Raw genomic sequence first — 71,399 nt, forward strand, 5'->3', positions numbered from 1 at the left:
CTAGGGCAAGTAGAGATGAGCAACAGGTGCTGCCCTTGCCCTTGTCAGTGACACTCACATCACTCACAAAGGACTGGTGGCTGCGGCTTCAGCTGCCTTGGCTGGGGCTATAGTACGTTCTATGTTTTTCATGTATGGAGCGATCTGCCTGCACTGCATGCAGAACAATACTTTTCACTGTACCTCGGTACACGGGACAATAAATAAATAAAATCAAACTCTGGAATTCCCTCCCAAAGCACATAGCACGGTGGTTAGCACAGTTGCTTCACAGTGCCAGGGTCCTGGGTTCGATTCCTGGATTGGGTCACTGTCTGTGCGGAGTCTGCACGGTCTCCCTATGTCTGTGTGGGTTTTCTCTGGGTGATCCGGTTTCCTCCCACAAGTCCCGAAAGATGTGCTTGTTCGGTGAATTGGACATTCTGAATTCTCCCTCTGTGTACCCGAACAGGCGCCGGAGTGTGGCGACTAGGGGATTTTCCCAGTAACTTCATTGCAGTGTTAATGTAAGTCTACTTGTGACACTAATAAAGATTATTATTATTATTACCTCTTTATCGCTCTCTTCCCACCTATTGAGACACTCCTTAAAATCTATCTCTGATCAAGATTTGGGTCATCTGTCTTAATATTTAGTCATAGAATTTACAGTGCAGAAGGACGCCATTCGGCCTATCTTGTCTGCACCGGCTCTTGGAAAGAGCACCCTACCCAAGGTCAACACCTCCACCCTATCTCCATAACCCAGTAACCCCACCCAACACTAAGGGCAATTTTGGACACTAAGGGCAATTTATCATGGCCAATCCACCTAACCTGCACATCTTTGGGCTGTGGGAGGAAACTGGAGCACCCGGAGGAAACCCACGCACACACGGGGAGGATGTGCAGACTCCGCACAGGCAGTGACCCAAGCCAGAATCGAACCTGGGACACTGGAGCAATTGTGCTATCCACAATGCTACCGTGCTGCCCTAAATGTTGTTTTCTCATGCTCCTTGGGACATTTTCTAAAGGCGAGACGCAAATACAAGTTGTTGTATTTCAGCCACAAAAGGGCTTTACTTATTCAACAATGCGGGGGATGGGGTGGGCTTGGGCAGGGTGCTCTTTCGGTGGGTTGGTGCGGACTCGATGGGCCGAATGCCTCCCTCCTGCACCGCAGGGACTCTGTGATTCGATGAACTTCTGCTAAAATCCTGTGCAGATAACACCCGGCCTGGTAAACCCCCATCAGTTTAGATTCAGGCTTCAAGCTCAGCTGTTGAAACATGTTTGTGTGGCTATTAGCAGTGCCCACACTGACCTCTCCTAATCAATAACAACTTAATGGGGAGGTGGGGGGGGGGGGTATCTAGATGTATGTAAGGAGGTGGGATCAATTACACAGCCCAGCTACCAGCACAGGAGGATGGGATTTGCTGTGGGAGTTTATAATGTTGTCCCCTTCTGTTATTGTGCAAGCGGATCACGCTGTCCCAGGCTCGGAAAATAAACAATGTGTCATGTGAACAAGAGGCATGATTTGGGATTGCACTGTGCAACTGGACCTGGAATGGGGGGGGGGGGGAGAGGAGGCGGTGCCAAGCTCTCTTCCGGCAACAAAGGGGCTGGATAAATAGCAGCTCTGCAGCTCCCAAAGAAACAAGGAGAGGGAGAGCGAAGGAGTCAGAGCTGAACACACACAGCAGAGTTTGGGAGGCAAGAGGGAGGGGGGGCAAGCGGAGAGCAATTTCTTTTTCCGTTGCAAGAAGTTGGAGGATGCACACTCGGTGCTGAGCAGACAGAAGCAGCTCGGTTTGTGGAGGAGTCAGTGTCTGCCTCTATCCCCGCAAGTGCTGAAACTGACGCCTTGTTGCTGTTTCATCCACAAACAACAACAGCAGCAGCAAGAAGCAGAAGCGGCCACTTTTGTGTTCCCCGGTTTCCAAAGATGCCGTTTTTGGGACAGGACTGGAGATCTCCCGGCCAGAGCTGGGTGAAAACTGGCAGCGGCTGGAAAAGATCCAGCGATGAGACCAACAATAATGTAACCCCTCTGAACAGGTTTGTTACCTACTGCGCCCTCAACTCCTTGTGATCAGCGACAGTGCTCCCTGAGGGTACTCTGTGTCTATTTGGGGGGCGAGGTGGGGGGGGGGGGGGGGGCAGAGAAAGACATTCCTTATCATTTAACAAAGGTTAAATCTAACTTAATGCCAGGCGAGGGACGGGACGGGAGTTACTCTGGCCGGAGGTTGTGGGGGGTGTTGCTAAAACTACAAGGAAATAATTTCGAGGTGAACGGTCAAGGTGACAGCGCAAGACAGTGGGGCGAAATAAATTGGTTCGAATTCAGGGAGCAAGAACATTTCTTGAATTTTGTTTAATTCCCTTTTCTTCCCATGTACTGAATGATCTGTTGAGCTGCTTGCAGAAAAATACTTTTCACTGTACCTCGGTGCACGTGACAATAAACAAATCCAATCCATTTTGCAATGGGACACAGCAACATCGTCTGTCAGAGATTAAACAGGCACATTAAGAGAGTCTGCAATCTTGTGCTGAACATTGATAAACAGTGTGTCTTTTTAAACAAAAGAAAAACTCGGGCTTTCTAATTCTGGGTTCAACGAAGTGTCTATTCTTAGTGAGTGTACATTGTGTCCTAAAGCATTCTGGAAGAATGTTGTAGCAGATTAGGGTTTTTTTTTTCCACACTGGAGATTGACGTTTGAAGTTTCTGTTTTGAAGTTGTGGTTTGGGTCTGACTCTGAGAAAATCATTTTTTTTCTCCAAAAAAAGCTGCCACACTTGAACAGCTGGATAAACCAAACCGATCCCAGTGGCAGAATGACTTATCTGCACATGTAAATCTCGATGCTGTTAAAGATCAGCACAGTAAGGGTGGAAAAGTTTTTGAAAAATATTCCTGTGCACCTTTTTGATTTATTTACTTGGAGCCTCCTATTTTTGATTGGGGGGGGGGGGGGGGTTATACTGAACTTCAATTCACGTCTGATTTATTTACTTGGAGCCTCTTTTTAAAATTTAAAACAAATGATTACACTGCATCTTGAATTCACTCCTGTTTGAGTTTTTTGGGGGAAACATTCTGAAAGTGTTGATGAAAGCTGAAGTCTCTTCTGTTTACTGTATTGGGTTCAAACAAGCAGCTGGTGTTTGTCATTATGTAACCTGGTGTCTGCCCCCACTTGCCTCCTGATCTTAACAAGATCTACATCGATAAGCTGCAGAACAGTTGAGAGACAGTTGTGCTGGCAAATATATCCTTTTGTTTTGTCATTCCAGGTTTCAGGAGAGAGTTGGATTAGTGGGGTAGCCAGGTTCCCGGTGAAGGGGACAGAGGAGTGGACAAAACAGCTGATATTTGGCTCTCTTCCAGTGTGAGCTCAGATGGTCAGTGTCAGCAGACTCTTCTCAACGTGGGTGGCATTTGTCAGGCAGGCCTGATCCATGTCCAGACATGTTCTCGTTCCGACAGTGGCGGGGGATGAGGAAGGAGTTTGGGGCACTCAAAGCAAGGTCCAGGCAGGTACCAATCTGGGACAGAAGCAAAGCACTGTCACTGCCAGAAATCTGAAATTAAAATGGAAAATGCTGACAAGATTAAGCAGATTTGGCAGAATCCAATGGGAGAGAAATAGAGTCTGTATGAGTCTCCATCAGATCAGGGGTCTTCTTGGGATTCAAAAGTCAACACTAACAACACAAACTTGCTTTAATATAATGCGTGTAACATAGGAAAAACATCCCACTCCCATGTGAGGAGATATTAGGACAAATGGCTTGGTCAAGGAGGTAGGTTTTAAAGGACTTCTTAAAGGAGGAGAAAGACATGGAGAGGTTAAGGAAAAGAATTCGAGAGCTTCCTGGAGTCGGGCAATATAAATTGCATGTGCACCAGGAGCCAGAATTGGAGGAGGGCAGGTATCTTGGTGGGCTGCAGATGCGCAACTGCCAGGGAACTTACTGAGTGAGCCACCGGGGGGGGGGGGGGGGGGAAACAAACGCATGATGTTACTTTTTTGACATGTCCAGCCATCCCATCCACCAACTTAAACATTAGCTCCCTCCGCCGCCGGTTCACAGTGGCAGCCATGTGCACCAGCTGTAAGATGCACTGCAGCAACTCACCAAGGCTCCTTCGACAGCACCTTCCAAACCCGTGACCTCTGTCACTGAGAAGGAAAAGGGCGGCAGATGCGCGGGAACACTGCTGCCAGCCAGTTTCCCTCCAAGTCACAAACCATCCTGCCTTGAAATAGCGCCGTTTCTTCACTGTCGCTGGGTCACCCTCCCTAACAGCACTGTAGGTGTACCTCCACCACATGAACTGCAGCGGTTCAAGAATGCGGCTCACCGCCCCCTTCTCGAGGGCCATTAAGGATGGCAACAAATACTGGCCCACTCAACAATGCTCACATCCCCAGAGCATATACAGCAGAACACCAGATGTCCTTTAATGTTGCTATAAAAGTGTTTCCAATATACTATTACTTTTGAAATATGACTGCACTTTTTGGCCTTTCTAAAGATTTCTGATTTGTAAAGAGTTTACATTTGTCATGATAAAAATGATCAGATACAAGCACTGTTTACAGAACATGCTGGAGTCCATTCCTGCCTCAATGGGGGTGGAGCACTCTCTCACTCTGGGCACTGCATTGTGTCAAAACATTAAAATATTTTCTCCAGATGATTAATTCCTCTCCCCCCCCATCCGCAAATTTTCTTTGGCAAACATGTCATGGATCTGCACAGCAGACTTGTTTACTTTGGAGCGTTGCACCCTGGGAAAATGTTACTGCAAATTTAATTGTTCTTGGGATGGCATTGTGGGGGATTGGGGGGGGGGGTTAATTCATAACTAGAGAGGGGGTGTGGGAGAAGGGGGGGGGGATACCTTTAAAATGAGGGCCCGGCCATTCAGGGGTGTCGTCAAGAAGCGCTTGTCCACACCGAGATTCATGGGAATTCTGGAACTCTCTCCCCACAAAAAGATGTTAAGGCTGGAGGTTAAATGAAAACAACAAAATTCAGATTGATGGAGCCTTGTTGGATAGCGAGGGTTATGGGACCCAGATGGAGTTAAGATTCAGGTCAGTCGTGATCTGATTGAACGATGGAACAGGTTTGAGAGGCCTGTTCCTGAGGTGAGGGAATACAGCGGTTTTCGTAATGAGTGCCAGGATTCAAATTGACTGACGAGCACTGAGTTGCTTCCTTTCAGTTTTTTAGATCCCCCCCTCCCCCACTTCTCTCTCTACGCAAACCTGTTGGATACCAGCCTCCGTTGCTTTCCTCGACGCTGGCTGGCCGCCCAGGGAACCAGTTTAAAGGCTGCTGGGTCACTTCTTTCCTAAAATCATTTTTATTTATTCAAGTTTTCAAAAATTTTCACCAACAAAAACACAAAGAAATAAGAACAACCCCCCCCCCCCACACCGTATACACAAATAATAAATTAACAGAAATAATTAACATGGAGGCATCCAACGCCCAATCAAGAAAAACAAACAAACCCTCACCAGCCCCCCACCCACCCCAAACTCCCCCCCCTCCCCTCCCCCGCCCCCCTCCCGGGTTGCTTCTGTTGCTGACCATCACCTAACGCTCTGCCAGGAAGTCTAGAAACGGTTGCCACCGCCTGAAGAACCCTTGCACCGACCCCCTTAAGGCACATTTGACCCTCTCCAATTTGATGAACCCAGCCATATCGTTGACCCAGGATTCCACGCCCAGGGGCCTCGCATCCTTCCACTGGAGAAGAATCCTTCGCCGACCCTCCAGGGACGCAAAGGCCAGAATACCGGCCTCTTTTGCCTCCTGCACTCCCGGCTCCGCTGCCACCCCAGGGGTAACATCTTTCAAATGTCTTTTGCCGCAGCCTCCAGCTAGTTACTCTGAGTAAGCTTAGGGCGGAAAGAGGTGGCTGGAAGCGGGAGGGCCTGCGTGTGCAGTTTTTTGTTGTTGCATTCTCTGATCCTCAGGGTGATATTTGTTTTTCAAATCCTACTGAGCTCACTCTGCAGACATGGGGCTGTCTAAGTCAGGCCACAGACCAATGTTATAAATAACTTGTGTGTGTGTGTGTGTGGTTGGCTTTTCAGAACCAGCTTCCCCTGCCGAACAACTAACTTGTGGCTAAACATTGTCATGTCTGTTCAGAAACCTGTACTTCCCCCATCATAACACTAACCTTTTTTTAAAAAAGTTTCCAAAGATTATTCAAACACTTATGGCCATGCAATTCTTCTTCTAGTCTGAGTAACAAATGTTTTGAAAAGTTGAGACTGGTTCTGTTTTGGCTCAGAATTAATTAGAAACTACACTATTCGGCCAAACTTGTCCATGCTCCACCGGAGTCTCCTCCCACTTCTCTTCATCTCACCCTATCAGCATGTCCGTCTATTTATTTCTCCCTCACGTGTTTTGCATGACAACAGAGCTCTCGTCACGTAACGCAGACTTCTGTCGATTCACGGAACAATTCTTTCCAATCTATAGACTGCGGCAGTGTGAAATTTCATCCTCTTCTATTTGTGATTCAGATCCTAAAGTCACAATGGGTTTAACTTGTAGGGACCAAGGGTTGCCAAAACAGAAGGGGATTCACCGGCACACAAGAGGCCTTAGAAATCTGGTCGACATTGAGACAATAGCAAAAGGAAATTCACCTTGAAACCAACTCTGAAGTCGAGCGAGTTAGAGAAAGGACAGGTTCCAAAGTGGACATTCAATCCGTGCACAACTATTAAGTGGCATGCATTCATAGCTAAACTGGTTTAAGGGGGTTTATATATAAACAAAGAACAAAGAAAATTACAGCACAGCAACAGGCCCTTCGGACCTCCCAGCCTGCGCCGATCCAGATCGATTATTTAAACCTGTTGCCTATTTTCCAAGGATCTACTTCCCTCTGTTACCCGCACGTTCATATATCTGTCTAGATGCATCTTAAATGATGCTATCGTGCCCGCCTCTACCACCTCCGCTGGCAAAGCATTCCAGGCACCCACCACCCTCTGCGTAAAAAAACGTTCCACTCACATCTCCCTTAAACTTTCCCCCTCTCACCATGAAATCGTGACCCCTTGGAAAAAGCTTGTTGCTCTCTACCCTGTCCATACCTCTCACAATTTTGTAGAGATATGTTGGAGCAAGGTCCAGCATTGCTACCTGAGCGGGAGGAGGCCCATGTGGTGCATAAATACCAGCAGAGGGTTGGGTTGGCAGTGCAGCTGTATAGATATATGCTTGGAGGTTTCGTCACAGGACCTCCTGGCGCATTCCCACATGCCTGCCATTGGTCATGTAACCTGTTCATTATTCATTATGAGCCATTACAGTTAAAGCAGGGGTGGGCAAACTTTTCCGTGCAAGGGCCACATTCAGAAATTCACAATTCACAAAGGGCCGCATAGTATATTAAGTAAAATAATTACTTCACCCGGTTATGATTCTGGGCGCCTCATATAGAACATAGAACAGTACAGCACAGAACAGGCCCTTCGGCCCTCGACGTTGTGCCGAGCAATGATCACCCTACTCAAGTCAACGTATCCACCCTATACCAGTAAGTAACCCAACAGCCCCCCCCCCCCATTAACCTTAAAAAAAAATTAAAAAAAAAAAAAAAAAAAATTTTTTAAAAAAAAATTTTTTTTTTTTTTTTAATGACTTGGTGGGCTGCGGCCCGCGGGCCGTAGTTTGCCCACCCCTGAGTTAAAGCAATAAGACTTCACATTTTCAATGATTTTCGACTGTCAAGTCAAACAGACTTCTTTGCCATCTCCAATACCTTTAGAACCAATAGACACGGTAGCACAGTGGTTAGCACAGTTGCTTCACAGCTCTAGGGACCCAGGTTCAATTCCCGGCTGGGTCACTGCCTGTGTGGAGCCTGCACGTTCTCCCCGTGTCTGCGTGGGTTTCCTCCGGGTGCTCCGGTTTCCTCCCACAGTCCAAAAACGGGCAGGTTGGGTGGATTGGCCATGCTAAATTGCCCCTTAGTGTCCAAAAACATTAGGTGGGGTTACTGTGTTATGGGGATAGGGTGTAGGTGTGGGCCTGGATGGGGTGTTCTTTCCAAGGGCTGGTGCAGACCTGATGGGCCGAATGGCCTCCTTCTGCAGTGTGGATTCTATAACAGAAATGTTAAAAGAAAATGGGTTTTTTTTCCCCACCAATGTCCCTCTGATTCCTCTTCTGGGTTGACCTGGTATTTATCTTCAATTGCTGGAGACTGTCGGTGATTCATGAAGGGTTGCGAAGGCAAGGATGGGTCAGATTCCCTGTTCCTGGGCAGTGAATTCTATGCAATTGTCTGTAATTGTGCATCTTTAGGTTGAGAAACTCTTGAGTCGAGTGCAGGATCTCCCATTCCCTGTAGGTTCTGCCCCAGTCAAGCTTCCCTCCGCACCCTTGTTTGATACTGGAGAAACACGGCTGTGTTTTATTCATTCTGGGCACCTATCGTCCCCCCACAAAGAAAAGAGAGATGTCGACAGGTTTCCATTTCCTCATTGTGGCCAGAAACAAAACACACTTCCTCTTGATTAATGAGTCATCTTTTGTGCTGTCTTACTATACAGTTCATGTTTGGCATTTGTCTTTCCATAGTTTCTGTGATGAGGAGGAGTTTAATAAGGAGAACTTTCTGAACAGCGTTGGATACGACGTGATGACAAAGAAGAGAAAGAAGGACTTGTTGAATAACAACACGAAGATCCAATGTGAGTTTTCAGTTGTCTTTGGAACAGGCTTCAAAGTGTTTAAAAATTGGTAATCTCTTTATGAAATGAAAATCACTTATTGTCACGAGTAGGCTTCAATGAAGTTACAGTGAAAAGCCCCTAGTCGCCACATTCCGGCGCCTGTTCGGGGAGGCTGGTACGGGAATCGAACCGTGCTGCTGGCCTGCCTAGGTCTGCTTTAAAAGCCAGCGATTTAGCCCAGTGTGCTAAACCAGCCCCTAACATAACCTTTAACCTCAAAACCCTTCCTTTGAGGTTCTCTTTGGGAAATGTTCCACCACTTGGTGTCTCCCATAATGTGAGTGGGGAAGGAGTTGGCTGCAATGCCTATTAAAGAAATAATGAGCACATTAATAGGGTTATTTTTTGTTAGACCCGGTTCTATTCCTGGCTTGGGTCACTGTCTGTACGGAGTCCCCCTCAGCATACCTGAACAGGCTCCGGAGTGTGGCGTTTAGGGAGGACTTTAGTAACTTAATTTCAGTGTTAATGTGACACTAATAAATATTATTATTATTATACAAAAGGACAGAGCCATGCTATTGATGTGTAACTAACCTCCCATTGACAAGGAGGGCATCAGACTCTGTAATGGGCTAATAGCTGATCAGACAGGGGTGTCCCGAAGGACAATGGATTTGGGCATCCTGTGTATTCCGAAAGAATGAGTTTAAGTCTGACAGGGACAATATAACTCAGAAGATGTGGGCATATCCTACTGACTCTGTGCTGGCAATATTTTCCCTCAGTCTGTTTAACCTCTAAATCACCTGCTACATTGGGGTCTCATTTCTGGACCCAATTTCCTAACATCTCCCTTGTGTAATACTGAGGGTCGTTAGTGTTTTTCTCTTCCCCACAGGGCCATGGAGGCTGTGCGTCATTGAATATAATCAAGGCTGAGTTAGACAGATTTTAGTTGACGAGGGAGTCAAGGATTACGGGAGACAGGAAAGTGGAGTTGAAGCCAATATCAGATCAGCCATGATCTTACCAAATAGTCGAGCAGGCTCGAGGGGCTGAATGGCCTCCTGATCCTAATTCTTCTGTCCTTTGTGCCTAATCAGTGCTCTTGATCCCATGACGATCAGTACCAGAAGCATTTACCATCCCCATTTGGAGTCACCTCATTTTCAGGATCACTGGTTTGTCAGTGCAGTGCTGAGTGGAACAGCAAATTCACACCTGGACCCTACTGCTGGAGTTGGACCGTCTGATTTACATATTCAAGTAGGCTTCCATCTGATTTGGGAACAAGGCTCTGAGGTAGAATGCTGTGGGTTCGAGTCCCACTTCAGAGACCTGAGCCCAAAGTCTCGGCTGACACTCCGAGTGCATTCCTGAGGGAGTGCTGCACTGTCTCGGAGATGCTGCTTTTGTGTGAGACATTAAACTGAGACTCTGTCTGTCCTCTCAGCGTCCGTGGAACCGATTTGAGCGGCACCGTAGCACACTGTTGCTTCATAGCTCCATGGTCCCAGGTTCGATTCCTGGCTTGGGTCACCGTCTGTGTAGAGTTTGCATGTTCTCCTCGTGTCTGCGTGGGTTTCCTCCGGGTGCTCCGGTTTCCTCCCACAGTCCAAAGATGTGCAGATTAGGTGGATTGGCTGTGCTAAATTGCCCTTTACTGCCAAAAAGGTTCGGTGGGGTTACTGGGTTACAGGGATAGGGTGGAGGTGTGGGCTTAAGAAGGGTGCTCATTCCAAGGGCCGATGCAGACTCGATGGGCTGAATGGCCTCCTTCTGCACTGCAAATTTTATGAATCTTTCTTTTTTCAAATGCATTTTATTCAAACTTGTATCAAAGTAGGTTACAGCAAATGAACACCCCGGTAAACATTCTTCCCAACAATCAACTATACAGAAGTCGTACAGGTCACCCAACCATGCTGCTACCCCCGGTGGCGATGCCGACCGCCACTCCAGCCGTCGCCGTGCAATCAGAGAGGCGAAGGCCAAGACATCGGCCTTCCTCCTCTCCATGGAGCTCCGGCTTCTCTGAAACCCCAAATATCGCCACCAAAGGGTCCGGGTCCACTCCCTCCTCCACTATCGCAGCTAAGACCGGGAACACTCCCGCCTAGAATCTTTCCAATTTTTCACAACCCCAAAACATGTGCGCATGATTCGGTGACCCCCCCCCCCCCCCCCCCCCCCCCCACCTCTCACACTCATCTGCTACCCCCTGAAAGAACCCACTCACTCTCGCCCGAGACATATGCTTCCTGTGCACCACCTTAAACTGTATCAGGCTCATCCTTGCACAAGAGGAGGACCCATTTACCCTTCGCAGTGCCTCACTCCATACTCCCCAATTGATCTCCATTCCCAACTCCGCTTCCCATTTCTCCTTGATTTTCACCACCCGCTCGCCTCCCTGCTCCCCCAGCCACTTATATATATCCCCAATTCTTCCCTCCCCTTCCACATCTGGAAGCAGCAGTCGCTCCAGCAGGGTGTATCCTGGCAATCTAGGGAACCCCTTTAAATTTTATGATTCGAAGAGCATGGGAGTTCTTTCCAGTGTCCAGGTTAATATTTGGTCCCCAACCAATGTCATAAAAGTGTAATAGCTTATCATTGTCCTGTTGCAGTTTGTGGGATCTTGCTGTGCGCTGGTTTGCTGCCACATTTCCCTAGATTACGGTAGTTGTGCTTCAAAAAATGTTTAATTGTCAGTAAAATGAAGTCCTGAAAGGTGCTATATAAATGCAAGTTGTTTCTTTGCTATTTTCACTGGGAAATTTATATTGTTGAAGTTTTCTTTATCTCCCAGTCGGTAGACAGTGGGAGATGGATACGGAGCTGTCCCAGGGAAGCAGTACTGACTCTGTTGACCTCATCTAAAAATGTTTCAAATCTGCTGAGAGATTAGACTGTCGGGAGTACGTCAATGTCGTTACGCCTTTGCCATCCACGAGATAGGATTGCTGCTGTCACCTTCAGTGCTGGGGGGGGGGGAGCAGATAAACAGGTTGTCTGGGGGTTAAGAGTCTGGTTTATCAGGCCTGCGACTGCCTGCTAGGCCGAAGTCCTGGAACCTCCCCAGAGCTGCTCCCACTCTACCACCACCATTACTTATCCAGGGGTGCGGTGAGATCTCTGGCTGTGTGTGTAAAAGCGGATTGCTCACATTACAATTAAGTGATAACCCTAAACTCCATGGATATTCCTGCTGAGGTGTTTTTAATATCAAGTCCATATGGAGCATGTACAGCACAGAAACCATTCAGACCAACTGGTCCGTACCGGTGTCTATATTCTACAACAGCCCCCTCACACTTCTCTTTGTCTCACTCACCCTTTTAGCATATCTTTCTATTCCTTTCTCCCTCATGTGCTTATCTATAATTATGACACTTAGTTCTGATCTCCACCACTTCCCCATGTCTACCCTGTCAAACCCCTTCAAAATTTAAATGGCCTCCCTCTCTCAGGTCATCTCTTAGCCTTCTCTTTTCCGGGGAAAACGAGTGTTCGATTTTCCCCTGATAGTTCGAACCTGGTATCGTCCATGTGAACCCTTGAACTTACCAAAGGTAGGCAGTTCAAAGGGGTTTCCGGTTCGGGTTTCAAAGGGCCAGCACAGGCAAGATAGCCTGAATGGCCTTGTCCAGGGCTGTAATATTCTATGGTAAGTTATTAAAGGGCCAGTTTTGTCTGAACTCTTGTTTGTGATTTTTTAAATTTTTGCCCGGGTTAATCTGACCCACAAAATCTCAAGCTGAACCACCTACCAGCCATGCACATCCTTATATGCTCAAATATTTGACTCAGATATTTGTGGGTTTTTTTCAAGCTGTAATAAAAGGAATGGGAAGATGAATGTTGACGTTTTTTAAGATTAAATTGTTTTGTCTGATAGCCTATAAATCCCAAGTGATAGCAGAATGTTCCCGTCTGTGCGGACTGACAGACGTGTGATATAAACTCCCAGCAAATACACTTACTGCTGTATTGAATAACCATTTCAATGGAAAGTTGGATAAATGTGTACAAGACTGAAGGTGACCAGGCTGGAGATAGATGGCCAATGTGCAATAATTCATACATTGTTACATAATAATAATCTTTATTGTCACAAGTAGGCTTGCATTAACACTGCAATGAAGTTACTGTGAAAAGCCCTTAGTTGCCACATTCCGGCACCTGTTCGGGTACACAAAGGGAGAATTCAGAATGTCCAATTTGCCGAACAAGCACGTCTTCCGGGACTTGTGGGAGGAAACTGATGAGCCACCTGAGGAATCCAGTTGGTCAGAGTTGCATTTATTGGTTGCAATTGCGATTTGGAATCATGAAATGGTTACAGCACAGAGGGAGGCCATTCAGCCCATTGAGCAATGCTGATTCTCGGCAAGAGCAACACCACTAGTCCCCCTCACCCCACCCCTTATCGTGATTGGTAAGCTTTGCCATCGTTGAGGGTTTACCTGTGGCCAGCCACTTCTGTCAAAAAAATGAATTGTTTGGCTGGTGGGTATGGCAAGACATTGGGAAGTTCTGAGGAACAAAGGGACTTTGGCGTGTTTGTCCGTAGATCGCTGAAGGTGGAAGGGCAGGTTAATAGGGTGGTGAAAAAGGCATAAGGGACACTTGCCTTTATCAATCGAGGCATAGATTACAAAAGCAGGGAGGTCATGTTGGAGTTGTATTGAATCTTGATGGAATACTGTGTGCAGTTCTGGTCGCCACATTATAGGAAGGATGAGATTGCACTGGAGGGTGAGCAGAGGAGATTCACCAGGATGTTGCCTGGGATGGAACATTTAAGTTATGAAGAGAGGTTGGATAGGCTGTGGGTTGTTTTCGCTGGAGCAGAGAAGGCTGAAGGGTGACCTGATTGAGGTGGACAAGAGGGGCATGGACAGGGTGGATAGGGAGCAGCTGTTCCCTTGAGTTGAAGGCTCAGTTACGAGGGGGCACAAGTTCAAGGTGAGGGACAGGAGGTTTGGGGGGGATTTGAGCAAACACGTGTTTACCCAGAGGGTGGTGACGGTCTGGAACGCACTGCCTGGGAGGGTGGTAGAGGCGGGTTGCCTCAAATCCTTTAAAAAGTACCTGGACGGACACTTGGCACGTCATAACATTCAAGGCTATGGGCCAAGTGCTGGCAAACGGGATTAGGTGGGCAGGTAAGGTGTCTTTCATGTGCCGGTGTAGACTCGATGGGCCGAAGGGCGTCTTCAGCAGTATTATTCTGTGATTCAGAGTGGAGGTTGGTAGTGTGAGGGGCACTGTGCATGATCCGGCGGGAATGGGCTCGATGAGCCGAAACTTTGTAAAAACGAATTTTGAGGGCGAGAAAAGGCCGCTTAGCCCATCGAACAACATAAATTTAGCATCGTCAGGTGAAGTTGTCCAAAGCTACATAGTAAAGGTGAAGGAAAATGAGTCAGAGTCATTCGGGGCTTATAGACGATGATAAATAAATGTGTAAAGTTACACTGCAACTGGGAACAAATGATCAGATATTTGTTGCTTCAAAATCAAATGGGACTATTGAGTATTTGCTTCGGCTATTATTGCAGTCAGCAAATAATAGCCACTATTTTTTTTAACCTTTACCCTTAGATTTCCACCAAGAGACTTGGATTTCTGTTCATAAAGGCAGCACCAAGGAGGTGAGCAATACTGGGTCATATCAATAAACACCAACATATTTGCCAATCCTGCATTAATCAGATCTCTGATATTGATCATCTCTTCCTTCTCTTCCAGCGTCATGGTTATTGCACCTTGGGCGAAGCTTTCAACCGTTTAGACTTTTCCAGTGCTATTCTTGATGGCAGGCGATTTAACTATGTTGTGAGGGTAGGTGGTCTCCACCATACTGTTGTAGTTGGGTTTTGCTGCAGTAGGTTATTTCAGACCTGTCTCAACGGACGGCACTCTCGCCTCTGAGTCAGGTGGTTTGTGTGGGTTTGAGACCCCCGCTGCGATACTTAAGCACAAGCATGAAGGCTGCACTCGCAGTGCTGTACAGAGGGAGTGCTGCACTGCCGATTGGGATGTCAAACTGAGGTCCTGTCTGCCATTATCAAGTGGCTCTATTTCAAGGAAGAGCAGGGCATTATGCCCTATATCCTGGAGCCAATATTAATCCCTCAATCAACCATACACAAGCCGATGATCTGGGCATTACTGTTTGTGGGAGTTTGCTGTGTTTAAACTGGGTGCCAGGCATCCCACGTTGTAACAGTGACAACATTTCAAAAGTACTTCATTGGCTGCAAAGCGCCCACCTGGTCCATGCCAGTCTTTATGCCCCACACGAGCTTTCTCCCATCTCATGGCCATGCGGTGGTAACGTAAGGTGCTATGTAAATGCAAGTCTTTGCTTTTGCTTCATTTCCACCTCATCTGTTAATTTGCAATTTGACACCGTCACAAGGACCGCTCCGGATTGCAGTGAATCCTTCATTGTACAGACTGGACGAGAGGTATATCCATCCAATGGAAACTGCGCTGATCTGAAATTGAATGGGTTTTGCCAAGTGTAACACGAGGCAACGGCGGAAACTGTTTTTTGCAAGGCTTCGTGATAAGCAAAACCCTTGAAACCGATCTGTTTTTGCTGGTCACCATCCCGTTAACATGGGAATCCATTACCTTGACTCATACCAGGACACGTTGCAATCGCAGACCAGGCTATCAATCACAAGTCAAGTCATCATGCTGAACGACAAAGCCAGCAGCTGATACAGTCTCCCTGTGAGTTGTTGCTGTGAGCTGGAAGGTGATGATGGAACTGGAACTGTTTGGAATTCCTGTCATGCTTTCCCCCTCCCGCACCATCTCCAATTTGCATCTTGTGACTCATTAACTCCGCTCACCCACAGGTTCCATTCAATCAGGCAGTGAACTGATATTCACTCGCCTCCAGATCTGTCCTGGTTATGAGAGTGTAAAAGAGCTGGGGGTGTCATTCAGGTGATGGGGTTATATTTTGATTCTAAAGAAAGGACTTGGATTTATAATAGCATCTTTCACAAATGCCGGGCATGCCATAGCCAATGAAATGCATTTTGAAATATAGTCACAGTTGCAATGCAGGAAACATGGCAATCAATTTGTGCACAGCAAGCTCCCATAAACAGCAACCTGACAATGACCAGATTTGTTTTTGTGATAATGGTGGAACCAGAGTCCACGGACCAAGCAATCAACACTCTCTTCTCGTGCAGTATAAATTGTTGTTCTCTTTACTATTGGTTTATCATGTGTAGCTGTTCTAATGAGTACAAGATGAAAAGTTTTGACAGTGTGTCTCTATTTTCAACAATAAATATTTTCTAGGGCAGCGCGTTTAACCTCCTGGTCCCAAAAGGGCCAGAAGGCAGACTAAAGCAGATAACCTTTGCCATCAGCGGTGCTCTGCACTTGAGTGTCAGGGGGAGCAATGTAATGGAGTGAGGAAAATGATGGCTAATTGTTCCTCCTCTTCCGTGTGTACTCTGAGAACCAGATAATTAATTTGTGCAACCATTTTGTGACTGTCACTCGAATGTACTCAGGAACAGAGTGCTCACCCATTGGAGATAATGCAACCGCCTGCTCCAATGCCCCCCCCCCCCCCCTAGCCCTCCAACAAGGAAAGGTGGCTTTTGAAAGATACTGTACCTTACACTAAGCTGAACATTAATTATCCCGAACGTCCCTGATGACACACCCTACCTGTCCATGTCTGTTAATGTGAAATTCCTATTTCTGGGACGAGAGACATGTCACCTCGCACCGTTCCTGAATTCCCCGGGAGCTTGGGGAACCTATAGTTCCCCATTGCTTTCTCCATGGCAACGGCCCAACTGATCAGAGTCGACTTGCTAACCAATCGGCACCCTTTTCTCCCGCAGTATAAATTGTCATGATAGTTTGAAATTTGGCATTCTTGCATTTGCCCCGATGAGTGGCAGATGAAAAGCTCCAGCAACACGTCTCTTTTCAGCTGGATTCATCGCGCTTTCTATTTTTATAGGTCAATAATTTTCAGCAACAAATTGTGGAATAATTTGATTACTCCCAAGTATTCCGGATCCCGGCCTTGCTCAATTTTCCAGTGGCCCAGAGCTAACTCAGAAACTGTGCAAAATTAATTTTGGGGGGGAAACGTTGCTTCATGTTGTCGAGATCGCAAGCAGCCAAAATTCATACCAACAAAATTCACCCAACAACCCCATCCTGCCAACCACAAACCGTCGACATCCTGAAACACAAAGCTCCAGATGTGGGACGGATTAGCTGTAAATGCAGATCCACCATGGCCCGAGATGTCACATTTGGATTGGCTGAGTGGCTGGAGAGATGGTTCCGTTGCACTCGAATGACATTCGCGTTATTTTCTATTTGCAGCTGCTGGAGCTAATTGCCAAATCGCAACTCACGTCCCTCAGTGGGATTGCCCAGAAAAACTACATGAACATTCTGGAGAAAGTCGTACAGAAAGGTGAGCAGTAACCCCAAACAGCTTCTTGTTCTCCACTGCGTCAAAAAAAAGGAGAGTGAGAGCCACTGGCGAAGGTGCGAGAAAGGAATGTACTAGAATGATACCTGAACTGCTGAGGGGTTGCGTCTATCAGGAAAGATTGAAACAGGAGGAGGCTCTTTCCTCTGGTGATCATAGAGGTCCTGCGTATCATGAAATGGGTTTGATCAGCATAGCTGTGGAGAAGAACCGTTTTCACTTGTGGGGAGAGGCCGTAAATAAAAGCGAGCCACCCGTACATCCAGACAGGATCTCATGAGAGGGTGCCAAGGGGTGGCGCAGTGGTTAGCACTGCTGCCTCACGGCGGCGAGGACCCGGGTTTTCGATCCCGGCTCCGGGTCACTGTCCGTGTGGAGTTTGAACATTCTCCCCATGTCTGCGTGGGTCCCACCCCCACAACCCGAAGATGTGCAGGGTAGGTGGATCGGCCGCGCTAAATTGCCCCTTAATTGGAAAAGAATTATTGGGTACTCTAAATTTACAAAAGAAAAGGATCCGAGGAGAAACCTTTTTAGCCAGAGAGTGATGAGAATATGGAACTCACTAGCACAGGGAGTGGTTGAGGTGAATAGTATCGATACACTTAAGCGGGAAGTTGGATAAACACATGTGCGAGGAAGGAATAGAGGAATACATTAATGGGTTGAGATAAAGAGACGGGGAACATAAAGAATGGAATGGACCAGATGGGCCAAATGGCCTGTTTCTCAGTTTTAAAGACTTTTTGATAATAAAGGGCAAGATATACGGATAAATATATTTATAAGCATTAATCTTCTTTAAATTACTTCTATTATAAATGGTGAGGGGAATTCCACGTCAAGAAAGAGATCATTGATTGAGAACCAGAGAGGGGGTGAGGAGAATTATTTTCTCAAATGCAGTGACCTGGAAGGGGGCTGCCTGAAAGGGCGATGGAAGCAGATTCAGTCGCGGCTTTCAAAGGGGAATCAGAGGCAAGAAGACAAGATTGGCAGGGCCAAGAGGAAAGAGCAAGGTGGAGTAAGATTAACTGACCAGCACGGGCAGGATGGGTTGAATGGCCTTCTCCGTGCGCTGCACGATGTGGGCCAGAATTGAAGTACATGAATGACTTTGAGTTTACAGTCTGATTTAACAAGTGTGTGGTCCTTCTCTGAATGATATCATTTTCTTCACTCATGTTGCCTGCTTTACCGGCTTGTGATCGGGTCAGGAAAATACTATGTTACCCCATCCTGCGTTTCATGGAACACAGTAAACAATTAAAACAACATGGTTTTAGAATGTGCAAAGTCAATATCTACAATTCCGTAATGTTCAGTCACCGTTTGGCATGTTATAGTCTAGAGCGGCACTGGACTAGACTGGGGCGACATGGCAGCACAGTGGTTAGCATTATTGCTTCACAGCTCCAGGGTCCCAGATTCGATTACCGGCTTGGGCCACCGCCTGTGAGGAGTCTGCACGTTCGCCCCGTGTCTGCGTGGGTTTCCTCCGGGTGCTCCAATTTCCTCCCACAGTTCAAAGAAGTGCAGGTTAGGTGGATTGGCCAGGCTAAATTGCCCTTAGTGTCCAAAAAGGTTAGATGGGGTTACAGGGATAGGGTAGAGGCTGTGGGCTTCGGTGGGGTGCTCTTTCCAAGGGCCGGTGTAGACTCAATGAGCTGAATGGCCTTATTTTGCATTGTAAATTCTATGATTCTCTGATAACCCTAACATGTTAGTCCCCATTAGTACACTCATTAAAGAAATGAAATTGTCGATTTTGATTTTTGCTGCAAATTACATTTCTGCAGTATCTGACATAGATAACTCCCTCTGTGGGTGAGTCCAGAGCTCACTGTTTTAAAATTAGGGGTCGGCATTTTAGGACAGAGATGAGGAGAATTTTTTCTCTCTCTCTCTCTCTCTCTCTAGGGTTGTGCAACCCTTTGGCCAGAATCCTCGGATCCAAATTCACCCCTGCTCTGCTGTCGGCGAGAACGGAAAATGTGGTGTTCGACCAAAACTCCGGTCGCTGCAGCGGGATCGGAGAATCCCAGCGGAGAATTCCGGCATCTGCCTCAGAAGGCAGTAGAGGCGGGAATCACTGAATATATTTAAGGTGGGGGGTCAAAGGTTCTCATGGGTTAGATGGGAATGTGGAACTTGGGAATACGAACAAAATCAACCACTATCCAATCGAAGGGTGGAAAAGATTTGAGGGGCTGAATGGCCTGCTTCTGGTCCTATTTCGTATGTTCCTATGTCTGTATGTGCAGACCTGTAATTGGCAGAGGATCAGAGTTCCGTAGGTCACTGCCCACAGTAGGAACTCTGTGTCGACAAACCACCTTCCAAGCATCCTGCTTATTATTCCTTGTTTAACTGGGATTTCACTAAACTAATGATGGGACGCAATGGGAAAATATTTGTATTGCTGTACAGTTAAGAATCCATTAAGAAGGCATTAGGAAATCAGTGAGCACTTCTGGAAAATCCTTCTGCGCTAATCCACCTGTCGAGAGATAGGGATAAAGAGCAGACTGCAGCTTCAGTCTGCATTGATAATGGAGCCATCAGTATCTGCTCAGTGTGAAATAAGTGAGTGCTTTAAGAGCCAAAACACTGTAGGTTATTTTGAGAGAGGACGGTTAGTTTTAAGAACCAATGTTTCATTTCGGTGGTATTCAGAAGTTTTATGTCCGAGAGTTACAGCATTTACATGCCAACCATCAGGTCTCTAGGACTGAGAAGGTGATTCAAGATTCACCAGTGATTCACAGGAAGAACTTGGGACCAACTCTGGGTGCAGTGTATTTGTCTTCACCTATCTTTTTCTCTTCATGTACCTATCAAAGTTTTTACAGTCAGTTTTAATGTTCCCCGCAAGCTTACTCTTGTATTCACATATTGGTTCAGAAAACCATCCTCTACACACTCCAGGAATTCCTCCTCTACAGTATTGTTACTAATTTGATTTGCCCAATCTATGTGCCGATTAAAGTCACCCATAATTACAGATGTTTATTTGGTATGCGCCTCCAATTTCCCATTTAATGTCATTCCCAACAACACCACTGCAGTTTGGGGGTCTATATACATTCTATAAGATCATGGCTGAACGTTTCGTGGTCTCAGAACCACTTACCCGCATTCTCCCCATTAATGTTTTTTTTCCCCTTGGTCTTTCTCAGCTCTACCCATATAGATTCCACATCATCCGAGCTAATTTCCTTCCTCACTATTGCGGTAATTTCCTCTTTGACCAGCAATGCAACCCTACCACTTTTTCCTTTCTGTCTGTCCTTCCTAAACACTGAATATCTCTGGATGTTCAGTTCCCATCCCTGGTCACCCTGCAGCTACGTCTCTGTCATCTTGACCCTATCATACCCATTTACATCGATTTGAACGATTAATTCATCCACATTGGAAACATCCTTTCTACTTCTATCTTATCCATTCCCCTCAAAATTTTATATGTTTCTATTAGATCCCCCCTCAACCTTCTGAATTCCAGTGAATATAATCCCAATCTACTCAGCCTCTCCTCATACGATAACCCCCTCAACTCCGGAATCAGCCTAGTGAACCTCCTCTGCACCCCCTCTAGTGCTAACACATCCTTTCTCAAGTGTGGAGACCAAAACTGCACACAGTACTCCAGGTGTGGCCTCACCAGCACCTTGTACAACTGCAACATTACCTCTCTACATTTAAACTCAATCCCCTTCACAATGAAGGACAAAATTCCATTTGCCTTCCTAATTACTTGTTGCACCTGCAGACCAACCTTCTGTGACTCATGCACAAGTACACCCAGGTCCCTCTGCATAGCAGCATGCTGCAGCTTTTTACCATTTAAGTAATAATCCGTTCTATTGTTACTCCTACCAAAGTGCATGACTTCACACTTATATGCAAGTTGTTGTTGTAATTCGGCCATAAGGAAAATTGCACGGTTTCTGCAATCTCCTCCAGCCCTACAAGTCCCGGTAAAACTATTTTCGGTGCATCTGTGTTTAATATTAAGCATACTTTGTTCACATTTTTTTTTTTTTTGGTTTTGCTCAGTGCTTGAAAACCATCAGGATATTCGACTAATTAAGGAGCTGCTGAACAGTCTTTACACGACCCTCTGTGCGTTGGTGAATGGCGTGGGGAAATGTGTACTGGTGGGAAACATTAACACCTGGGTGTACAGAATGGACACCATCATTCACTGGCAGCAGCAGCTGAACAACATTCATATCATCAGAGTAAGTGATAAGTCATAATCAGCCACTCCGAGATGCCTTTTCTATTTGAACCTATGATGTGGAGATGCCAACGTTGGACTGGGGTGAGCACAGTAAGAAGTCTGACAACACCAGGTTAAAGTCCAACAGGTATGTTTCGAATCACTAGCTTTCGGAGCGCCGCTCCTTCCTCCGGTGGGTCGACGAAGGACCTGCGCTCCGAAAGCTAGTGACTCCAAACAAAGCTGTTGGACTTTAACCTGGTGTTGTCAGACTTCTTACTATTTGAATAGTAAGGAGGAGGGGGGGGGGGGGGGGGGGGGGGGAGAGAGAGAGAGAGCACGCGAGAGACCCTTTCCACGTCTTCAAAATAATGCCATGGGATCTTTCATGTTCACCTGACAAGGCCCCAGGTTATCCCTGGTGAAAGGCAGCGCCTCTGACAGTGCAGCACTCCCTCAGCACTGCACTGCGAGTGTTAGCCTAGACTATCAACTCGAGGCCTGGAGTGGGACTTGAACTCACAATTTCCTGCAGAGGTGAGTGCTCCCTCCTGAGCCACAGCCAACGGAGGAAGCGGGACAGTAATTGCTGTCGGGCAAGACTGACAGAACCGATTGCTCACTTTGGCCCGTACCTGCTAAATTTGGCGAAGTGTGTTAACCTCTGTCCCCAACCTTCCCCAAGAGGCTCAGCAAGGAATGCAGGACATGGTGAGGCAGACAGAGTTGGATAATGATCTCCAGCCTCGTGCTGAAGGAACTGAGGGCAGCACCACACAGTAAGCAAGGGAGGGGAGAAAAATATTCTTGAATTGACTCCCCACTCTCAATTCGCATGTGTAGATATCACATGTGGACATAATTGGAAGAGTGTGATGCCCTCCACATTTCGTCACCTTGCCAATATTAATTTTTATATTTCATCATATAGTGATTGGCAGCCTGGAGGAAGTATACTTAAAAGGAAAATGTACTGCCGAGCATTATTGTTTTGATGACCAAAAAGGGAATCCCTGTATTCTGTGACATTGATTATAGAATCAGAAAATGGAAGCAACACCCGTGTCCATCCCAGCTCTGTGCAAGAACAGCTCAGCTCACCCCACTCTCCTGTAGCCCCGCACACTCTTTCCTTCCAGATGCACATTTGAATCCCTTTTCAAAGCCGTGATTGACTCTGCCACCACCGCGCTCTCTGGCACTCCAGACTCTAACCAGAGACTGTGCGGAAACGATTCCCCCCTCGGATCTTACAGGGAGGTGGTGCTGCAAGGGAAATGGCACTGATTTAGTGATTCAGATGCCCAGGACATTGTTTCAAAGACAGGTGCTGTGATGTAGCATCATTCCAACACCCCCCCCCCCCCCCCCCCCCCCACCCCACCCACGATTTTGCACACTCCTCTTGAATCTGTGTTCAGCTTTTTCTCCTCGAAGAAGAACAACCTCGGCTTCTCCCCTCTATCCACCTCACTGAAGTCCCTCATCCCTGGAGCCATTCCCAGAAACCTTTCTGTCTGCCTCTCTGAAGCCTTCAGTACCCGTCCTGCGGTGTGGTTCCCAGAATTGAACATAATTCTCCGGTTGAGACCGACGCCAATGTTTTGTAACGGTCCATAAGATTGTGAACCGATTCTCCACGCCAAATTCTACTGCAATACAGCAAGGTAAAATTCAAAATAATTCCCATTAAAGCAATAGTCGCAGGAAGGCGGGGTCTCCCGCATTAACTGATCTTTCCTCAAGCCATTGATTGACCACTGCAGCCCCTTGACTGAGGATGTTGAGCTCCATAGGCTGTATCCTACCAAAGCAGTCCAGTTCAACGCTAGTCTCTGAAGGATTTGGTCATTTCCATTTGCCACGTTAGTCCTTTTTGTAGCCCCGTTGAACACGTTTGTAAATTGGTTGCCTCGTAATTCTCCCTTCCATCACCTCATTTTACAACAACAATTTGCAGTTATGCAACACATTTTGACCATGAGTCACATTCGGACAGGTGACTCAGAGTCCAGTCAAAGAAGTAGGTTTGAAAAGAGTGTCTGAAAAGGAGAGTGAGAAAGGGAGAAGGGTTTAGGGAGGGAATTTCAGGGCTTTGGCTGCTGAAGGCACAACCTTCAACGAAGCGATGGAAATCACGGAAGCTCAAGTGGCCAGAATTGAAGTACAGAGAACTTGGAAGGTTGTGGAAGTGACATGGGGAGAGGGGGTGATGTGACCTGGGAGAGCTTTGGACACAAGGATGTGAATTTTAAGATTGAGGTGTTGCTTGATCAGGAGCCAGTGTAGGTCAGTGAGCACCGTGGGGTGATGAATGGCGTGACTTGTTGCGAGTTAGGATACAATTCTGTAATGTACCTTGCTTGGGATCCTTAAGGGAAAATTTATGTTCAACACTTGTTGTTTTGCAGCCTCTGTCCACAGGACTGACCCTCACCGACCTACCAATGTGCCTGCAGTTGAACATCATGGAGAGGTTGTCCGATGGAAGAGACATTGTCAATCTGGGACAGGTGGCTCCAACCCTGCAAGTGCTGAGCGAGGATCGCCTCCTCTGGAAGAGACTGTGCCGCTATCACTTCACAGAGCGCCAGGTGTGTAAAACATGAGGCAAAACCTGGTCTAAATTTAAAGGCCAGTGCAGTGTTTCAGCGTGCTTCAGAGAGACCTGCTCAGCCTTTGACCTTGTACTTTGATTCTAGATTCGCAAACGTCTCATTTTATCTGAGAAAGGCCACTTGGACTGGAAGAAGATGTACTTTAAGCTCGGGCGATGCTACCCAAAGAAAGAACAGTACGGGGACACACTGCAATTCTGCCGACACTGTCACATCCTCTTCTGGAAGGTACGCCAATGGCTTTGTCAACCGCTGGGCTCTGATCCTTTTGGTGAAATGTCAGCCCCTCAGACTCCAAAATAACAGATCCAATCATTCCTATTGTGTAGAATCACTCGAAGCCACAAATTCTGATCACACTTAACTGTAATAATGTAACACAACAGATCACGTGGAGAAGGTGGAATTGTTCCTTCTTGGAAATGAAAAAGCTGAGAAGGCTTGCTATTAAGTTAAGACTCACATTTCTAAGGCAACTTTCATAATCCCGGAATATTTTCAAGTGCATTACAGCCACTGAAGTACCTTTGGAAGTGTTGTAATGGGGGGGGGGGGGGGGGGGGGGGGGGGGGGGAATGTGGCAGCTATTTTGTGCACAGGAAGCTCCCAAATGTAATAATAACTCCAGATAATCAGTTTTTGTCGTGTCGATTCAGGGATGAATATTAACCAGGATGAGGGAGAATTGTCCTGCTCTTCTTCAAAATAGTTCCTCAGGACTTCCACCTTAGAGGGAAGGTGTATGGAGGAGGCTTCAATTCAACATCTCATCTGAAAGATGGCACCCCGACAGAGCAGCACTCCATTGGTATCTCGCAATGGAGTGTACGCCTTAATTTTCTGCTGAATCTTAGGGCGGGGGTAAACCACCATTCTGAAGCAAGAGAGCTACCTTCTGAGCCAGAAGGAACTGTTTAAGAGCCTGAGGGTTTACTGTAGCTGGAGAGGAGTCACTAACTAGATTTAAGGTGATTGGTAAAAGAACCCAGAACTTTTCCAAGTACGATAATAGTCTTTCCCAAACTATTTCCGGCTCACACCATTTTAATGTTTGAAAATTGGTGCCACCCCAAGGTGAGAGTGGGAGGGGTGGGGTGCCCAGAGGAGGGAGTGAGGGGGAGTTGAGTGGGGTGGGGGAGTTGATGAGCAGGGACAAATGGTTTTGTTCACAATAGTTTTGAAGAATCATGCATGCACGCGTGACTAAGCCCCAGCACCAACCCCAGGACTGTCCCGCAATTCAGTGCGCGCACTTTTGCGATAGCTGATCCATTAACGAGCATGTCCGATCAGCCAATCGAAGTGCTGAACTGAATGACCAATCAGGGCAGCGAAAATCTGTCCCATTGATGAACCGACTGGATAATCGCCATTACTGCCTCGGAGCTCACGTTCCCCAGTATGGGACGTCTTGCTGTGATATTACAAATAGCACAGTGCAGTCACACATTCTCAGGGCAACCTCCCTCAACACTTTCTAAATCAATCGCATAATATCACTGAAGAACAATGAACATAGAACATAGAACAGTACAGCACAGAACAGGCCCTTCGGCCCTCGATGTTGTGCCGAGCCATGATCACCCTACTTAAACCCACGTAACCCGTATACCCGTAACCCAACAATCCCCCCACTACGGGCAATTTAGCATGGCCAACCCACCTAACCCGCACATCTTTGGACTGTGGGAGGAAACCGGAGCACCCGGAGGAAACCCAGATTAGTGTTTGTTAACACCATGGTCATATGATAAAGCTTCATTGCAGTGTTAATGTAAGCCTACTTGTGACAATAAAGATTATTATTATGATACTTTAGAAGCATTTCATTGGCTGCAAAGCACTTTTGGGATGTCCACGGTTTGTGAAAGGCTCCATAAGAAAGGCAAGATTTTCTTTTCAATTGTTGCCAAATGTATTGGCCTAATCAACTTGCTGTTGAAATGCAGTAATCTCTTGATGTACAAAGCACATTGCATGTTGTCATCTTTAGTGGAAGGTTGAAGCTCCAGCCAAACGATGGTTTATGGGTTATGTGATTATTATGGAAAAGAGACACATGTTGTCGGAGATTTTATCTTGCACTCGTTGGAACAAATGCAAGAATGTCAAATTTTAAACGATCGCGTAAACTTAGGCATTTTGTTTGAAATTCGGAATTCTTGCATCAGTCCTGATGAGCGTACGGCGAAAAGCTTTAACAACGTGTGTCTCTTTTCAGCAATATTCAAGTTCCACCCCAGCAAGCGACGGGTTATGAGATTATCTGATCTGACCATGTTCTCATTCCTAGGTCTTTTCAATTGTCCGCTTCATTAATTCACAGGTATCGTAAAATGTTTCTCTCTTGTTGTAATTCCAGGATACAAACCACCCTTGCACAGCCAATGACCCAGAAGGTTCTTACACTTCCATCTTACCGCTTGACTTCATCAGTCTCTTCAAGTTCTGAACACAGAGATTCCAAAGGACTTCCACCGCGGAAGAGATTCCCACTGGCAATCGGGAACTGAGCTACTGACTTTATATACTTTGCTTTAAAAAGTGTAAATAATGTACAATAATATTTATACGTCCCTTTGTACAGTGAAGATGAAATGGAGGTGGGTTAAGTCTGTTCTTTTTTTCAATGTTTGTAAATATTAGGTACAGTGATGTCAGGAACAGCAAGTTACTGAAGCAGTGCTTTCGTACCCGAGGTAGAAAGTCAGCTTGTGCGGTCAAATAGTGAACGTGACAGGATTCTGACCTGCTCCCAAAATGGGAATGGTATGTGTCATGTTGGCAATGCACAAGAAGAGCCCACTTTGCAGTTCATTGTCACTTGTTTGAGTCGGAGCCATTTTATGCTCAAACTTATTTCTACTAATCCAACTGCAAGGGACGCTGCACTTTTCTCTGAATTACACCGACACTATCCCACTTTCCCATATATTTTATTTAGTATGGGACATCCCCGGGTCATATGGACACTTTTTTTTGGCGGGTAAACTGTCCTATTTGAATATTGGTAGTGGGAGTTCAGGAGGGACAACTGCTTGAGTTGCGCCGGTTCTGATGTAAGAATTTTGTATTGTTGTTGGCGTCGCAGCTGTTCTTTGCTCGTTTTTGTACTTTTTTTTTTACCGTAGACATGTTGACAGTGGAGCTGAATTGATAATTACCATCCCATGCTTTACAGTGTTGAAGGTTCTGATAGAAATGTCAAACGCTGTGACATTCTGGGATTAGGGAATGAATTGTACGTAGAGATGCACACCTTGCAAGAGAAAGTTGAGAAGTTGTGAGGGGCGGGTGAGATTTTGATTGTAATGTCAGACGGGAGGCCCAACACATTTTCCTGGATGGGTCTGTATATGATGCAGGAGGGAAGCCAGCAGCATGGAATGAGGGCTGGTCGCCAGCTCACCAAACAGGTGGCGGCAGAGGAAATCTCGTGGCAGGATTCCCCCGCAGGAAGTGTCAAAAGGGGGAAGGCCAATCCCAGAGTTGGGAGGGAGGGCTTTGACCGAGTTTGACCCAGACGGAAAGACTTTTGTGGCACCAATCCTCAAAAAACTATTGGACAAATGGAGCAAAGTGGCCTCCTCTCACATCGTTCAGACAACTGTCGGCTCTTCCCCTTTGGGTAGGCCTGTACCTGTCTGTTTAAGCGAATGGCCCAAATGGGTGGGGTGGGGATCTAAATGCGTCTTAGTTACCCCCTCCCCCAATTTAAATACCTAAACGAGGCACCCTAATGTTATAGGTGGATGATTGGTCAACTAAATTGACATTGGGTGGCCATCAAACACAGCAATTTATTTTAATTTCCAACTTGCTCCCGCCTTTGGGTTGCCAACACTCCTAAATTGTGCTGGAGTTTCCAGAAATGAAACCCCATGGCTGCTGTGAGCAAAATCATAGAGGCAGTAAAAAGTTGTGTGTGTTTTCTTTTTCCTATGTCTTCTGTGAAACCGTTTGACATTCGTTATCAAACAACTTTTGGGATGGAACATGACCGTTTGACTGATGGTCTAAAGTCATCCAATCAGGGTATGAAGAGACCACTTGCTCACTGATTGGGTTTGGAAAGATGCTGCGAGGATAATGGGTCGGATGACCGATGGCGGGAGTCGGGGAGGAGGGGCATTTGGCGTCAGGCAGTCATTTGATGATGCCTCCAGGAATACTTCCCAAGGAGATTTGGCAACCATGACGCCAAAGAAACATATGTAGCTCGCCAACCTCTGCCCCACCCATTCCCTGTGAGTTTAGAGAATGGAAAGTGACTTCAGAAGTAAGGTACTTGTCTGTATTTGTTCAGAAATATTCCAGCCTTCATTCTTGGAATAACATGGGATTTGGAAGAATTTAAGAGCTTTTATGAAGAATTATGCTCAAAGAATATGAGCATTCAGTTTGTGTGTTCTCAATTTGTTACACTGGCTTTACTAAAAGCAGCAATGGTACCACTGTACAGTTTACTGTACCAATATACACGCTAAGCGTAGATGAACACTGGTACTGTATAACTGTACCCTATTTACACAAGTTACTGCATTGAATGAAACAGGTATACAGCTGATCTTTAATTATCATATGCAGACAACAGCTTTGTTAATATATAACCTGGTGGTAGTAAAGTTGAAGAGGGAGACTCTCTCGGGGCTCAGGATGATTCGGGGGGAATTAAACTTTGTTCTTTTTTCCAAAGTTAACCTGATATCAGCAGTATGTGCACTCAGCAACCATGTCTTTTCTATCCACTGTGGATGCTCCAGGCGGTTTGAGTGCAAGGGCTGGTCTACTCTACAGCGGGCTGAGTTCACGGTTTGTATTAAAATTGAAAATTATCACCCCAAAACCAAATCCTGGAAGTGAGTTAATCTTTCCCCAGTTTAAGGGGTGTGCCGATCGAAGTTTGAGATGTTGAGATGTTAAGAGGATCAGAGAGTGTGGATAGTGGGAAACCATTTCCACTGTTTGGGGAGTCTAGGGCAAGGGAGCTTGGAATAAAAATTAGAGCCGGACTTTTCAAGGGTGAAGTTAGGAAACATTTCCACACACACAGGGTGGCAGAAGTTCGGAACTCTCTTCTGCAAACGGCAATTGGTGCAAGATCAATTGTTAATTTTATATCTGAGATTGATGGAATTTTGTTAGCTAGAGGTAACCAGGGTTATGGGGGAAAAGGAGGAATTAGGTGGCAGATCAGTTGTGCTCTCACAGAATGATGGAACAGGCTCGAGGGGCGGAATGGGCCTCCTCCTGTTCCTGTGTAAATGGCTCGAGGGGCTGAATGGCCTCATGTGTACAGCAGTATTTTGGGTTTGTGTTGGGACATGGCTGATTCAGTGGCGGCAGTTGGAGAGGGTCCAGTGAGGTAGTTTGATGCCCAGTTTCAATCCCTTTAAAGCCCATGTAAAGCGAGTGAGAGGGAATTGACACTCGAGACTTGCGCCTCTCTCCCCGGTTTTATACCCATTTGGGTTGACCTGTTTTTAAAGCTGCTTCTTGATAGGGGCTTTCCACTGAGAGTGTGCAACTCGGTAGACGTTGTGGAGGACGTCTGAGGTCGCTGGATCACATTAATAATGAACCTGGATGAAACTGCCGTGGATTTGGGAACACAACACAAAGCGTTTGAGTAAGCAAAGTGTCGCAGCATCAGCAGCGAATCCAGAATCCCTCATCCTGTGAAACCTCCCTGTAATAACCAGTTTTCGTTTTTCACTCTGCAAACGATTAGATTTATTTTGGCCATGGCAAAGAACAGTTTTAACAGTGGTGATTTATGTATTGAAGGTGATTTGTGAATTGAAGGTTTAAATCTATGGATTTGGCGCCCGTGTTGCCACTTGATTTCAGTGAATTTTATTTTAAAAGAGGAACCGTCTGCTGACTTTCAGAAGATAGCAGTTTGCTGTTTTCTCCAAGTTGATAGCTAATCTGTACAGTTCTGCTTTTATACTTTGGAGCTGAAGTACACAGCTCCAGATACTAATCTTCCTGTTGTTTTGTATCTCAGGAATTTAATGCCTAAATGCCATTTGCATTGACTTTGTATGCTGTCTCGCCAGCTTCTGAAAATCTGTAAATTAATAACCCTATACTCTGATGTAAAATACTTATTTGTAAATTTTTAATTGATATCTTTTTAATAAATGGTATCTTTAAAGTTTAGGATATCTTGGTGTCTTTTTCAACGAATTGTTATTTTTCCATTTGCATGTGTAACCCCTCTATTAAGCTGCGGGATGTTGGTGTGGAGATTCCACCGAGACTTTCCGGGCTTCCTGGTTTAAGCCCAGAGTGAGGTACCGACAGCAATCCAAAAAAAAAAACAACAAAAGTGCTGAGGTTATAAGATATCCTTGTTCCAGCACAAGGAGCCATCTTGTTCTGGCAATCATGGAGGGCGTTCAAGAAGTTAAAAGGAAGGGAAAATGTTTCTGCTTGAGAGGGAGGCTAAAGCCTGGAGGATCATCAATATGAGACAGCCGCTGGTAAATCCATTAGGGAAATTCAGGAGTGGTTTCTTCACCCAGCGAATGGTCAGAGTGTGGAGCTCGTAATCATGTGGAGTGGCTGAGGCAAATAATAATCTTTATTGGTGTCACAAGTAGGTTTACATTAACACCGCAATGAAGTTACTGTGAAAAGCCCCTAGTCGCCACACTCAGACGCCTGTTCGGGTACACAGAGGGAGAATTCAGAATGTCCAACTCACCTAACAGCACGTCTTTCGGGACTTGTGGGAGGAAACCGGAGCGCCCGGACGAAACCCACGCAGACACGGAGGAGAACGTACAGACTCAGCACAGACAATGACCCAAGCCGGGAATCGAACCTGGGTCCCTGGCGCTGTGAAGCAACAGCGCTAGCCGCCGTGCTGCCACGCTGCCCACCGTTTCATTCAGGGAGAGGTTTGATCAGTACATGATGGGAGGCCTGTGTGGAGAATGAACAGCAACGTGGATATGTTAGCCTGAATGGCCCGTTTCTGTGCCTTTTAAAATTTTGTTCAGGGGTTGTGCATTTGTCACCTATTCTTAATTGCCCTTGAACTGGAAACGTTAGAGGGCAGTTAAAAGTCAATCACTTTGGCTGTGGGGTTGGAGTCACACATACGCCAAACTGTGTGAGGACATCAGATTTCCTTCACTGAAGGGCATTAGTGAACTAGATTTAGGTGCAGGTTTTATTAATTAAATTTAAATTCCAGCAGCTGCCATGGGAGGATTCAAACACATGTCACCAGAGCATCAGCCTGGGCCTCTGGATTATTCAATGCAGTGACAGTACCCCTACACCACCATCTCCCTGCTGCACCTTTTATATAATTCTGAACTTATAAAGTTGTCAGACTCTTACACCTCCCTAGAACCACCACCCCCCCCCCCCCCCAGCAAACTCTGCACTGTTTCACTGTACGTTTGCTCATGGTTGTTTATGGGCCTTTTCATGATAATGTGTCACTTTAGGGATAACGCTAATGCATTTTGCAAACTTTTGGCCGCAGTGTTAAATATTGCAAATCATTCGATTGGGCCTTGGGTCATCCTGAGTTCAGATTCGATTGGGCGAACGCTTGTGTTTATAATTGTGTTGTAAACAAACTTCAACTGTGCTTCAAAGATAAATTTAAACACTGCATTTAACAGAGATTAATTCTGGTGATGTGAAAACCGAAAGGGGAAACTTAATTTGCAAACGACAAGTGCAATAAGTTCACTTATCCGACAGCTGCAGAAATCCTTGACTTCAAATAAACAAACAACGTCTTTTTGATTCGCTGGGAATGCCAAAGGGTATGCGATATGCTGACAGAATGGCAGAATCTTACTGTCTGCCAAGGACTTGTCCTGAACTGTGACAGACTGTAATGGTTCTTTTAAATACAGTCTGCTGAGGAACTGAAACAAAACAGGCAGCAGAGACTGAAATGAAGGCTCTGACAAACTAATGAAAAATTCTACTGGCCAAGTCCTAACTCTCACCCAGTCCTGTTCACCCATCAGCCCTGTGCTGCTTGACCCACATTGGTTCCTGGCCTGACAGCACTTTGATTTTAAACCTCGGATTCCTTGTTTTAAATTCACTCCAGGGCCTCATCCATTCACCTCTGTAACCTCCTCCAGATCTATAAACCCCTCCTGCCGCGTTCTCTGTGCTCCTTTAACTCCGATCTCTCGCTCAGCCCCGATTACGTTTGCTCCACCGTCGGCGGCCATGCCTTCAGCTGCCAAGGCCCCAAACTCTGGAATTCCCCCCACGGACCCTCGCTCCCTTCCATTTATAGCCATGCCTGAAAACCAACCTCTTACCAACCGTTTAGCCCATCTGCAGTGAAATCGTCTTGTACGGATCAGAGTCAAATCCTGTTTGATAATTCCCCCGTGACGCGAGATGTTTTAAAGAAGGAAAGACCTGCATTTAAATGGCCCCTTTCATGACCACCGGATGTCCCAAAGCGATTTGCAACCAACCTTTGAAGTGCAGTCACTGTTGATATGTAGGAAATGCGGCAGCCAATTTGCTCACAGCAATCTCCTCAAACAGCAATGTGATAATGGCCAAATAATTTATTTTTAGTGATATCAGTTGAGGGACAATTATTGGACAGGCCAGAGAGGCCTTGGCCTGTTGCAATGCTCCAGTGAAGCCCAACGCAAACCGGAGGAGCAGCAATGCATCTTCTGATTAAGCATATTAGGGCCTTCAAAACGTAAACATTGAGTTCAGTGACTTCAGACTGTGACCTTTCTCCTCCATCTTAATCTTTTTTTAATATATCCCAAACCAATCTTTGTCCCCAAGCAAAAACCCTCCTTCCCCCTCCCCCACTGGGCCATCTGGCACTTGTTCTTACGTTTTGCTACATCTTTGTGGCAATCTTTCCTGGCTCCCACTAATCACTGACCTTCTATACCGTCTCAGCTGTTCCACTCCTTATACAATCCAACATATTTCCCCCTCTATTCAGCTCTGAAGAAGTCATATGGACCTGAAATATTAACTCTATTTCTCTCCCTTCGGATGCTGCCAGACCTGCTGAATTTTTCCAGCTCTCGCTTTGTTTCACAATCCAGTGTCTGCAGTATTTTGCTTTGATACCAGGGAGAACTCCCCTACTCTTCTTCAAATGGGGTCTTTTTTTACATCCATCTGAGAGGGTGGACTCAGTCTCACCTGAAAGGCAGCACCTCCATGTGGCAATACCACTGTATATATATGTGTGTGTGCCTCTATTAGGGGATGTACAATAGCACCGGCTATTACAGGTTTGTCGGTAAGCCCCTGCATAGTTTGTCGGTAAGCCCCTGCCGGCTAGCTCCGCCCACAGGAGCAGTATAAATATCCATGAGGTCTCCTGAGCTGCCATTTTACAGCTCCACTTGAGGTAATAACATCTCACGGTAATAAAGCCTCTTTTGTACCGTTTCGTGTTTGTGTGTGCAATTGTTAGCGCAACACTCCAGCAGCGCAGCACTCCCGCAGTAATGCATTTTGGAGCGTCGGTCTTCGTCTTTAAACTCCGGTCTTGGAGCGGGACCTGAACTCACAACCTCCTGGCTGACAGGCAAGGGTGCCACCCACTGAGCCCTGGTTGACACCATTACTGTGTTAAAGGCGCTATATAAATGCAAGTTGTAATTGGCAACAAAAGCATTATGAAAAGGTGTCCCTTGAGTCCCTTACAGTCAGAAACAGAGGAATTTATAATGGCCGACCAACTAAATACACACTTTGGTTCTGTCTTCACAAAGGAGGACAGAAATAAGATGGCTGAAATGTTGGGGACCGCAGGGTTTAATGAGAGGGAGGAACTGAAGGAAATCTGTATTAGTAGAGAAATGGTGTTGGGAAACTGCTGGGTTTGGAGGCCGATAAATCCCCAGGGCCAGATAATTTACATCCCAGAGTACTTAAGCGGCCCGAGGAAAAGTGGATGCATCGGTGGTCATCTTCCAGGATTCTACAGACCCTGGAACAGTTCCTGCAGATTGGGGGGTCGCTAATGTAACCCCACTACTTAAAAGGGGGGGGGGTAGAGAGAAAACAGGGAATTAACAACCAGGAAGCCTGATGCCGGTAGTTCCAGAATTCTAGAATCCATTATCAATGATTTTATAGCAGAGCACTTGGATAAGAGTGACAGGGTCGAATAGAGTCAGCATGCTTTTATGAATGGAAAATCATGTTTGGCAAATCTACTGGAATTCTTCAAGGATGAACTAGTAGAGTTGATGAGGGGGAGCCAGTGGATGTGGTTTATTTAGACTTTCAGAAGGCTTTCGACGAAGTCCCACATAAGACATTGGGGTGTAAAATTAAAGCGTATGGGACCCAACTTTGGTCACTGTCTGTGCGGAGTCTGCACGTTAATAATAATAATAATAATAATTATCATTTTATTAAGACAAGTAGGCTTACATTAACACTGCAATGAATATACTGTGAAAAGCACCTAGTCACCACATTCCGGCGCCTGCTCGGGTACACAGAGGGAGAATTCAGAATTCTCAGCTGGTACAGGAATTGAACCCACGCTGCTGGTCTTGTTCTGCATCACAAACAAGCTGTCTAGCCCACTGAGCTAAACCAGCACATTCTCCCCGTATCTGCGTGGGTTTCCTCCGGGTGCTCCGGTTTCTTCCCACAAGTCCCGAAAGACGTGCTGTTAGGTAATTTGGACATTCTGAATTCTCCCTCCGCGTACCCGAACGGGCGCCGGAATGTGGCGACTAGGGGCTTTTCACAGTAACTTCATTGCAGTGTTAATGTAAGCCTACTTATGACAATAAAGATTATTATAATTATTATTAGGGGTAGTGTATTGAGATGGATAGAAAACTGGTCATCAGACAGGAAACAAAGAATAGAAATAAACGGGTCTTTTTCCAAATGGCAGGCAGAGACTAACGGGGTACCCCAGGGATCGGTGCTCAAACCCCAGCTATTCATCATATATATTAATGATTTAGATGAGGAAACTATATCTCCAAATTTGCAATTGAAACAAAGCTAGATGGGAGGGTGAGCTGTGAGGAGGATGCAGAGATGCTTCAGTGTGATTTGGACAAGTTGAATGAGTGGGCAAATGAATGGCAGATGCAGTATAATTAGGATAAATGTGAGATTATCCACTTTGGTAGCAACAATGGGAAGGTAGATTATCTGAATGGCCATGAATTAGGAGAGCGGAGTGTGCAACAAGACCTAGGTGTCCTCGTACATCAGTCACTGAAGGTAAGCGTGCAGTAGGCAGTGAAGAAGGCCAAATAGTATGTTGGCCCCCATAGAGAGAGGATTTGAGTTTGGGAGCAGGGATATCTTGCTGCAATTATACAGGGACTTGGTGAGGCCACCATTGGAAAACTGTCTGCAGTTTTGGTCTCCTTATCTGAGGAAGGATGTTCTTGCTCTAGAGAACGTTTACCAGACGGATTTCTGGGGTAGCAGGACTGATGTATGAGGAGAGATTGAGTCAGTTAAGAATGTATTCACTGGAGTTCAGAAGAATGAAGTCGCAGTCCCAGTGCTAACCACTGCTCCACATGCCGCCCCGAATGGCAGAATTCACTAAAATATAATGTATGTGAGAAAGGTTAAATAACATACACTTGCAAACCTTGGAGGATCTGGGGAGGATGCGGAGAAAACGTTGCAGAGCTATATACATCCAAAGTTGTCCAGGTTAGGTGGATTGGTCATATTAAATTTCCCCTTGGTGTCCAAAGGTTTAGTGGGGTTAGAAGGGATGAGGCGGGGGGAGTGGGCCTGGTTAGGGTGCTCTTTCGGAGGGTCGGTGCAGACACGATGGGTTGAATGGCCTCCTGCTGCACTGTAGGGATTCTGCGATTCTATACCAGGAATGAAAAACATCAGTTACTTGGACAGATTAGAGAAGGTGGGATTGCTTTCCTCAGAACAGAGACAATTGAGGGGAGATTTAAATTAGGTTTTCAGAATCATAAGCGGGGTAAATAAGGAAAAACTATTTCCTTGAGCAGGAGGGTCAGTAAGTATAAGGACACAACTTTGTAAGACAATTGGCAAAAAAAAAATCAGCGCGGGAGATGAAGAGTTTGTTTTAACCCAGCGGGTTGTCGTGATCTGGAAGGCGCTGCCTGAAAAGTCGGTGGCAGCAGATTCAATAATAACTTTCAAAAGCAAAGTGGGTTATAGAGTTGGAAAGGAAAAGGTTTGCCAGACTGTGGGGGAAAGAAAAGGGGAGTGGGATTAATTGGCTCGCGATTTCAAAAGAGCTGGCATGAGCAAAATGGGCAGAACGGTCTCCGAACAACAAACAAAATAAAATCCGACAGAGGCCACAAAAAATGTAACCGGGCGAAAGATTTCGATCTGTGAGTCAGCATTGCCAGTGGCCACAGCAACTCGCATTGCACTGTCAATAGGGTGGAACCTGGTATTAGATCCATGGTGAATACCTGTCCGAATAGCAATTCTGGATGAGTAGACCAGCTATTTCTGCTGAGTTGGGGGGGAAGCTGGGCACATTCATGAATGATGCTTTTGAGGTATTGATGCATGCAGTGAACAGTTTCCCCAGTTGGCAAAGCATATCTTCATGGAACAGGATAGTTGAGTGGGCCAAATCTCACTCCTCCCTGGTGGTGCGTCAGTTCACTCAGGAAATCCGAGATGCCGTGGTAATGTGCATTGTTACACACATGTTGTCATCTGGAGCTATGGTAGAAATGGCTGAGGCTCCAACATTCTTTGCATCACACGGTTGACCAGGACGCACTACCTGCCCACTGGCCTGTGTTAGGAGGATTTACAGGTTGACACTCAACCTAGTTGGCCGAGTTATGAACACACCTTCCTTGGCCATCAAGTCCTGGGGTGGGATTCAAACCATGGAACTTCTAGCTCAGGGGCAGGTAGGCTACCCAATGTTCCACAAGACCCCCTTCCCAGCCCTGATTCACGTGCTGCTAAATCTCATGGAAAAAGAATCGTGCAATGCAGGATGATGCCACTGAATTGAAAGGAATGGTAACTTATTGCTCAAATTAAGTCCTGTGTAATATTCTAAAATTAGGAACCACCAGGAACAGAAATGAATGAACTTTGAAACAAATTTAATGTTCAATGAATTCAATCATTTCCTTCCTGAAATCTGCGAACCAACTATGGTGCAAGACAGTTAAAAAAGGTAGGAACACAAAGCATGCTGTTCTGTGCTGCCACGCACGTGAGTGTTAGATCACCCAGTACAAACAACTATCGCCAGTGATTGTGAATGTATAAGCTGAGGATATGCGCCAGAAAAGAAACATCTGCACTATGTTTCCAGGAAATGAAACATTCCAAGGCTTGGCTTAGCCCAAACAGATGAAAGCATTGTTGAAGGAAGCTGTGGAAATTTTGGGGCCTTGGGCATGGTGGCGCAGTGGTTAGCACTGCTGCCTCACAGCGCCAGGACCCGGGTTCAACTCCGGCCTTGGGTGACTGTGAGCAGCTCGCACATTCTCCCCGTGTCTGGGTGGGTTTCCTCCGGGTGCACCGCTTTTCTCCCACAGTCCAAAGGTGAGCAGGTTAGGTAGATTGGCCATGACAAATTGGTCCTTAATTTTCCAGGGCTGTATAGGTTAAGTTATGGGGATAGGGCAGGGCGGATAGGGGAGTGGACCTGGGTAGAGTGCTCTTTCGGAAGGTCGGTGCAGACTCAATAGCCTCCTTCTGCACAGTAGTGATACTATTATTCTTTTCTCATTGTAAACCTACAGCAGCAGCTAACTGCAATTACATCTAGACTGATGGAGGGCTGAATGAATAATGGATCAATCAGTTTAATGATAAAATCAGAGGGGGCAAAAGCCATAACATGAACTCTTAAGTCGCGAGATCCACAGAATCATAGAGTATACAAGGAGGCCATTTGGCCCGTATCACCTTGAATGAGCCTAGTATACCCAATTCATTTTTTTTTCCAATTAAGGGGCAATTTAGCGCAGCCAATCCACCTGTCCTGCACATCTTTGGGTTGTGGGGGTGAGACCCACGGAAACACGGGGAGAATGTGCAATCTCCACACAGACAGTGGCCCATAGCCAGGATTCAACCTGGGACCTCGTCACCGTGAGGCAGCAGTGCTAACCACTGCATCACCGTGCTGCCCTGGCTTAATTAACTTACGTTGCTACTTTTAAATGATTTGTGAAAATGTGTCTCTGTTCCACAACCTCATTTTACTCTTAGTTTCCAAGGAGTCGTATCAACTTCACACCTATCTATATTGAAATTTATTTTCCCATTCTCACATACAATCTGAAAATACAGACACTGGAAAATCTAAACGTTTTGCAAATAGATGGGGGGGCTTATTTGGGAAAGGCCAGATGTAAGCAGATAGGTTAGTGGCTAGATTAGATCAGTGGTTATGTGACTGGACTAGTCTAACCCTAGCTATCAACCTGTTGTTCAAAACCCAATTGTTTCACTAATGCCCCTTTAGGGGGGTGGAAACCTGCCACCCTTGCCTGGACTGGCCGATGTTGGAGACCAGTCCCACACGCAGGGTCCTCCAAACTGGTCTCGCAAGCCATTCAATTGCATCTTAAGGAGGGCAACTTGGGATGGACAATAGATAACAGCTTTGCCAGTGATGCGCACATCCCAAAATAATTAAACGATAAGGGTTCAGGGGTCAGAATTTAGGCTTGGAAATACATTCCCATATCATCATCAATGCAGGGACAAAATCCTGGAACTCCCTCCGTAACAGCACCTACACCACATGCACTGTAGAGGTTCAAGATGCCCCCACCATCACTTTCTCAAGGGATATTTGGAATGGGCAATAAATGCAGCAGTGCCAACATCCAATGCATTCATTATTAAACAAAAAGGTAGTTTTATTTCTCTTTAGTCTTTCAGTCCAAAGAGATGCCGGTTAGGTGGATTGACCACGCTCAATTACCCCGTAGCGTCCAAAGATGTGCAGGTCGGGAGGAGTTACGGGGATTGGCCCGGGTAGAGTTCTTTTTTGGAGGGTTGCTGCAGACTCGATGGGCTGACTGGGCTCCTTCTGCACTGCAGGATTCTATGGATGTGGGTGTCACTGGAATGGCCAGTATTTCTCGTCTATCCTTAATTGTCCATGAACTGAGTGGCTTGCTAGCCCATTTCGGAGGGCCGTTAAGATTCAACCATGTTGCTGCGGGTCTGGACAAAGCTGTAGGCCAGACGGGGTCAGGATGGCAGAGTTCCTTCCCTAAAGGGCTTTATTGAACCAGAAGCCTTTTTACAACAATTGCCGTTGTTGAGACTAACTTTACATTCCAGACTTATTCATTGAATTTAAATTTAATTCAGCTGCCATGGTGGGATTTGAACCTGCGTCCCCAGAGAATTATCCTGGGTCTCTAAATCACTGGTCCAAGGACATTACCAAACTATGGATATTCTTGGATGACCCCCAATTTACAACCTTATCCCAGAGTATTCCTTAGTTCTGAGACACATCATGAAACAGAAAGCAGGAGCAAGCTGTTTTTGCCGCTCTGTTTGCAGTTTTATAAACTGTTTACTTGAAGAGACTGCGGCTGGCTGGCAACAAGTGAAACCTCCAGAACATGGAGCAGCGTCCAAGGCAGACAGCTGCACAATCCCAAATTCCTTTCTGCTATTTGATAACAGTTCCAAGTGCAGTTCAATTAACTTTCATCTGACCACATAACTCGTAGTCACAATAGGAGGGATAGGGGTGGGAGAGGGGGTGGGTGCAGGGTGGGGGAGGGGAAGGGAATCTTCCGGAAGATTGTGATGCCCTCAGCAGGATGCTCGAGGCATTTTCCTGCCCATGTGCTTCATCGGGGGAACTTTTAAAGAAAGACTTGCATTTATATAGCACCTTTTATGACCAGTGGCTGTCTCAATGCGCTCTAAAGCCAATGACGTGCTTTTGAAGTGTAGTCACAGTTGCATTGTGGGAAGTGCAGCAGTTAATTTGCACACAGCAAGATCCCACAAACATTAACGATCAGATAATCATCTTTTGTGATGATTTTAAAAACTTTTTAAAAATGTAAATTTAGTGTATCCAATTCTTTTTTTTTTCCAATTAAGGGATAATTCAGTGTGGCAAATTCATCTACCCTGCACATCTTTGGGTTGTGGGGGTGAGACCCACGCAGACAGGGGAGAATATCCAAACTCCACACGGGCAGCGACCCGGGGCTGGGATCGAACCCGGGTCCTCGGATAAATTGCCCCTAGTGGGGTTACTGGGTTGTGGGGATGGAGTGGAGGTGTGGGCTTAAGTAGGGTGCTCTTTCCAAGCACCGGTGCAGACTCGATGGGCCGAATGGCCTCCTTCTGCACTGTAAACTCTTATGATTCTGTGCTCTTGCAAAGAACCAGCACAGACTTGACGACGGGATGAATGGCCTCCTCTGTGCTGTAACTATTCAGAGTGAGTTACAATGGGGAAACTCACTGGATTATTCAGGTGACATGTTGCAAATCACTTGCATGAGTCGTAGGGCCATCTCAGTCCCTGTGACAAAACACAGACAAATGCTGTTTGATATACATTAACAAATAGTGCAGGACGATTGTTAAGCCTTAGAAAGTTACAAGCTTGTTGAACCATTTTGCTTTGTGGATGAACAATATTTTGCACGTTTCCACATTGATCAAACATGATGGGTATCTTTTACACTTGTTACCAATGTACATAGGAACAGTCTGCACTGTGATGTATTCAATGGATAGCATGTGGCTGTCACAAACAGTTCATCACATTCTCTCCCTCTTATGCTAAGAGTTCATTCAGAGTCACCATTTCTGGTATCAATGGTTTGAATTTGATTTCCTTTGCTGTCAATCTCCCTCTGCTGCATTCCTGCTGTCCTTTATCACTGTCCGTCTGGGGTTCTTTGCAAATCTCAAACACCCAAAGTTCTATTTCTTGGAGGATTATTGGTGTCTCTCTCATTGCAGTTCTTCTCACGGGGCAAGGGTTGAAACTGGAGCTTTTCTTCCCAAGTATTATAACTTCGAACTTCCAAACTGTTGAACAAATTCTGGAAGAGTATAGACATCGCCCCATCCAACGGTGGGAGTCATGCTGATGAACTTATCTATATTCATCTTGGCCTCTAAATTTGAATCAGAGTCACAGCAGGTTAAGTGAAGCAAGTTTTTTTTTTAAAACAAGGCACCAAAGTTGAAAACAATCATCTTACTGGCCTCCCAAGATGCAGGAATTTCTAGATGGGTTGGAGTACCCGAAGCTAGGGGAGGGGGACAGGGCTACATTGGAAGGAGCGATAGTGGAGCAGGAGATAAAGGATGCGATTGGGAGGATGCAGTCGGGGAAGGTGGCAGGGCCGGATGGGTTTCCAGTGGAATATTATAAAAAATTCAAGGATAAGTTGGCACCCCTGATGGTGGGGATGTTTGAAGAGGCGATAGGGAAGGGGGTGCTGCCACAAACCGTGGGGCAGGCATCGATTTCCTTGTTGCTAAAACAAGATAAGAATCCGACGGAGTGTGGGTCGTATAGGCCCATATCACTTCTGAATGTGGATGCAAAAGTATTGGCGAAGGTACTGGCGGGTAGGCTGGAGGGGTGCCTCCCGAAGATGATAGGTGAAGATCAGACAGGGTTTGTGAGAGGGAGGCAGCTGTTTTCGAATATTAGGAGAGTTTTGAACGTCGTTATGGCACCGGCAGAAGGGAAGGAAAAGAGGTAGTTGTGGCATTGGACACCGAGAAGGCGTTTGACCGGGTAGAATGGGGGTACCTGATGGCTGTTCTGGAGCGGTTTGGGATTGGACCAAGATTTGTGAACTGGGTAAAGCTATTATATAAGGAGCCGAAGGAGAGTGTCCGCACGAACAATATCAGCTCGAGATACTTTTCTCTCCACCGTGGGACGAGACAGGGATGTCCTATGTCCCCCCTGCTGTTTGCACTCGCGATTGAGCCGTTGGCCATCGCATTAAGAAGTTCGGGAGCATGGAAAGGAATAGTGTGGGGGGGATAGAGCATAGGGTGTCCTTGTATGCCGATGACTTGCTGCTGTATGTGTTGGAGCAGAGTGCGTCGATAGGAGGAATATTGGAGCTGCTGCGAGTATTTGGGTCTTTCCCGGGGTACAAGCTGAACCTGGACAAGAGTGAGCATTTTGTGGTGTCTCGGCCGGGGGTAGGGGCAGGGGTGGGCGGGCTGCCATTCCGTAGGGCAGGGACTCACTTTAGGTATCTGGGGGTGCAGGTTGTCCGGGAGTGGGGGAGGCTTCACAGGTACAACATCACTAGGTTGGTGGGGAGAGTGAAAGCCGATCTGGCAAGGTGGGATGGTCTCCCTCTGTCACTGGCGGGTCGGGTACAGGCAGTTAACATGAATGTGCTGCCGTGATTTCTTTTTATTTTTCAATGCCTACCGATTTTCCTGCCAAAGTCTTTTTTCAGGGAGATTGAGGGAAGGATTACTTTGTTCATATGGGGAGGGAAGGTGGCCAGAGTGAGAAAGGTGCTGCTACAGAGGGGAAGGCAGGCAGGGGGTTTGGGTCTCCCGAATCTGATGTACTGGGCGGCGAATGTGGAGAAGGTGCGGAGCTGGGCCAGAGGGGTTGATTCCCAGTGGGTCAGAATGGAGGAGAGTTTGTGCAGGGGGTCGGGATCGAAAGCACTAACAACTGCGCCGCTCCCGATGGCCCCGGGGAAATACTCAGGGAGTCCGGTAATAATAGCTTCATTGAGAATTTGGAGGCAGTTCGCCAACACTTCGGGTTGGGGGCAGGGTCAAGGGAAATGTCGATTTGGGGGAACCACAGATTTGAGCCAGGGAGGTGGGATGGAAGTTTTCGGAAATGGGAAGGGAAGGGGATTAAGACGCTAAAAGATTTGTTTCTTTAGGGTCGATTTGCAGGATTGAGGGAGCTGGAAGCGAAGTATGGGCTGGAGAAGTGTTTAGATATATGCAGGTTCGGGACTTTGCCAGGAAGGAGATACAGAGCTTCCCGGAGGATCCGGCCTCCACATTGCTGGAGGACGTGCTGACGATAAGGGGATTGGAGAAGGGGTCAATGGTGTACGGATCTATTTTGGAAAAGGATAAGGCGCCACTAGAAGGGATCAAGGCAAAGTGGGAGGAAGAGCTGGGAGAGGTTATAGAGGAGGGGGTCTGGTGTGAGGTGCTCCGGAGAGTGAATGCCTCCACCTCGTGCGCGAGGTTGGGGCTGATACAGCTGAAGGTGGTATATAGAGCGCACCTCACGAGGGTGAGGATGAGCCGATTTTTTGAAGGAGTAGAAGATGTGTGTGAGCGTTGGGGGGGGGGGAGAGTGAGAGAGAGAGAGAGAGAGAGAGAGAGAGAGAGAGAGAGAGACCGACCTGTTGGAATACCTGACCCTTGAGAAGGTTAAGTTTGAACTGAGGGGAAGCTCGGAGGGGTTCTACAAGTATTATTTATTATGCACTTTCAAGAACTGGATAACATCGAACATTAGTTGGGGGGAGATGGGTGGGAGTGTTGTGGGGGGAGGGGGGCTGTGTATATTAAAGATGACTATGGGTAACTGTGGGTAATCCCTGATTCCTTTTTGTCATTTGTTTATGTAAACATGCGGGGTGATGTTTGGGGTTGGTTTGAGGATGGGATCGTTGTTATTGTTATGGGGATTGACATATTTGCTGCTGATTATTATTTGTTGTTGGTGGGTGTACATTCGGGAGAAAATGTGAAAAAGGAAAATAAAAATATTTAAAATAAAATCTTACTGGCTCTCTTGCTGTTGGACGAACTGTTCTTCATCTACTTTACCCAAAGCCTTCATGATTTTTTGTGCTTTATTAAATCTTCCCCCTTACCCTAAGGATCAAATGCTTTTTGTTCCAAAATATGGAAGTTAGCAATCCTTCTGCCCTTATGAACCCTTTGTCCTGTGGATACATCAACTCGAGGAAATATAACATCGCGCACAAGAACACACCATCAACATCCTGGGGGATCACCATAGACCAGAAATATAATTGGACCATTAGCATAAATACTGTGGCTACAAGAGCAGGTCAGAGACTGGGGATTCTGGCCAGTAACTCACCTCCTGATTCCCCAAAGCCTGTCCACCATCTACAAGGCACCACAGGAGTGTGATGGGACTCTTCACTTGCCTGGGTGAGTGCAGCTCCAACAACACTCAAGAAGCACATCACCATTCAGGACAATGCAGCCTTCCACACACATTCAAACCCTCCACCACCGACGCACAATGGCAGCAGTGTGTACCAGAAACCAGATACACCGCAGTAACTCACCAAGGCTCCTTCGACAGCACCTTCCAAACCCGTGACCTCTACCACCCAGAAGGACAAGGGCAGTCGATGCATTGGAGCATCACTAACTGCAAGTTCCCCTCTGAGCCAAACAACACCCTGACTTGGAAATATATTGCTGTTCCTTTACTGTCCCCGGGTCAAAATCCTGGAATTCTCTCCCTAATAGCACTGTGAGCCTACCGACACCAAATGGAATGCAGAAGCAGCTCACCACCTTCTCAGGGGCAATTAGGGAGGGGCATTTAAATGGTGGTCTTACCAGCGATATCTTCATCACAAGAACCAATATGATTACAGCACGATTATAGCCGTGTCAAGTTACACACATGAGCCAGTCCAAACATTTTAATTATGTTAGAAAACATGCATTATCCGGTTTTGGATAAAGCTTCAAACACACCTTATTTCACTTACCTGCTGTTTGAATACAAGGATATGGCGGAGGAGTCGTACGCCACATTCCATTAGCATCTTTCATATGGGAGCGGTCTGAAGCGAATGTTTTCAGGTACAGATCTGCTCTTATCACTCTCATTTTTCTGAACAGAAACAATATGATTTGTTGAATTATACTTTTCCTGCCTCTTTTCCCACCCCGAGCCCTTCCTCTCAATATTTCCCTTGGTCGGATCATGGGCCTGGACAACTCTGGCCTGCGTTCATTCACTGATATTGTTGGAGGGATGTTACAAAGGATGGCGCAACAGACTTTCATCAGAATCAAACGGGACGTCCAGCTACAGAGGTGCACTGATACAGTTGTGGATGAGTACAGTTTATTACATTCTTTAGCTTAGCCACAGGGGGCTTCACTCTTGGGAGACGTGAGGGGAATAAAATGTGTTAAGGATTTGGGCTGGGTGGAGGGACAGACTAACAAGTGGAAAAATATGAGTGGTAGTGTGAGAACGTAGGGACACAAGAGTAGGAGTAGGAGCAGACCATTTGGCCCATCGAGCCTGCTCCACCATTCAATATGGTCACAGCTGATCCTGAACTTCAGCTCCATTTTCTTACCCGCCCCATATATCCCTTAATTCCTCGAGAGACCTAAACTCTATCAAGATTTTCACATAACAGAAAGATGGCAGGAGCTGTCGCTAGTTGGAGATAGTCCCGTTTTTCCTTCTTTCCCTCATCTCCCTCCTTCCACTATTTTTTAATTCTGTCCTGTTATTCATCAAACCCATGTCGGGTGTGGCTCAGTAGATAGCGTGCCTGCCTCTGAGGCTGGAGGTTCTGGGTTTAAGTCCCACTCCGGAGGCTGGATACATAAACCCAGGCTGACAATCCCAGTGCAGTACAGAGGGAGTGCTGCACTGCTGCAGATGCCGTCGTTTGGATGGGGCGTAAACCGAGGCCTTGTCTGCTCTCTCAGGTGTAAAAGATTCCGCTTGTTGAAGAAGGATATTCCCGGTGTCCCTCAAACAAGACAGCTAAAAGATTACCTGGTAATTATCACAATGCTGTTTGTGGGAGCTTGCTGTGAGCAAACTGGCTGTTGTAATGTAGCAAATGCATCAGGGACTGCACTTCAAAAAGTAGCTAATCAACTGCAAGTCCTTTTGACCATCTTAGTTTGTTAAAGGTACTGTCCGAAGGCAAGTCTTTCTTATGATTCTGTTTTAATTTTTCTCTAATTTTCTCCGCTCCATGGTCAGCTCAGGCTTGGAGGGCCGAAGGGCCTGTTCCTGGGCTGTACTTTTCTTTGTTCTTTGTTCCTCCTCCTGATTCCTTGCTGGGGCATGGTCTGATAGTTTCAGTTGAAGTATCCTACAGTACCCTCTCCAAGTAGCCACTCTTTGACATGTGGGGTCTAGAATGTTAGCGCTGGTCAGTTATTTGGGTGTGGGTCACCCGGCTTGCAAGCACCACCCTCCCCTCACTCACAGGGATAGGAGGTGGCCTCGCTTTGTCATTTAGTGAGATCATAGCTGATCTGAGACCTAACCCTAAGTGCCCCACTTTTCCCCCATTTTCCTCAATACCGTAAGATTTTTTTAAAATTTAGAATATCCAATTATTTTTTTCCAATTAAGGGGCAATTTAGCGTGGCCAATCCACCTAACCTGCACATCTTTGGATTGTGGGGGTGAAACCCACGCAGACACGGGGAGAATGTGCAAACTCCACACGGACAGTGACCCAGAGCCGGGATCGAACCTGGGACCTTGGCGCCGTGAGGCAGCAGTGCTAACCCACTGCGCCACCGTGCTGCCCTCAATACCTTAGATTAACGAGAATCCATCAATCTCAAGTTTAAAATTTACATTGATCTAGCTGACCAGCTGCATTAAAGAGTTCCAAACCTCTTCCATCCTTTCTGTGTGGAAGTCCATAAATATCCATAGACGTCTGACAGTCCAGAAGGTGGCCATTCGGCCCATCGAGTCTGCGCTGACCATCTGAAAGAGCACCCTACCTGGCCCACTCCCCCCGCCCTATTCCCGCAACTGCACATTTCTGGATGCTTCAGTGGCAATTTTTTAGCACGGCCAGTCCACCTAACCAGTAGGTTACTGGGCTGTGGGAGCACCTGGACAAAATTCACGCAGATACAGGGAGAACGTGCAAACTCCACAGTCGCCCAAAGCCGGAATTGAACCTGGGTCACTGAAAGCTGTGAGGCAGCAGTGCTAACCCCTGTGCCACCATGTTTCATAATTTATTCCTGAAAAGTCTAGCACTAGTTTTTTTAGCCACGAGCTCTAGCTCTACTCTTTTGGTTATGGAAGCTCCCAGTCGATTCCATCCATAGTTAGGCCTGTTTTTTTCCAGAATATAGAAGGTTAAGGGTTGATCTGCTCAAAGTATTTAAGATATTAACAGGGAAAGTCAGGGTAGATAAAGATAAACTATTTCCATAGTTCATGATTCTAAGACCAGGGGCCATAGTCTAAAAATTAGGGCCAGGCCATTCATGAGAGATGTGAGGAAGAACTTCTTCACTCAAAGGGTGGTAGAGGTTTGGAACTCTCTCGCACACACAGCAGTTGTAGCTGGAACCGTTGTTAAAGATATTAAGGGATATGGGCCAAAGGTAGGCATATGGAGTTGGGCGACAGAGCAGCCATAATCTCACTGAATGGCGGGACAGGCTTGAGGGGCTGAATGGCCTACTCCTGCTCCTCTGCTCCTAAAGGTTATAAAGTTCACCCATGAAATTCTGGACAGTGAAGAAGTTGGGAAGAACTAATAGGAGGAACAGCCTTAGCCAACAGCTTGCTCACCTTCGGAACGCTGGTCTGATGAGGTCCTCAGATCTGAAGGCTTCTTTCACATAAGTATCGCAGGGACATGGAAATGGAAGTGTTGTATCCAGGTCATAGATCTCACAGTCCTGTCCTCCACAATCATGAAGTAGGATAACATGGTAATCCTGATTTAAAGTACATTATTATTGTGATGCTCGCACAACAGTATATCAGATTACAAAGGCTCTCAATGCCGTTACTCATTTATGAAAAATTATATGGTCCGGTAGTAACAGAGAAACTAGGAGCAGGGGTCGGCCATTTGGCCCTTCGAGCCTCCTTCACCATTCAATATGATCATGGCTGATTCTCCACCTCAACGCCATACTCCCACCCTCTCCCATACCCAAACCCCTTTGACGACTTTGTCTAGACATAGAACCTTTGAATCACTACAGTGCAGAAGGAGGCCATTCGACCCATCGACTCTGCACTGACCCTCTGAAAGAGCACCCTACCTAGTCCCACACCCCCACCCTCTGCCCGTCAGCTAGTAACCATACCTAACCTTTTGGCCACTAAGGGACAATTTAGCATGGCCAATCCACCTTGCCTGTGCATCTTTGGACTGTGGGAGGAAACCGGAACACCCGGGGTAAACCCACGCAGACACGGGGAGAACGTGCAGACTCCACACTGTCAGCCGAGGCCGGAATTGAACCCAGGACCCTGGCACTGTGAGGCAGCAGTGCTAACCACTGTGCCACCGCTATTTATTTCCTTCTTAAATATATTCAGTGACATGGCCTTCTGAGGTAGAGGATTCCACAGGTTCACCACTCGATGAGTGAAGACGTTGCTCCACATCTCAGTCTTAAATGGCTGTCACTGTATCGTGAGACTGTGACCTCTTACTCTAGACCTCCCCACAAACCACAGGAAACAACATCACAGCATCCAGTCTGTACAGCCCTGTCAGACATGTACACGTTACAATTAGATCCCCTCTCATTCTTCTAAATTCCAGTGAATACAGGCTCAGTCAACCCAATCTCTCCTCATACGACAATCCTGCCATTCCAGGAATCAAACAATTAATTCCTTAATTAAAAGTCACAGTTGTTACACAAGCAAAAGAAACCAATTGTCCAGAGCCCATAAACTACAGCTACAAGGCAAATGGCCAGATAATCCTCTCTCAGGATACAGGCAGCGGGTAATACCTAACGTGCAACAAGTCCCATTCACCCATCAATAGCTGTGCTCGCTGGTCTTTATGGACTCCCGGTCCAACACACCCAAATTTTAAAATACTCATTTTTCTTTTCATTCCTTCATGGGATGTGAGCGTCACTGACGAGGCCAGCATTTATTGCTCATCCCTAGTCGCCTTTGAGAAGGTGGTGATGAACCGCCTTCTTGAACCGCTGCAGTTCATCTTTTGCAAGCACACCCATGGCGCTGTTTGTTCAAGTCCTTCCACTGCCTGACCCCCTCCCTGTCTCTGTAATCCCCTCCAGCCATGCCACCCTCCAAGGTAACTGTATCCCTCCAATTCTGGCCTCTTGCACACCACCAATTTAAAAAGAAATAAAAATTTAGAGTACCCAATTCATTTTTTCCAATTATGGGGCAATTTAGCGTGGCCAATCCACCTACCATACACATTTTTGGATTGTGGGGGCGAAACCCATGCAAACACAGGGAGGATGTGCCGAAATGTGGTGACTAGGGGCTTTTCACAGTAACTTCATTACTTGCGACAATAAGCGATTATTATTATTAATGTGCAAACTCCACACGGACAGTGACCCAAAGCCGGGATCGAACCTGGGACCTCGGCGCAGTGAGGCAGCAGTGCTAACCCACTGCCTCACCGTGCTGCCCTACGCCACCAATTTTAATTGCTCCACCATTGGTGGCCATACGTTCAGCTGATCAGTCACCCTAAATTCTGGGTTGAGAGAGTACCTTCTAAATGGAAAGAGGTTAGGTACAGTGAATGTCCAAAGAGACTTGGGGGTTCAGGTGCATAGATCCTTAAAATGCCATGAACAAGTGCAGAAAATAATTAGAAAGGCTAATGGAATGCTAGCCTTTATATCTGGAGGAGGGGAGTATAAAGTATAGGGGTTGTGCTGCAGCTTTACAAACCCCTGGTTAGACCCCACTTGTTACTGTGAGCAGTTCTGGGCATCACACCTTGGGAAGGATATTTTGGCCTTGGAGGGAGTGTAACATTGGTTTACAAAAATGATACCCGGATCACAAGGGTTGAGTTACGAGGAGAGATTACTCAAATTCGACCTGTTTTTCGCTAGAATTTAGAAGGTTGAGGGTGATCTGATCAAAGAATTCAAGATATTTACCAGGGATAGACTGGGCAGATAAAGATAAACATTTCCACTGGTTGGAGATTCTAAAAATTAGGGCTAGACCTTTCAGGAGAGATGTTAGGAAGAACTTCTTCATTCAAAGAGTGGTAGAGGTTTGGAGCTCTCCCCCACACAGAGCAGCTGAAGCTGGAACAGTTGTTCATTTTAAATTGGAGATAGATAATTTTTTTGTAAGCAAAGGTATCAAGGGATATGGAGCAAAGGCAGGTATCTCTGAAGTTAAGCCACAGATCAGACATGATCTCATTAAGTGATGGGACAGGCTCAAGGGGTCGAATGGCTTAATTGTGTTCCTATTTCTTATGGGCTAAAATGCCGAGAAATATTAAGAAATTCGTTGACAAAAAACAGCAGTCAGAAGCGACTGGGGTGGAGTCGACTCCTGAACATGGCGACTTTGTGAGCGAAGAGGCTCTTAATTCGGCACTCTCAAAGGCATCACAACCGATGACTGCTAATATCATTAAGATAATTGATCAGAAACTCGGTCTTTTAGCACAAAATATCAGCGCTGATACCATAGAGCTGCCTCCCGCCATCAAGAAACACATCGCGGGAGGGGGGCCAGAGAATCGCACCCGTTACTACGGAGTTACGAAGGAATCACTTACCCAGATTACAGGCTGATTATCACTGCCTGACTGCTGACTCCAGATGGGCACCTTTATATTAAATAAAAACAAAATGCAAGTTAGACAAATAGAAAAATGCCACCGTTTTTATTCTTTAACGTGACAGTACATTCTCTTTTATTACTGTTTCATGTTGGTTTGTGGTGGTGGTGCCTTAGTGTTCACTCGAGGGGTTACAGACACTTTTACGTGCAGTTTGTAGTCAGGAGCTATGGAGAGTGATAGTAGAGGCTCCAATGTTCTTTCCATCACATGGCTGACCAGGAATCTCTCCCGCTCTTATCGCCTGCCACTGGCGTGTGCTGGAAGGATTTTCAGCTTGATACCCAAACTGTCTGGCCACGTTACGAACGCACCTTCCTCGGTTGTCGGGTCCTGGGGTGGGATTCAAATCCAGGGCTTCTGGCTCAGAGGCAGGGGGGGCTACCCACTGCGCTACAGGGCCTCATTACTGTTTGTACATTTTCACTAATGCAACTGAGAGGAAAGGGGTTAGGCTGGGGTTCCCTCTGCTGGTTTAGCGTGGAGCTGCACTGCAGTGTGAGAATGAGTCTTTCAGAACATGCTGATTAATCCCAGATTCAAATCCTTGTCCATTTCTAATCAGCAATCTCAAATGAAGCACTAGTGTGCTATGTAATTGAGCTACAACACCAAATATTTTCATTCATGCTCACTGTTATTAAGGCTAAGGTGCTTTATTAGGAGACCGAGTCCAGTGAATTTGTACCATGCAAGTTCATAGAGTCCAAGGGCACAGAAAAGGAGGCCATTCTGGCCTCTGTATCCATGTTGGCTCTTTGAAAGAGCTCTCCAATTAGCCCCACACCCCTTGTTCCTTCCCCACAGCCCTGCCAATTTTTTCCATTCATATATTTATCCAATTCCCTGTTGAGAGTTACTATTGAATCAGCTTCCATTGCCCCTTCAGGAAGTACGTTCCAGATCGTAACAGCTCGCTGTGTGAAAACAAAATCATCTACCCTCTGCTTCATTTGCCAATTGCCTTAAACCTGTTTCCTCTGGTTAGCGTTCCTCCTGCCAGTGGAAACAATTTATTTATTTATTTAAGAAATCAAAACCCTTCATATTTCTTAACTTTTCTATTAACTTTCCCTTTTCTAATATATCCAAAATCCCTTCTGAAAGTTCCGATTGAATCGCATCAAATGCCCTTCCAGGCAATGAGCCCCCCCCCAGCGGGAACAGTTTCTTACTCTATCAAAACCCTTCATGTTTATCAGCACATTTCCCTGCTTGAAGGAGAACAATCGGACATTCTCCAGTCTCTATCAGTAAATTAAGTCCCTTATTTCAGGAGCCATTCTAACAAATCTCCAGGGCACCCGCTCCAGAGCCTTGCCATCCTTCCTAGAGTGTGGGGTCCAGGATCAGACACACAATACTGAGGCTTAGCCGGTGATTTGTACAGATTTAGCAGAACTTCCATATTTTTGTGTTCTATTTTCAAATTTTTTAAAATCCAGGACCAACAACAACGCCCCCCCCCCCCCCTATCTCTGTCAGAGTAACTATTCAGGGTAAAACTGACAGAACCCATCCAAAGTTAGCGATTTAAGTCGCTTCTGTTGGATGGTTCCCAGCCCAGCACAATTGTCCAGAGAAAGTTGGCGCTTCTGGGCAATTGCCGGGTAAACCCTGACGTGGGAACTTCCCAGAGGGATTCCCTTGCACGTCGTTGGGGTAACCCCAAATGAGACGCTGGGGAACCAGGAAGTGGTGTAACAATTCTATCGTACAGGCATAAAAGGAATTATTTCAAATTCTTGTACCCAGGAATTTTAAAAAAACGTAGATTTTTTTTCAAACTGCACTTACCATCTTTTGGTCGTTTGATATAAAAACAGTGTACCATTCTTCCAGAGGATTTTGTCGTCTGTTCTTGATGTATTCACAAAGCTTCCACACATTTTCTTCACTGAAGAACACATTTCAATATAGATGTTAACATTCTTTGCTTAAACATTTGCAATTTCTTCTTCTTTATAAATTAAATGTTGAAAAGTTGAAATGTTCTGGGCACTGCTCTTCAGGAAGGCCTATTGGACATTTGCTAGGATTTAGATGGGATGAGGGACTTAGGTTATAAACTGGGGTTGGAAAAATTAAGATTGTCCTCCGTAGAATAGAGAAGGTTAAGTGGTGACTGAATAGAAGTTTTTCAGATGACACGAGGTTTTGAGAGAGTAGGTAAAGAAAATTATTACCTCTGATGAGTACGTCAATAACCAGAGGTTTTGGATTTAAAACTATTGGCAAACTATCTAGAGGGGAGGTGAGGAGATATGATTTCACTCAAGAAAGCGCTAGGGTCCCAGAGTCGATTCTCAGCTTGGGTCACTGTTGTGCGGAGTCTGCAAGTTCTCCCCGTGTCTGCGTGGGTTTCCTCCGGGTGCTCCGGTTTCCACCCACATGTCCCAAAAGACGTTCTGTTCGGTGAATTGGACATTCTGAATTCTCCCTCCGTGTACCCGAACAGGCGCCGGAATGTGGCGACTCGGGGATTTTCACAGTAACTTCATTGCAGTGTTGATGTAAGCCTACTTGTAACAATAATAAAGATTATTATTATAAAGACAATCTCTGGGATCTGGAACAATTCATGAAAAGGTGGTGGAAGCTGATTCCATAAATAACTTTAACAGGGAGTTGGACAGGTACTTGAGGATGAGGAACTTGGGGGGGGGGGGTCTACAGACAAAAAAAACTGGGCTGTAAGATGAAGCATGGCTACTCCTTTAAACAGGTTTCAAAAGCATGATGGGATGAATAGGCTCCTTCAGTTCTGTAAAATACCCAATTCCAAGTGCAAAGTAGATTTGGTTTTTGTTCCATTTATCAATGGGGTTGTGTTTGTGGTGGAGTTCGGACCCCAGAGGTACTGGTGGCCCTTGGGTACCTCATACCTGTGGTTGATTGTCACATATGAGCATGAGCCATGCCAGCAGCTTGCCAAACCCAGGGGGCACATCAGGTCTAGTCTTTCTACACGGGGAAATCAGAAGTGGTGCCTGAAATGACTCGGGAGTGGTTTTACAGGATCTTACAGCACAGAAACAAGGCCATTTAGCCCAACATGCCCGTTTTAGCATTTCAGAAAAACTAGTCAATCAATCCCTCTCCCCGCATAAAAGCAAGATACTGCGGATGCTGTAAAACTGACATAAAAACAGAAAATGCTGGATAAATTCAGCAGATCTGGCAGTATCTGTGGAGAGAGCAACAGATTTATTTTTAATTTAGAGTACCCAATTCATTTTTTTGCAATTAAGGGGCAATTTTAGCGTGGCCAATCCATATACCCTGCACATCTTTGGGTTGTGGGGGACGAAAGCCACGCAAACACGGGAAGGATGTGCAAACTCCACACAGAATGTGACCCAAAGCTAGGATTGAACCTGGGGCATCGGCACCGTGAGGCAGCAGTGCTATCCACTGCACCACCATGCTGCCCTGAGAGAGAAAAACAGAGTTAACGTTTCGAGTCCATATGACCCTTCTACAGATCGGAGGACCCGTCTACAGATCAGAGGATCATACGGACTCGAGCCTCAACTCTGTTGCTCTCTCCACAGATGCTGCCAGACCTGCTGGGTTCTTCCAGCATTTTCTGATCTCATTTGAGTCCCACTGCTCTGCGGTGTCCCCAAAGCCCTGCAGAATGTTTCACTTCCCAGTTCCCTTCCCAAGGCACCACTGAAGCTTCCTCCAACACCCCTTCAGGCAGCGCATTTTAATAATAATAATCTTTATTAGTGTCACAAGTAGGCTTACATTAACACTGAAATGAAGTTACTGTGAAAAGCCCCTAGTTGCTATATTCCGGCGCCTGTTCGGCTACACAGAGGGAGAATTCAGAATGTCCAATTCACCCAACAGCATGTCTTTCGGCTTTCGGGACTTGTGGGAGGAAACCAGAGCACCCGGAGCAAACCCATCCAGACACAGGGAGAATGTGCAGACTCCGCAGTGATCCAAGCCGGGGACCAAACTCGGGCCCTGGAGCTGTGAAGCAACAGTGCTAACAACAATGCTGCCAGGCTTACATAAGGTAATTATTACAGCACAGGTGCCCACCTCGATCAAAGCTACAATCCTATTACAGGATTCTAAACCCTGGAGGCTGCATCCCTCACTAACCCCAGGTCACAACTTCTCTTACCCCTATGAAGAAAGGTGTGTATGAGTGAGTGGTCCGGATGGCCAAAGATGGAACAAATGAAATGAAAATCGCTTATTGTCACAAGTAGGCTTCAAATGAAGTTACTGTGAAAAGCTCCGATTCGCCACATTCCGGCGCCTGTTCGGGGAGGCTGGTACGGGAATTCAACCGCACTGCTGGCCTGCTTTCAAAGCCAGCGATTTAGCCCTGTGCTAAACCAGCCCCTGGTGTGGTGGGGAATTCATGCAAAATCATTGGGTGGGTGACAAATGCTGAGGGGCATCTGTGAAAGGGTGGGGCAAGATGGTAAATTGATTTAAATATATCAGCGGATCATGGAATTTACAGTGAAGGCGGCCATTCAGCCCATCGAGTCTGCACCGGCCCTTGGAAAGAGCACCCTAGCCAAGCCCACACCTCCACCCTATCCTCATGACCCAGTAACCTGCACCTTGTTTTGCAGCCCCCAGGAGTAGGGGAGGCCAGCCAGCTCTGCCCCCTCCCCTCCTGTCACTGACTCTAGCCAGGCCTCCTTACCAATAGCAGTTGGTGTACACACAGTCCTCCTTGGCAATGGCTGGCACCTGTCTCCTGCCATCTCCAGGCTCCAACCTCTCAGGCTTAGGGGTGCTCATGACAGCTTTGAACAGGAAAAAAAAGATTAAACCGCCAAAAGGTTGGATTTCGATTCAAAGTCGGAGAAGGAATGGCTGGAGAAATGTCTGGAGGAGGATGAGGCGGCCGGAACCATCCAGCCAGGCCGGCCATAAGGGCGGGAAGCCGGAGGGGAACAGCGGGTGCACAGGCAGACGCAATGACGTCAGGAAAGCCGGAGGGGAATAGCGGGTGCACGGGCAGACGCGATGACGTCAGGGAAGCCGGAGGGGAATAGCGGGTGCACAGGCAGACGCAATGACGTCAGGAAAGCCGGAGGGGAAGAGCGGGTGCACGGGCAGACGCGATGACGTCAGGGAAGCCGGAGGGGAATAGCGGGTGCACGGGCAGACGCGATGACGTCAGGGAAGCCGGAGGGGATTGGCGAGTGCACAGGGGCAGGCGGGATACGTCATTGCCGGGCGGCGGGCTGCGCGCGCAGCTCTCCGGGGGCGTGGTTTGTGAGCCCCGCCCCCGCGCCGCACTTCCATGGCAGCGATCCTTACCAGAGAGGCCATTCGGTCCCTCCAGTGGGCACTGACCCTCTGAAGGAGCACCCTGCCCAGGCACACTCCGCCCTCCCCACCCTGCCCAGGCACACCCCGCCCAACCTGCTGTGGTACGGTGCTCTTTCCAGTGGTGGGTGCAGACTCAGTGGGCCGAATGGCCTCCTTCTGCACTGTAGATTCTATGATTCTACAGTCACCCTACAGGTCCTACTCAAACCCGGGTCCCTGGCGCTGTGAGGCAGTGGTGCTGACCAACGCATCCTCTAGCCTAGGCTGAAGAAACAGCCCCTCATGTTCTGACGTGGCACTTTGTACCCCTCTGGACTCAACACTGAGCTTGACAGCTTTAGACCATAAACTGTTCCACCCCCCCCATTTTGATTTTGATGAGCCATACGAATGAGGAGCTGGAGTAGGCCTAACATGCTTTACAGCAATGAAATAGTTTTTTTTAACGTGCACTCAGTGTTGTAATGTAGGAAATGCAGCAGCTAATTTGTGCGACGATGTATTGCTGAAAATAAGACATGCTGTCGAAGCTTTTCATCTTCCGCTCAACAGGACAGCTGCAAGAATGCCAAATTCTGAAGAGAACAAAAATTTATACTGCATGAGAAAATAAAGTGCTGATTGGTTGGCAAGTTTAGCTCTAACTGATCAAAATGTTGCCATGGTTAAGGCATCAGGGAGCCATTGTCCCCAACCCCGCTTTTGTTTGTCTATGCGTATATCCCTAACACACTCGGTGTTGTTCAGCCAATACTGCCCAATTATGGAATCACATCTAATGTTAGACATTCTGTTCTGAGGTTTGCAAGCACAGGCTGGTTGAGCGAGGCCAGTACTCTGCCTTTTGCAAACTGCCGAATGGATCGAAGTAACATGCTGTTTAATAAGATCCGCCAGACTTGAAGGTGATGTTGAGCTGCCTTCTTGAATACATCTGAGGGGCTTGCTCGGCCATTTCAGAGGGCACATTGTGGTGTGAGGTGATTCCTTTTGGGAGGACTAACAATGGCAGGACATACACAATGAACGGTAAGGTGCTCGGAAGTGCAGAGGACCATGAGTACATGTCGAATCCAAATTAGTAGTGTTAATCAATTTATAGCTTTGTTCAAGTTAAAGCTATTTTGTGGTCTTTGTGAACACTACACCAACCATCCTGAAATAAGCAACACAAAGAACACCACAAATACCTTTCCTTATATTCAAGAAGGAATTTAAACTGCTGTGTTCTCCTGCAGCAGGCAACTTTATTTGAAAAGTCATGTTGAGAGGATGCGTTTGAATCCAGTCACAGGTCCACCCTCTCATTGTCATAATTGATCCCATGGCGTTGTGCTGAAAACTCATGAGTGGTGAGGTTATCACCTCGAGCACTGGCTGATATTTATACGGGAAGTGCAGCTTGGGTAGGATACCTTAAATATTCTCGATGTGGGGATGCTGGCGGTGGACTGGGGTGAGCACAGTAAGAAGTCTTACAACACCAGGTTAAAGTCCAACAGGTTTGTTTCAAACACTAGATTTCGGAGCACTGCTCCTTCCTCAGGTCATTCACCTGACCTGAGTCCAAGATTAGGAAGATTGGAATGTAGGAACAGAAATAAACTATTCTCCCTCATGTGGCCATGACTGCTCTGTATTTTAACTCTATCTACTCACCATCGTTTTATAATCCTCAAAACACTTACTGAGCAAAAACTATGAATTTCAGTTTGGAAATTTCCCGTTATCCCCCAGTTGTTTGTAGGAGAGTTCAATATTTCCACCGTCCCACAAAAATGGCAAGAGGGGTTGGGAACCTAAGCAGAGTGGCAAAGGTAAGAGAAACAAAGACAGTAATAAAAGAAAGAGCATTAAATGCAAAAGCGGTAGACCGGGTAATCAAAAACGAGGCAAGTAGGCCCACAGTACAAAGAAAGGTTAGGGTGATTTATTGATTTATTGTCACATGTATCAAGGCACAGTGAAAAATATTGTCCTGCTTACAATCCTGGCAGATCGCTCCATACATAAATACATAGAACGTACTATAATGATTTTAGAACATGCTATAATAACGGTTATAAAAGATGTAGGAAGAGAAATCTTCAGGGGAGAGCTCGCAAAGATTAAAAATGGCAAAAAGGCAAGCCTGAAGGCTTTGTATCTTAATGCATGAAGCATTCGGAATAAGGTGAATCCTGAAAGTCAGCCAGCTTGGGTCCCAAACGTCAGCCAGTTGGCAAAAGTGGGTACCGGGGAAAAGAAAATTTGAAAAACACATGGCCTCTTGCTGTGCTGTAATACACTGTGGGTCTGGAATTATATGCGGGCCAAATCAAATCCTGTTCATGCCAATCACCATTGCTGATACTGAAATAATTATTTATCCCAGATTGATTTGATTCATAAGCTGAATTTAAATTTTCCCCACTCCCCTGGTGGGATTCGAACTTACCGCCACCAGTCCTGAACTTGGACAGCACTCAGCCCCGCCAGCAGGCAGCCCACGTGTTTCTCCCGTTCAAACCACGCCCAGAAGTACGTCATGTGTTGACCTAACTATGATTGGTCCGATGTGAGATAACCCAGGGAATCACGTGGCACTTGCATTCCCTGATTGGCTGGAAGGTTGATCAATCAGGGACGACGGCGCCGTGGCTGGAAGGCTGATCAATGAGGGACGGCGGCGGCTCTGGTTGGGGGGCGGAGCGAGCCTTCCCTCCCTCCCGGATGAAGTGAGTTGGGAAGCCGGCCGCTTGGCTGGCGGCGAATCATTCCGCGCCCGACCGGAAAGATTCGAGCCATCCCGAAAACAAAACTCCGTCCAGACAATATTCGGCGGGGGGGTGTCTGCGCGGGTTCCGTTCAGCCTGCCCGCCCCCCCCCCCCCCCCCTGACGGCCGGGGCGACCAGCGATCGGAAGGGAACTACTTTGGCCGCTTTGCTGGCGTCAGGATCGGGGAGGCGGGCGCGCGGGAAAGTTTTGGCGCCAGAAGCCGCCAACTGCCGGAGCGCGAGACCAACGGTCAGCGGGTGGCGGCTGCGCGGAGCCGCTCAGTCCCTGTCTGAGGGAAGGAGAGTGAGGCGGGGGGAGAGAGACTAACACCGCCGTCAGCATGGTGATGCTCAGGAGCGGCGCCTCCCTCAGCCTGGACTCCAGCTCCGAGTTCATCGCCCTGCGCCAGAGCGAGAGTCCGCCGGCCCGCTACGGCAAACGGAGCCGGGCCCAGGCGGTAAGTGAGCGGCTAGAGGAAGGGATGGGGCCGGCGGTTCGTCGCCACTGGCGGCGGGGGGGGGGGGGCGCGGCTGAAGGTCTCTGGGTGAAGCCTGCTGTGAGTGACCGGCCTGCGGGGAGGGAGGGACAGTCCAGTAACGCCCCTCCATCCATCCATGTTGATGACGATGACAGTCTCTCTGGCCTGGACAGCTCGGCCAGCGGTAACCATTACAGCGCTGCTCCGGCCGCCTCTTCCTCTGCCCCCGCCCTGTTTATCTTGGATTTGTTCCCCCACCCGTTGCGGGGGGGGGGGGGGGTGGTGCTTGCCGCTGCTTGCCGCTGCTAATGGAAGCAGGGGTATCCCAGCATTCCTACTGCCGGGGATAGTCCTCTATCCCGTGCCGCCTCCTCACCCCCCTCTCTCCATCACCCCCCCTCTCTCCATCACCCCCCCTCTCTCCATCACCCCCCCCTCTCTCCATCGTCCCCCCCTCGCCGTCGTTCCCCCCTCTCTCCATCGCCCCCCCTCGCCGTCGTCCCCCTCGCCGTCGTCCCCCTCGCCGTCGTCCCCCCCCCTCGCCGTCGTCCCCCCCCCCTCGCCGTCGTTCCCCCCCCCTCGCCGTTGTCCCCCCCCTCTCCGTCACCCCCCCCTTTCTCCATCACCCCCCCTCTCTCCATCACCCCCCCTCTCCATCACCCCCCTCTCTCCATCACCCCCCTCTCTCCATCACCCCCCCTCTCTCCATCACCCCCCCTCTCTCCATCACCCCCCCCTCTCTCCATCACCCCCCCCTCTCTCCATCACCCCCCCTCTCCATCACCCCCCCCCTCTCTCCATCACCCCCCCCCTCTCTCCATCACCCCTCTATGTTTCCCCCATAATTTCTATGCCCCATCACTCTTCCTCTACAGTGCAATAAATACATTCATAGAGTCATAGATGTTTACAGCATGGAAACAGGCACTTTGGCCCAGCTTGTCCATGCCGCCCAGTTTCTATCATTAAGCTAGTCACACCTAAGCCTCCTGTGCTCCAGGGAAAAAGGTCCCAGCCTCTCCTTATAGCTCAGACCATCAAGTCCTGGTAGAAACCTTGTAAATCTCTGAACGTGTAGTTTTACTCATGTCTTGTACAACTTCAAGAAGACTTCTCAACTCCTGTATTCAATATTCTGAAGAGGATACCACTCCAATGTAACAATGCCATCTTGCTTCCTCTTCCACTCTCCGGGTTCTGCCTGTAAATGCAATGGCCTTCTCTTGAGTTGCTTTTCCAACTTGCATCATTTGTTGCTGTTATTGGAATTGATCCTTGCTGGTCTGTATCTACCATTATGATAAGTCCTGGGGGCAAAGCTGAAACCTCATTTGTGATCTGAATTTTGGCATATACAAAGTAGAAAATGCCTGTATTTTGACCTTTCACGGCAAGTACTTTTGAAGTATACTCACTCTGTTGTCCAATCAGAAATCATGGGGCTGGTTTAGCACAGTGGGCTAAATAGCTGGCTTTTAAAGAAAACCAAGGCCAGCTGTGTGGGTTCAATTCCTGTACCAGCCTCCCCGAACAGGTGCCGGAATGTGGCCACTAGGGGCTTTTCACAGTAACTTCATTTGAAGGTTACTTGTGACACGCGATTTTCATTTCAAATACAGCAGCTGATTTATACACTGAGCTCCAACAAGCTGCAAAGTGATAATGAGTTGATAGCCTCTTTTAGTGATACTGGTTGAGGGATAAATATTAACCAGGACACAGTGCATGCCCCAACTGTTATTTAAAAAAAAAACGTTTAGAGTAGCCAATTAATTTTTTCCAATTAAGGGGCAATTTAGCGTGGCCAATCCACCTACCCTCCACATCTTTGGGTTGTGGGGGTGAAACCCACGCAAATACGGGGAGAATGTGCAACCTCCACATGGACAGTGACCCAGAGCTGGAATCGAACCTGGGACTTCAGCACCATGAGGCAGCAGTGCTAACCACTGCCCCACCGTGCTGCCCCTAACTGTTTGAATTTATGCCACCTGAGAGGGCAAATGGGGCTTTGATTATCAACTTTTCCAAAAGACGCATCCCGCCCCAATATTGCACTGGAGTTTCAGCCTAAATTGTTTCGTTTTTTCAAAGTTTGAATCAATGGCAGAAGAGGTGAACTTTGGCTTGAAACATTTAGCAAGGTGAATTTACACAGTGGTAGATACGATTAGATTCATGTAACTTGGATAGTGCACTTTAAAAAAAAAAAAATAAAAAAAATTCCAAGTCAATCCACAGTTTCACGGGTGAAACCCACGCAGACACAGGGAGAATATGCAAAGATCACACGGACAATGACCCAGGGTTGGGATTCAAACCCGGATCGGAGTGCTGTAGGCAGCAGTGCTAACCACTATTATTATTATAGAATTTACTGTGCAGAAGGAGGCCATTCGGCCCATCGAGTCTGCACCGTCTCGTAAAAGCACACTACCTAAGCCCACACCTCCACCCTATCACTATAACCCAGTAACCCCACCCAACACTAAGGGCAATTTTGAACACTAACAGCAATTTAGCATAGCCAATCCAGATAACCTGCACATCTTTGGACTGTGGGAGGAAACCTGAACACCCGGAGGAAACCCACTCACACACGGGGAGAACGTGCAAACTCCGCACAGACAGTGACCCATGCTGGGAATTGAACCTGGGACCCTGGAGCTGTGAAGCAATTGTGCTGCCGTACTATGCCAGCGCCGCCCTTTGGATAGTGCACTTTGACCTAAGGATGGATGCTGTGCCACCCCAAATTTTGCAGACTTAAAATTAGTGACAAAATCCTATACGTCAAGCAGTGTGAACACACATGTTCAGCGGAGAAAGCGCATCGGCTGCCGCATTGGTAGACTTGGAAAAAGAGGCGTCTGGGACCCATACCTGATCGGCTGTTGTACATTTGCAAATAAGGGACTGACATCTTGTTTGAGGCACTTTACAAATTTGGTGTGACCATAGACCATCCCTTAGACGCTGACACCAAGAAGATGGATTTGCAATAAAAATTACTTTGAATGTGGAACTGAAGACTGCTGTCTCAATCAAATGAGGTCCGAGGACCGATTGTAATAGACTCCGAATTGTTTAAGTATGTCCACGCTGTAAATTATTTAATTGTCTTCTGTGGGCCATCTCATGATTGAAGAGTCTGATGTGGGATCGCCAATGTACCGGCAGTTTCTAGTGTTTTTGGTGCTTGGAAAACACCACCTCTGACCTTCACTGAGCATGTTGGAATTTGCACTTTTGCTGTAGATGGTTGCTGAAACCTGCTGAACCAAATTTTGGTGAGGGCCTCCTAAGTGGGTGGATTGACTGCATGGCTGCAGTGTTTTCTGAAGAGAAAGGTGGTCTGCAGTACAGAAGTTTGTACATTTTTTTAAACAATGTCTTTATATAATTAGTGTTGACTATCTTGATGTAATTTATTCTGAGACAAAAAAAAACCGAGAAGATTTGCTTCGGGATTCAGATCAATCCTAGAAACATAGAAAATAGGTGCAGGATAGGTCAAAAATAGTGCAGGATAAGTCAATCGGCCCTTCGAGCCATGCAGCAAGACATGCAGGAGACATGACCTAATTTGAGATGATTGAAAGTTGGTTTCCATGCTGTTGAATTCAGCACGATAGACCGAGTTGTTTGGAGTTTTATCAGCTGTAGAATTCTCGTGGTGGACATTGATGTTTTTGAAAGAGCTTTGATGTGGTGTCTATAGGAGACCCAGAATTCTGCACCATACTGCAGGGTGATAAGAACAAGGGCCTGATGAGGTTTGATTTTAGTTTTCAGCTTAATGCCCTGCGGCTTCCAGAAAGGTTATGAAGTTGGCCATAGGTAGAACTTCCTTTTTGAATGTGCACTGCTACCCTCATCAGTAGGGATATCCCACCAAGATACTAAAACTTTTAAAACATTATCTGGTTATTCGTAGAGTCATCTTGATTTTGGCAGAAACCTAATGTGGGCAGCTGAGCACAATATGCCAAAGTTCTTTGAATACTGACTTTGTGCCTTTGGTGATGGCACATTCGTAGAATCCCTACAGTGCAGAAGGAGGCCATTCAGCCCATGGAGTCTGCACCGATCCACTCCGCCCTCCTCGTAACCTAACCTGCACATCGCTGGACACTAAGGGTCTATTTATCATAGCCAATCCACCTAACTGCACATCTTTGGACTGTGGGAGGAAACAGGAGCACCCAGAGGAAACTGATGATGACACTGTAAGAACGTACAAACACCCCCACAGACAGTCACCCAAGGCCAGAATTAAACCTGGATCCTGGTGTTGAGGCAGCAGTGCTAGCCACTGCCACCATGCTGCCTTCTGGAGAGATTGAAGAGAGCGGAGCTAATGTTGCCTGCGGGCTTGTCAGGGGTGAGTTTCTTAAACATTGCAGCAAAGGAGAAGTTGAAGAATTGGGGAGCCGCAACGCAACCTTGCCTTTTATGTCTCTGCTTACCACAAAGGCAGAGCATCTTATCACTGGCATCAACTCATCCAAGAATTACAGAATTTTGGCAAACTTGTTCAGACATTTTGGCTGTTAATATCTTGTCATTTTGCATTGTTACGGTTTGCTAATGTCAATTATGTTGAGGGAAACAGATGATGGATATTTGAACAGGTACAATAGGCGATGGCTGGGACATTGAGCGTGGGTGAAGAGTGTTGACACTGAACAAAGGTTAATGAATGGAAAGGCTGTGTGTCCTAGTTTTGCCTTTCACCAGCATGGATCCTGTTATTTTAATAACAGATACTTGGCCTAAAGGTGAAGATGAGAAACGGAGATACCTTTTCAGGCAATTGGAATTATTTTGGAGAAGAATGGCTGAAACCCAGTGTAAAGTTTCAGGGTATGATTTTCCATCATTGTTTTATGAAGCAGAACCATTTGACCAATGGAAGAATGAAGTGGAAGCGTCCACAAGAAAAATCAAGGGATGGCCTTGCTACTTTTTCTTCCCATCAGAAGCTGGCCTCCTGCACTGCAGGGATTCGTATGATCAGGTGCAAAGGATTTTAGGAGCTGGAGGTTCATTTGGAATCAGGAAAATTTGGCTAATCTTTTTTTAAATAATTTTTATTGGAATTTTTTGAAAAATATATATCAACAAAACAATAATAATAATAACCCCCCCCCCCCCCGGCACCCGTAACAACGCATATAACAAACCCCCCCAACCCCAATAAACAACAGAATAAATTAACAATAAGCAAATTAACTTAAACACCCACCCCCCTGGGTTGCTGCTGCTGCTGACCTAGTACCTTATCGTTGAGCCAGAAAGTCGAGGAAAGGCTGCCACCTCCTAAAGAACCCTTGTACCGACCCCCTCAGGGCGAATTTGACCCTCTCCAACTTAATGAATCCCGCCATGTCATTGATCCAGGTCTCCACGCTCGGAGGTCTCGCATCCTTCCACTGCAGCAAGATCCTCCGCCGGGCTACTAGGGACGCAAAGGCCAAGCCATCGGCCTCTTTCGCCTCCTGCACTCCCGGCTCCACCCCAACCCCAAATATCGCGAGTCCCCAGCCTGGCTTGACCCTGGATCCCACCACCCTCAACACCGTCCTCGCCACCCCCTTCCAGAACTCCTCCAGTGCCGGGCATGCCCAGAAATTATGGGCATGGTTCGCTGGACTCCCCGAACACCTGACGCACCTATCTTCGCCCCCAAAGAACCTACTCATCCTAGATCCGGACATGTGGGCCCGGTGCAGAACCTTGAACTGGATGAGACTAAGCCTCGCACATGAAGAGGAGGAGTTCACCCTCTCCAGGGCGTCCGCCCATGTCCCCTCCTCAATCTGCTCCCCCAGCTCCACCTCCCACTTAGCCTTCAGCTCCTCTACCAACGCCTCCCCCACCTCCTGCATTACCTGGTAGATGTCAGACACCTTCCCATCCCTGACCCACACCCCTGAAAGCACCCTATCCCTTGCCCCCCGCGGGGGCAGCAAAGGGAACCTGCCGCCTAGCAAACGCCTTGACCTGAAGGTACCTGAACATATTCCCCGGGGGGAGCTCAAACGTCTCCTCCAGTTCACCAAGGCTCACGAACCTCCTGTCAATAAGCAGGTCTCCCAACTTCCTAATGCCCCCCCTGTGCCACCCCAGGAACCCGCTATCCATGTTTCCTGGGACAAACCGGTGGTTCTCACGCAGCGGGGCCTCCACCGAGCCCCCCACTTCCCCCCGTGTCGCCTCCACTGCCCCCAAATTTTGAGGGTGGCTGCCACCACCGGGCTCGTGGTGCACCTCGTTGGAGGGAGCGGCAACAGAGCCGTTACCAGTGCCTTCAGGCTCGTGCCTCCACAGGACGCCATCTCCATCCTTTTCCATGCTGCCCCCTCCATTACCAACTTGCGTACCATCGAGACATTAGCCGCCCAATAGTACCCAGAGAGGTTGGACAGCGCCAGCCCCCCTCTATCCCTGCCCCGCTCCAAAATGTCCCTCCTTACCCTCGCAGTCCCATGCGCCCAAACAAATCCCAGAATGCTGCTGTTCACCCTCCTAAAAAAATCCCTCGGAACGAAAATGGGAGGCACTGAAACAAAAACCTCGGGAGCACTGTCATTTTAACGGACTGTACTCTACCCGCCAACGACAATGGCAGCATGTCCCACCTTTTAAATTGCTCCTCCATCTGCTTCACCAACCTAGTAAAATTGAGCTTGTGCAGAGTCCCCCAGCTCCTGAACCCCCAGGTACCTAAAACTCCTCACTGCCCTCTTTAGCGGGAGTCTACCAATCCCCCCCCCTCCTGATCTACCGGGTGTACGACGAACAGCTCACTCTTGCCCAGGTTCAATTTATATCCCGAGAAACTCCCGAACTCAGCAAGAATCTCCATCACCTCCGGCATTCCCCCCCACCGGGTCTGCTACATCCAACAGCAAGTCGTCCGCATACAGCGACACTCGGTGCTCCTCCCCACCTTGCACCAAACCCCGCCACCTCCTCGACTCCCTGAGAGCCATGGCAAGAGGCTCTATTGCCAGCGCAAAAAGCAAGGGGGACAGGGGGCACCTCTGCCTCGTCCCACGGTGGAGCCTGAAGTACTCGGACCTCCTCCCATTTGTCGCTACACTCGCCATCGGGGCCTCGTACAGCAACCTCGCCCATTTAATAAACCCCACGCCAAACCCGAACCTCTCCAACACCTCCCACGAGTACCCCCACTCAACCCTGTCAAAGGCCTCCGCACCAATGCCACCACAATCTCCGCCACTCCTTCTGCTGCCGGCATCATTATCACATTTAGCAGCCTTCGCACGTTAGTGTTCAGTTGCCTCCCCTTCACAAAACCCGTCTGATCTTCATGTATAACCCCTGGCACACAGTCCTCTATTCTAGTGGCCAAGATCTTCGCCAGCAACTTGGCGTCTACATTCAGCAGTGAAATCGGCCTGTATGAACCGCACTGCAAGGGGTCCTTATCACGCTTCAGGATCAGGGAGATTAGTGCCCGAGACATCGTCGTGGGGAGAACACCCCCCTCCCATGCCTCGTTAAAGGTCCTGACCAACAGGGGGCCCAGCAGGTCCGCATATTTCTTATAAAATTCAACCGGGAACCCATCCGGTCCCGGCGCCTTCCCCGACTGCATGTGGCCAATCCCACTGACCTGCTCCTCCTGCACCCATGGAAATCGGAGCCTGTCCAAAAAATTCTTCATTCCCCCTCCCACTGCCGGCGGCTCCGACCGGTACAGGTCCCTATAGAAGTCCCTAAAGACCTCATTGACCCCTGTCCCCTGCCGCACCACATTCCCATCTCTATCCTTCACTCCACCAATCTCTCTTAAAGTTTGGATAATCTAAACACTATGTACAATATTTATAAGAAAGGTGATCTGTTGAACGAATGGTCAGGCTTTGATTATGTAAGGGTGGACGGTTACTCCATAGAATAATATATCATGGAATTTAACAGGTTATATAACAGATTGCAGAATTTCTATTTGGAGAGCCCTAATTATCATAGAATCACTACAGTGCAGAAGAAGGACATTCAGTCCATCAAATCTGCACCGTTGAACTGTTGGAGGAAACCGGGGCACCTGGAGGAAACCCACATAGATACTGGGAGAACGTGCAAACTCAACACAGTCACCCAAGGACGAAATCAAACCTAGGTCTCTGGTGCTGTGATGCAGCAGTGCTAGCCACTGTACCACCCATTCAGTGTTTGCTTTCAAATTGTTGGATTGTGCTCCAGTGTTGAACATGGGTAGGGGAGACATGTAAATATGTACAATGATTTGCTTCTATCGTTTCTGTTTTCTACTTCTCGTTCTTCTTTGGCTTATTTCTTTTAAAATTTTACTTTGGTTGCTTTCAATACTATGCGTGGTGATGAAACTTGTAAATTTAAAGTGCGAACTGGAATGTGTAACATAAACATGTGAAAATCAATTAAAAAAAATTTAAGTTGACCTTGTGGAGGGGAGTATGGGATCTATTAATGGTTGTACTACACATGTTTTTAAAAAAAGATTCTTTTCAATTGGATTCTTTTTTTTGGTTTAGATTTATTGTCACGTACTGGGGTATTGTCATAGAATTTACAGGAGGCCATTCAGCCCACCGAGTCTACACCAGCCCTTGGAAAGAGCACCCTACTTAAGCACACACCTCTACCCTATTCCAGTCACCCCATCTAACCTTTTTGGACACCAAGGGCAATTTAGCATGGCCAATCCACCTAACCTCCTCTTTGGACTGTGGGAGGAAACCCACGCAGACATGGGGAGAACGTGCAGACTCCGCACAGTGCCCCAAGCCAGGAATCGAACATGGGACACTGGAGCTGTGAAGCAACTGTGCTACAGTGAAAAGTATTGTTCTGCGTATAGTCCAGGCAGATTGTTCCATACATGAAAAACATAGGACGTACGATAAATACACTTATGGATAGAGGGGCTGGTTTAGCTCACTGGGCTAAATCGCTGGCTTGTGGCGACGGGGCTTTTCACAGTAACTTCATTGAAGCCTACTCGTGATAATAAGCGATTTTCATTTCATCTGGTGAAGCATACGAAGTGTAGTGTTACTCACTAGAGATGATGCGTGGAAAGATCGGTTCAGTCCATAAGTGGGCCATTCAGAAGTCTGTTACCAGCAGGAAAGAAGCTGCGTTTGAAACTGTTTGTGCGTACTCTCAGACTTGTATCTCCTGCCCCATGCAAGAGGTTGGAAGACCGAATAACCCAGGTGGGGAGGGGTCTTTGATTACGCTGCTTGCTTTCTCAAGGCTGCAGAAGGTGTAGGCAGAGTCAATGGCTGGGAAGTGGGTTCTCGTGGTGAACTGGGCCGTGTCCACAGCTCTGTAGTTTCTTAATGTCTTGTTGCCATACCAAGCCTTGATGTAGCCAGATAGAATGCTTTCTATGGTGCATCTGTAAAAATTGGTAAGAGTCAATGTGGACATGCCGAGTAGTTTCCTGAGGGAGTATAGACGCTGTTGTACTTTCTTGGTCATGGCATTGACATGGGTGGACCAAGACATTGTTGATGATGTGCACACCTAGGAATTTGAAGCTGTTAACCATCTCTGTCGTGGCACCTTTGAAGCAGACAAGGTTTGTACGATACTTCACTTCCTGAAGTCAAATGACCAGAGATTGTTGTCATCACACCGGTGCTATGTCTTTTCGTCCGACGTCATTTCGTCCAACGACACTTCGTCCACGTCTTTTGGTCCAACGTCTTTTTGTCTGCACGTCTTTTGGTCCAACGTCTTTTTGTCCGATGATTTTTTTTTGTCAAAGACTTTTTGTAACTTGCTTATTAGCACTCCACTCCACTCCCCACATTAACTTTTTGTAAATAGAAATCTTCTCTAATGCACATAGCAAGGTATATTATGCAGTAAAGGATTTTTATTACCGGTCTCTTTCCTTTAACGAGCCTCGTTAAAGGATAGTTATTATCGTTCTCTTTCCTTTAACGAGCCTCGTTAAAGGATAGATATTATCGTTCTCTTTCTTAATTCGCCCATCCCGAAATGGCAAAGTTCATTGTGTCAACGAAGAGCAAAAGGAAGGTAGCTGATGGAAATAACTACATCTACGATTTTCATTCGAGCAGTCCAAACCTAGGAAAAGAATACTGGAGATGTGAGAAAAGAAGGCTGTGTCCAGTGCGGATTCACACGGTAACGGAAAACAATGAGCCGAAAATTATTTATTTCTCTAATGAGCACCTTCATCCAGCTGATGTTGATTCGTTAAATGCTAGAAAAGCAGTTGCAGAACTAAAGCATGAAGCAGTGGAAAACAGCAGCAAGTTCGCGTAGCATACTAGCGGCCAAGTTTACGCAGCTATCAGAAAATACCTGCTCTCAAGGACTATTCAAAGGTGCCGACAAAAAAATTCTGGATTTCCCGCTAATCCAGCGGCTAGACACGGTTTTGAAATACCTGACAAATATTGTAAACTTGACAATGGCGAACAGTTTCTGAGATACGATTCGGGCGCCGAGGATCAACAGCGCTTACTAGTATTTGCATCAGAAAGTGCTCTTCAGGATTTAGCATCATAACGTCATTGGGCCTGCGATGGGACATTCAAGATTGTGCCACAACAGTGGTTTCAACTGTTCTGCATTCATGTACAAGTTAAAGGAAGCATTTTTCCACGGGTCTTTGCATTACTGCCGAATAAAAGAAAGCAGACATACGAATTATTTTTTGACCAATTGAAAATTATGCAACCTAATGCAGATCCGATTGATATCATGGCAGATTTCAAAGTTGCAGTTCACAAGGCAATTAATTCATCGTTCCTTAATTCATCTGTCGTAGCATGTTTGTTTCATTTGAGCCAATCTGTGTTTCGAAAAATTACCGATTTAGGCCTCAAAGAAAAATACAATACAGACTCTGAATTCTGTCTTAAAATTCGATGTTTTTCAGCATTAGCTTTCCTCCCCGTTGAAGATGTCGAAGAGGCTTATGAAGATTTGATAGACGATGAAGAAATACCTGCTGAATTCATCGTTTACTTCGACTTGACTTACATAGGCATTGTGAGAGGACGTGGTGCCAGACGAAGGAGAGAAACACCTACATTCCCGACAGCTGTGTGGAATGTTAATCAGCGTGTTCTACAAGATCGACCGAGAACAAATAATGCTGCTGAGGGGTTTCATTCTGCGATAAAGCGTTCGGCGGGTGGAGCTCATTTGAATATCTGGAGGTTAATCAAAACTCTGAAGGAAGAGGAAGGTTTCATAATAGGCAAAAAGGCTCAAATTCTTCGGGGAGATCAGTCGACTTCATGTACGCGATATAAGAAAATAACTGAACGCCTCAAAAGATTGGTCGTTGAATATGATTCTACAACAAAAATTGATTTCTTGAGGAATGTTGCTTACAATTTGCATCAATTTATATCAATAATAACTTCGGGAATTTATATCAATAATAACTTCGGGAATTTTAAGTATTAGTAAACTTTTAGATTTTTTAACTGCATTTTCAGATTTTTTTAACTGCATTTTTCAACTTGCATTTTACTTGCATTTTATCAATTACTTGCATTATAGCAATTAAATTCACTTGCTGTATTGTACTTGCATTTTATCAATTAAATGGTTTTATACGGAGTTAATTTGTAATTGGATAATTGGACAAAAAGACGTTGGACCAAAAGACGTGCGGACAAAAAGACGTTGGACCAAAAGACGTGGACGAAGTGTCGTTGGACGAAAAGACGCGACACGCATCACACCATACCACTAGGTCCTCTATCTCCCTCCTGCAAAATCTGACTCATTGTTGTTTGAGATCCGACCCACTACAGTCACATCAGCAAACTGGTAGATGGAGTTGGAGCCAATTTTGCCGCACAGTCGTGTATGTGTAGGGAGTAGCATTACAGGGCCCTAATATTGAGGACTATCGTGGATGAGGTGTTGTTTATCCTTACTGATGGGGCAGGAAGCCGAGGATCCAGTTGCAGAGGGAGGAGCCAAGTCCTAGGTTTTGGAATTTTGACTACAGCTCCGCCTACTGAACAAAGTCAAAAAACTAAGCAAGGAAATGTTGTCTCTTAGATTTGACTTCGGCAACCATTGTGGATCCAGTTAATATTAGCTTGGAGAGCAAGTGCGATGCTGACTAATCGCTGCATATTTTCAGATAACAAGGTAAAAATACTGAACTTACTGCACAATCCTGCTTAAATGGTTGCCT

At 46.8% G+C, this 71,399-nt stretch overlaps 3 protein-coding genes across 6 annotated transcripts in view; 2 read left to right on the plus strand and 1 right to left on the minus strand.

The window, feature by feature from the left end:
- The first annotated feature begins 1,638 nt into the window (after positions 1–1,638).
- Positions 1,639–30,234, plus strand: fbxo32 (F-box protein 32). Its single transcript, XM_038810312.1, has 9 exons — positions 1,639–2,046; positions 8,626–8,738; positions 14,334–14,383; positions 14,481–14,573; positions 17,112–17,205; positions 21,283–21,467; positions 23,860–24,042; positions 24,151–24,294; positions 26,429–30,234. Exons 1-9 carry the CDS (start codon positions 1,934–1,936, stop codon positions 26,516–26,518), a joined length of 1,065 nt encoding a protein of 354 aa, XP_038666240.1. The 5' UTR covers positions 1,639–1,933; the 3' UTR covers positions 26,519–30,234.
- A 10,378-nt stretch (positions 30,235–40,612) lies between these two features.
- On the minus strand, positions 40,613–55,576 carry wdyhv1 (WDYHV motif containing 1). Its single transcript, XM_038810314.1, has 6 exons — positions 55,312–55,576; positions 52,431–52,530; positions 50,571–50,621; positions 47,600–47,748; positions 44,784–44,908; positions 40,613–41,183 (listed from the first exon to the last, which is right to left on the minus strand). Exons 1-6 carry the CDS (start codon positions 55,407–55,409, stop codon positions 41,074–41,076), a joined length of 633 nt encoding a protein of 210 aa, XP_038666242.1. The 5' UTR covers positions 55,410–55,576; the 3' UTR covers positions 40,613–41,073.
- Positions 55,577–58,818: 3,242 nt separating this feature from the next.
- LOC119972833 (ATPase family AAA domain-containing protein 2-like) overlaps positions 58,819–71,399 on the plus strand; it is an 82,169-nt gene continuing 69,588 nt past the window's right edge. For 3 of the 4 annotated variants that reach the window (XM_038810315.1, XM_038810318.1, XM_038810316.1), the window contains exon 1: positions 58,820–59,161. In XM_038810315.1, coding sequence (XP_038666243.1) covers positions 59,045–59,161 — 117 coding nt within the window. In that variant the 5' untranslated portion in view covers positions 58,820–59,044. Of the gene's footprint in view, positions 59,162–71,399 lie in introns of all 4 variants that reach the window. The other variant, XM_038810317.1, reaches the window with a different exon arrangement.

The sequence above is a fragment of the Scyliorhinus canicula genome, chromosome 10 (genome assembly GCF_902713615.1).
Source record: "Scyliorhinus canicula chromosome 10, sScyCan1.1, whole genome shotgun sequence".
Classification (NCBI taxonomy): Eukaryota; Metazoa; Chordata; class Chondrichthyes; order Carcharhiniformes; family Scyliorhinidae; genus Scyliorhinus; species Scyliorhinus canicula.

Excerpts from the sequence above, each read along its gene's own strand:
- fbxo32 (XM_038810312.1), top strand. The coding sequence starts at position 1,934 with ATGCCGTTTTTGGGACAGGACTGGAGATCTCCCGGCCAGAGCTGGGTG. Across the intron at positions 17,206-21,282 it reads GGAGAAAGTCGTACAGAAAG|TGCTTGAAAACCATCAGGAT; the intron begins GTGAGCAGTAAC and ends GGTTTTGCTCAG. Across the intron at positions 21,468-23,859 it reads ACAACATTCATATCATCAGA|CCTCTGTCCACAGGACTGAC; the intron begins GTAAGTGATAAG and ends GTTGTTTTGCAG.
- wdyhv1 (XM_038810314.1), bottom strand. The coding sequence starts at position 55,409 with ATGAGCACCCCTAAGCCTGAGAGGTTGGAGCCTGGAGATGGCAGGAGA. Across the intron at positions 44,909-47,599 it reads ATCAGACCAGCGTTCCGAAG|AAAAATGAGAGTGATAAGAG; the intron begins GTGAGCAAGCTG and ends GTTTCTGTTCAG. Across the intron at positions 41,184-44,783 it reads TCCTTGTATTCAAACAGCAG|AGGCCAAGATGAATATAGAT; the intron begins GTAAGTGAAATA and ends ATTCAAATTTAG.